The 72,089-nt window shown below is 34.0% G+C and overlaps 2 long non-coding RNA genes and 2 pseudogenes across 3 annotated transcripts; 2 read left to right on the plus strand and 2 right to left on the minus strand.

The window, feature by feature from the left end:
* The first annotated feature begins 926 nt into the window (after window positions 1-926).
* LOC149549389 (uncharacterized) lies at window positions 927-3,205 on the plus strand. The gene is made up of 5 exons (XR_016354282.1): window positions 927-953; window positions 2,383-2,463; window positions 2,563-2,649; window positions 2,763-2,840; window positions 2,983-3,205. It is a non-coding gene; the product is annotated as an uncharacterized LOC149549389 (long non-coding RNA).
* Window positions 3,206-38,020: 34,815 nt separating this feature from the next.
* On the minus strand, window positions 38,021-42,402 carry LOC149549390 (uncharacterized). Its single transcript, XR_016354083.1, has 3 exons — window positions 42,254-42,402; window positions 39,148-39,279; window positions 38,021-38,569 (listed from the first exon to the last, which is right to left on the minus strand). It is a non-coding gene; the product is annotated as an uncharacterized LOC149549390 (long non-coding RNA).
* Window positions 39,628-42,236, minus strand: LOC149549391 (L-type lectin-domain containing receptor kinase SIT2 pseudogene; annotated as a pseudogene). The gene has a single exon (XR_016354082.1). The product of XR_016354082.1 is annotated as an L-type lectin-domain containing receptor kinase SIT2 pseudogene (transcript).
* Window positions 42,403-46,379: 3,977 nt separating the features above from the next.
* LOC149549392 (auxin response factor 2B-like) lies at window positions 46,380-54,155 on the plus strand (annotated as a pseudogene).
* The last annotated feature ends 17,934 nt before the right edge of the window (window positions 54,156-72,089 follow it).

Here is a 72,089-nt window from a genome sequence, read left to right on the forward strand (position 1 = left end):
ATTCTTCAAAAACCTCGTTCTGCCTGAGTTAGATCCTATTTAGCTCTGGCTTGGTTTTACCTCTTCTGTTCTTGGGTCAAGAACACACCTCCATATTAGTTTTAGAAATAAAACATAATTCATTACGAATCCACCATAGGGAGCTGAACCTATTAATTCAAAAAAAAGCCAATCTATCCATAAGTGGCTTTTCAACTATTTTTAATCAGATATTGTTCATAATTTGGGCATTCAAGAGTCATAATCAACGAAGAACAAATTTTTTTACCAACAAGATGCAAGGCTCGACTCCCTTGCACACAAAGAAGAGAAGGAATTGTTATAGCAAACAAAATCAAAAGTTTGTAATTGAAATATGTGCTCCTATTGTTGCAAATATTTGTAAAGGCTTTACTCTCTTCAGAAGGTAATGGGTATGTGCAGTATCATGGTGTACCAAAAAGTGGCATTGTGAAAAAAATAGAGTTTGAAAATGTCTAAAAGCATTTCAAAATCCGTTCTGACTTTTTTCCACACATCCTAATACCAAAGCTAAAAAGTAGGTCCAAGCCTTATCAAGTATGCGATTTCATATTGGATATCCGATTTCATTTTGGATATCCGATATATATTATTGGATATCAGATATGAAATCGGCTACTCGATACCTGTACTGTGCTTTAAAAAAAAAAGAAAACTCAAGGGTTGTTTGTTCACATTGCATTTTTGGTTTTGAGCTCAAATATCCGATCCGCAAACGGATACATGATATAGGTTAGTGATTTTTTGTTTTTTTAATGTTTTCAATCAATTTGATTATAAATTTGTTAAATTTTATTATAAATTTGTTAGTTTTAATTAAATTTGTTAAAATTTAGGTTTTTTTTGATAAAAATTGTTGAAATTTATGTTTTTTAATAGAAATTATGTTTTGTGAATTAAGAGGTATGGCTGACCGAAATGATGATACTGAGGCAAGAAATACTATTCCTCGTAACCCCCCACCAAACACTCTAGTGCCCCCTCAATATCATCCACCAAATGATCCCCTGCCCCCTCAAAACTGTCCTTGAATCGAGGATTTGATATTTGAAAATCTCACCAAATTGAGGGCTTTGTGAAAAACATATAATATTGTACTTGCATTGGCTCCTACGTTATCCATGTTAAACACCATAGTGGATAACATTAAAACATTTACTGAGGAACAAAATGCCACTCTTCATTGGCATGACGAAATGCATGAGATATTTGATGATGGGTTGGACTATGATGAGGTTGCAGCCCTCAATATAAGTAAAGATGATTTGGTTGCCCTTTTTGCGAACACAAATATCAGTTTACTAGTCGATCGCAAAAAGCCCAAACTATCTATTAAATGGTGCACAAATGATGCCATACGTGTGAACTTTTGGGATCGTTGGTGGATGATTTTTGACATCCCTCCACATAGCAATTTAGAGGTGCCATTTTATTTCCTTAGAAAATTGTATGCAAAATTTGTGTTGAGCCTCAAGGTGAACTATTTGAGCATGAAGCCCAACATGGGTGTAGGAGGAGGAGCTCCTCAAGATAGACCCTCTTCCTAGTAGAAGAAAGCTTATACTTTTGTCCCCCCTACTGATGTCTCCCCCCTCCTTGAGTGTAGCATCTTGATATCATTGCAGAGGTTAGCTCTCAGACTATTAGAGCCATTCATAGATTGAGTAGCCTATTGATATCCCAGGCTAGGTTAGTGCTGCCTCCCTGTGTTGGTGATGTTGGTGCGAGTTCATCATTGATGAACTTATCACATGTTTGTGTGACCCATACTTGCATAACGTGCAAGAATATTTGTGTAGGTCCCATAGGTGATCATTCTGAGTATCAGTTTATATTTGACAAGGACACATTAGATGCACATGCAAAGGCTATAGACCCTAGTGCGAGAGAGGAGGGGCATGTGGAGGCATGGAATCCTTCTGTGACAGTACATGTATACATTTTTTTGTTATGACATATGTGATTTAAAGTTAATCTTTATAATAGAGTAATTTTAATTTTTAAGCCATACTGATTTATACATGTATGTGATCTTCATTCATGTTTAGTTGATGACTGAGGAGTAGTTGAGATAGGTTGATGATGCCATGCTCTTAGCTAATTGATTTGGCCTCGAGACATCTACGATACATTATGTTGTGCTCTCATTATTTTTTCTATTTGATATTGTAGTATATATGATTTCTAATCTTTCTTTTATCTTACAAGTACCACTTGTCCCTGGGGGACAAAGTGTGGGGGATGAACCAGGACCCATTGACAAAGGAAAGGTAATTAGGTGCCTTCTATTTGATTAAATGTCAATACATTCTTGTAAAATGTTTGTGGTAATGAAATTTAATTACATTTTTAATTTTATAGGGTGTGGCTACTGGTGATGAGCCCATGCAAATTTTGCGTCGTAGATGCTCAGGCATTTCCATTCACATTGAAAGCCCCATTGTATGTATAAGTATCATTTTTTTTTTTCCCCTTATTTTCATAAATAAATTCAAAACCAATTTCTGTGATATTTAACAACTAGTATTTTGTATGTCATAGGAAACTCCTAGTGCACACAAGGTTGGACAAGAGAGTTTTGTATCTTTGATGATGCAACCACTATATCCTGAGGAGGGGCCTATACTAGTAAGTTGTAGTTTGAATTCTTGATTATATGTTATAAATTTAGCATGCTATGAATTATAATGTTATAGTTTAAGTTATATATTCATTTGATAAACATATTTGAACATACACAGGCCGCAATAAGCGAGGTACAAGCATTGCTGAGGGCATACAAGAGGACTCTTGACTAGTGCAGGAGGTTGACGAGAGAGGTATTTATGATGAAAGTTTAATAGTATAAATCTTCATTAGAAAAAAAGATCATTCTGCATTTGAGTAATTCAATGTTAGATACAAAGAATCATATAAATTTAGTAGTCTAACTTTGGGTTTTCCTTTTTTTTCTTTATGTAGGAGGCATCCGATCCACCTAGTGCAGCGAAGAGGCTACATTTTGATCATCCACCAGTAGCCTAGGATAGTATAGTTTTCATAGGATGCATCATGAGACATTTTGAGATGGCATATGCCACATTGTTTACAAAAAAATTGATATTATACACATTCCGATGGCATGATCAACCACATTTTGTATATGGATCTATGTATTTTAATATATATTTGTGTAATTTGTCTATGGATACATGAACTTTGATATATATTTGTGTAATTTGTCTATGGATACATGTATTTTGATATATATTTTTGTCATTTATGTGCACAATGATATACATATTAATTTAGTATCTAGTATTGTTCAATTTATCGTGGATCATGTGTATTGTTCATGTTTATGGAATATCATTAATTTTAATCATGTTTGTTATATTCGATTCAAACACAATAATTTGTGAATAACATATTAACAACCTTTATTATCAAATTTGGATGCAATGTTTAATTTGAAATGCTATCATGAGTTATATCTTTTTTCTATAAAAAATTCTATAGTTAATATATGAGAGTTCAATTTCTATCATGTGATTTAGAGTAAGCAAAATAGGGAAACCTTATTTATAGAGAGAAACCATAGAAACAAGTGACATACAAAAAACCATTGTTTTCCTTGTGGTTTTAGTTTTAGATTGGATTTATTCCTTATCTTGACTGAATGATGCAGAGCCCTTTGGTACACCTTTAATAAATAGTAATTTAAGTAAGGGGATTCACAAAAGGATGGTAGTCTATTAAGGAATTGGGATGAACTCAAAGGCTTCAACAAAGATCCATAAGATTTTAGACAATAACATCAACACACTTTTTAACGTCCTACACAAGGTTCACATAACCCCAAATCTGATTTTAAACTCCACCTTCAACCTTGAAACTAACTCTTGGCTTCAAATCTAAGCTCAACACACTTAACAAAACTTAGGAACCAAATCATCTAAAACATACCTTCTTGCTGTCCTTTGTATAGACCCAAACACAATCATTCATAACTTTTGAACCATACTTCATTTACTCAATCCAACCATCGAGTAATTAGATCACTTGACCCTTCATAACATATTAAAAAATTAGGCCAATCCAACGGTGGAAAATTGAGATATGGCTCCCACAAAAAGCACTTAAAATTCTATGACAAAACAATATTCCTTTGACAATCTCATTAAAAACATGTTACCAACAAAGTGTAACAATGGAAAATGATACAAATTGTAGAAAGAAACTTTGTTTTATTACTTCTTATTAATCATACACCATACATCTTGTTTGTATTTGAACAATATAACTTAAAAATAATCTCTAAGAGTTATAAACTAACCAACTTTCTTCACTGACTTCTACTCCCTTTGAATCGATTGATGACAACTTATTGTCAAGTTTTAATTGTAGTTTAAATTGTCATTACATTGCTTTCCCATTATTGATGTAATCAACATTTAAAGGCCCTAATAAGACATTTTCCACCCTATATAGTACTACAAACCTTATAATCCCTTACATTCCCATTAATAGTCTTCTAGGCCATATTTTGCATATAATGCAACTTTTATGCAAATTGGCTTCATTAATGCATTCTATCATTTAACACCTTATATAGGTTTTTGCAACTTTGTATGGTCATGCTCAAACCCCTAACTGACTCTTTGCACACATTTTCGCTTTGCAAGAAAAAGATGCAAAAGTTGCAAAATTGTAATTTTGTAACTTTTGCAATTTTCAACAATTTTTGCTATAACTTTAAATTTTTAATTAGATGAGTTCACCAGACTTGGTAAGGGGTTATCAATAGCCCTCACAAGCTTTGAGTTATGACCTTAGAAAGATTGACCCTGATATGCACTTTGAGCACCTTGGAGACTCTTTGGTACGGGGTGGTCACCGACAATGGAAGCTCTCCACGGCTAGAACAAGGGTGTCACTAGGGTTCACCCACCCATCCAGAGCTAATAACATTGATTATTCAATGCCAAGATCAATGGTTTCAAAGTTATGTTGTGGTGCACCTATGAGCTGAGGCACACTGCAAGTTTTGGCATCGAGTGAGATCGCTGTGCCAAATCCAAACAGAATGTGATCTCTCAAAAATGAGATAGGTTATTTTAGGCCTTAGCATGATCATCTTGTAGCATTCAAAATTTCATCGATAGCCCCCATGAGCTCCGAGTTATGACCCTCAGAAGATGAACCTTAACACGCACGTAGAGCACCTTGGAGACTCCTCGATATGGGGTGGCCGTAGATGATGGAGGCTCTTCGCAACAGGAACAAGGGTATCACTAGGGTTAGTATTAAAAGAAAAAATATTATTTTTTACCTCTCTCAAGTTTTTGGGATTGGGAATAGTCAAGTTTGGTGTTAGTATGTATTAAAATTATCATTTTTTAGGTCCCTCCACATAAATTGCATTAAGTAAAATCATCTTTGTTTCTTACATTAAATCAACAATTCTACATTTACAATATATCAAGTGTTTCATCATTATTACATCAATACACAACTACCAAAAATCGTAGTGTCAATAGAAGTATTGTCAAAAATAGAATAGATTTTTCTTCATTCTGCTTCTTATTTAGGTTTTTATCTTCATGCATGGCTACTCTTCATGATGTAACTACATTTTAATATCATAAAAAATCAGTAACTTATTGTATTAAATAAGATAATCATTGTTTCACTGAATCATTATGAACCAAAATAACATAAGAAGTAAATATACCTAGTCGAGTGTTCTAGTAGGGTCCTCTCTCTATTTTAGGGTCTCCAACAAGGCTTCATGATCAACATTAGTAATAGTAAAAAGTTATTTTACTTTTGGTCTTCCTTGATGCTTCAACAACTTTACATTTATTGCTATAATAAGATGCAAATATATGAGAATTGTTTTGTGCTTCTGATAGTCTTCAAATGTAGGAATTTCATTCCTTCTAAGCATGTATGTCTGCAACTATTCCAGTGACAACCACTGAACCAGTAGGATATGTGAATCCACCATCATCTGTGATTGGTTGTGCAAGCTTTTGTTTATCTCTTAGACAACATGTTAACCAATAATCTAATTTCTCATCATTCCCTTATGGTGCAACAAATGCAAAGCCATGTCTTGGCTAAAGAAGATCTGATAGATGGTTATGCTCAAGTGAACTTTCCATGTCATCATTTCTGATAGAGGGTATGATAGACAATGGAGTAAGATAATGTGAAGCCCATGTGTCCACCCACTCACTTGACTCACAGTGATCCTAATCATACTAAAAATAGCTAGGACAAAAGCAAGCTAGCTATCATGTCTAAATGGTCCATGTACTAGAATTAGAGCTCTGGAACGAATGCATTTTTGATGAGTCTCTCACTGTAGCACAATATGATCTATCACCTATGGACCCTTCCTCAACCAACCAAAAGAACTTGCATAATACTAAATTAGGAGTCCCCCACCATGATAATGTTGAACTACACCAATCAACAATGCTACGAGCATCAAGAAGCTCTGCTCTTGAAATCTTCAATTGCTCCTTAACTAGAGCTCTCTTCACACATGCTCTTGCTCCATCATGTTCCCCTTTCCCATGGTCAGACTAAAAAAAACTCCAAATATGACGCACCCCCTCTCTACGTGCATCCTACACAACCAATAAAACATATGCACATTCTTGAATTGACCTATACAGTTATCTGACCAAATGATATGTCTATCCGTAGCAATTGCATACTCCTATAAAAAATCAAAATAATTCTTGAAACAATGTTGCACAAACTTGTGAGAGTGAGATCTATCATCACTCATATAAAAATGATACTCTCTAATAATCTTACGATTATCTTATGTACTATCAAGGGCATGTCTATATGTTATGTGGACAAAAATAGCAATCTAAATGGAGTTGTAAAAATGAGATTGTGTCTTATTTTGAGGCTGTAATGTGTAGTTCTCTGCAAAGTCAACAACTAATATAATAGTGCTAATGGGAAAAGTCTCCTTACACATTCTAAATTGTTGATCCAACCACTAAGACCTGTGACTATGTCTTGCATACTTGTAGAAAAGATTTGTCTTGAAATCTTAAATAAAACTAGCCACACTGATTTCTTTTGCAACCAATTCACATCTAGAGCCCTCACCCCCACTCTTCAATGTGTATTTAACCATTTCATATACCCTTTTTAAAACTATTATCTTCCCAAGATCTTGTTCGCACCCCTCATGGAAACATGTGTCAAACTTGGATAAGCCACCACATTTTGAACACTTCTTATTTAAGAAAACATTTCTATAAAAGAAACAACCATCAACTCTATAACATAAAAATTGATCTAGGAAGTCTCTTAATGATTTTTAGGGACCACTAGCACCACAATTCTCCAACATTTCTTTACTATGCAAAGTGGAACAGATGGATCGTAATAGTTCATGGTGCATAGAAAACTCAACACGATATTTGCAACAACATGTACTTTGAATTTTAAGTGGCACACAATAAAATGTCTTCAAAGATTCAAAAGACCTTTGTGATATATGAAGACTTGGATGACTCTCTCTAAATTGTTTGAACAACATAGTTTGACTTATCTCCAAATAATGTTTAGGATGTGGTATGCGGTCTCTAATGCTAATTCTCAACTTCAACACGTCTTTAGCATTGGGTTATATTCTTGAGCTAGAGTGTCAAAATTGTGTAATTTCTTCCTTCACATCATTGGATAGCTTCTTATCAAAACATAGAAGTCTCCCACCAGAAACCCATGTTTCATTTTGAAGAGGATCATCAATTCTCTCTCATCTACTAAGTGCTCTTCTAAAAGTAGTACCATTTAGGTTCAAGTCAATACAAGTTTGTCTCATATACCTACCCTTTCTCAAAAGATGAATTACCAAATAGGTTTTAATAACCCTTTGAGTAGCTCTCTTATCCTTCTCCGTGCTATTTTTCCCAATGCTATTGAGAGCACTAAAAAGATTCTTCACAATAATAGCATTTCTTTTCAATTTTTTATTGACAGAAATCTTCAATTTGGAAAGCATAGGTCTCATCTTTTACATCTTTAATAAGTGCATAAAAAGCTGACATTGCTCCACCACTATTTTGTTGCCAAAAAATATCTTATATAGTCTTGAAGCCCATAACCGAATGGTTATTTCTAATTTTTTCCCTTCCAAATTGGTAATAATTGTTTCAACAATTTTAATTATCCATTTTGGTATTCTAAAACCTTCATGTCAATTATAATTAGGAGATATATAAGGTTCTTGTGCATTGTCATATTCGGCATGGTCAATCATGCAATTTACATTATGATCTGGTAGCATTTCATTCTCCAAATTTTCATTCTCTAAATTTTCAATCTTGACATTATCGTTCTCAATTCGTACATTTTTATTCCCCAAGTGCACATATTCATTATTTAACTCTATGATTTCACCTTCGATCAATACATCATCAACTTTACTCACATTTAACATACCTTGTCTTTTCCTTTGGTGATTTACCTTGTCCTTTTTTGTATATGCTGCAATGTCTTTATTTGATACCTTCCTTTTCCGTTTAGCCTTTTGATGACTACTGCTCCCCATTCAGATGACAATATCAGACACCTAATGATATATTATCAAACCTTTTTTCAATCGTTTGGGCCCAAAATGTCAGTCTTTCCAAATCCCATTAAAATGGCCCACAAAAAGCGATATTGTCATGTTTGTAGCAATAGGAAATATGTTGAGAAAATCATGCCAGTTTAATTGGGTATCTGATCTCATATCAGACACCCGATACTAAATTGGATATTAGATATCCGATATTTATTCCCAAATTTTGCAGGGAGTCATGGGCAATGTAAAATTTTTTATTAACTTATATATATATATATATATAATATTATTATGTTCCTAGGGGCCCTAGGACCCCAAGGGATGCAATTGGTTGGTTTTAATGCGTTGAGAGTGGTCATAGGTTAACCTATGACCCCTCTCAACACATTTCATGACAACATATGTCCCTCAAGGCCCTAAGACCTCCAAGGACACATTTGATTGGTTCTAATATGTTGAGAATGGTCATAGGTTAACCTATGACCCCTCTCGATGCATTTTATGACAATGTATGTCCCTAGGGGCCCTAAGGCCCCTAGGGATGCATTTGGTTGGTTCCAATGCATCAAGAGGGGTCACAAGTTAACCTGTGACCCCTATCAATGCATTTCATGACAATATATGTCCCTAGGGGCCCTAGGACCCCTAGGGACGCATTTGGTTGGTTCTAATGTATCAAGAGGGGTCATAGGTTAACCTATGACCCCTATTAACACATTTTATGATAACATATGTCCCTAGGGGCCCTAGGACACCCAAGGATGCATTTGGTTGGTTCTGATGTTTCGAGAGGGGTCATAGGTCCTCTTGATACATTTTATGACAGCGTATATACCTAGGGCCCCTAGGGATGCATTTTGTTGGTTTCAATGTGTCAAGAGGGGTCATAGATTAACCTATGACCCCTATCGACGCATTTCATGACAATGTATATCCCTAGGCGCTCTAGGGCCCTTAGGGATGCATTTGGTTGGTTTCAATGTGTCAAGAGGGATCATAGGTTAACCTATGACCCCTATCAATGCATTTCATGACAACATGTCCCTAGGGGCTGTAGAACCCCTAGGGACATATTTGGTTGGTTCTAATGCATCAAGAGGGTTCATAGGTTAACCTATGACACCTCTTGATGCATTTCATGACAATGTATGTCCCTAGGGGCCCTAGGACCCCTAAGGACACATTTGGTTGGTTCCAATACATTGAGAGGGGTCATAGGTTAATCTATGACCCTTCTTGATGCATTTAATGACAACGTATGTCCCTAGGGGTCCTAGGGTCCCTAGGGATGCATTTGGTTGGTTCTAATGCATTGAGAGGGGTCATAGATTAACCTATGACCCCTATTGATGTATTTCATGACAACATATGTCCCTAGGGGCCCTAGGACCCCATGGAATGCATTTGGTTGGTTCTAATGCATCTAGTTTGATGCATTTCATGACAATGTATGTCCCTAGGGGCCCTAGGACCCCCAGGAATGCATTTAGTTGGTTCTAATGCATCGAGAGGTTTCATAGGTTAACCTATGACCCCTCTTGATGCATTTCATGACACCCTATGTCCCTAGGGGCCCTAAGACACATTTGGTTGGTTCCAATGTGTTAACCTATGATCCCTCTCAATGCATTTTATGACAACATATGTCCCTAGGGGCCGTAGGACCCCTTGGAATTCAATTTTTTGGTTCTAATGTGTTTAGAGGGGTCATAGGTTAACCTATGACCCCTCTTGACACATTTTATGACAACATATGTCCCTAGGACCCCCAGGGATGCATTTGGTTGATTCTAATGCATTGAGAGGGGTCATATGTTAACCTATGACCCCTATTGACGCATTTCATGATAACATATGTCCTTAGGGGCCCTAGGACCTCGAGGGATGCATTTGATTGGTTTGAATTTGTCAAGAGGGGTCATAGGTTAACCTATGACCCCTTCCAATCCATTTCATGACAATGTATGTCTCGAGGGGCCCTAGGGCCCCTAGGGACCCATTTGGTTGGTTTGAATGCATTGAGAGGGGTCATAGGTTAACTTATGACCCCTATCGATGCATTTCATTAAAAAATATGTCCCTAAGGGTCCTAGGACCCCTAGGGATGCATTTGGTTGGTTCTAATGCATTAAGATGCATTTCATGACAACATATGTCCCTAGGGTCCCGATGCATTTGGTTGGTTCCAATGTGTGGATGCATTTCATGCCAACACATGTCTCTAGGGGCCCTAGGACCCCTAGGGACACATTTGGTTGATTCTAATGCATCGAGAGGGGTCATAGGTTAAATTATGACCCCTTTCGATGCATTTCATGACAACATATGTCCTAATGTGTCAAGAGGGGTGATAGGTTAACCTATGACCCCTCTTGACGCATTTCATGACAAAAAATGTCCCTAGGGGCCCTAGGGATGCATTTGGTTGGTTTGAATGTGTCAAGAGGGGTCATAGGTTAACCTTTGACCCCTCTCGATACATTTTATGAAAATGTATGTCCCTAGGGGCCTAGGAACCCATTTGGTTGGTTCAAATTTAACTTATGACCTCTCTCGACACATTGATAACAATGCATGTCCCTAGGGGCCCTAGGGTCCCTAGGGATGCATTTGGTTGATTTCAATGTGTCAAGAGGGGTCATAGGTTAACCTATGACCCCTATCAATGCATTTCATGCCAACATATGTCTCTAGGGGGCCTAAGACCCCTAATGACACATTTGGTTGGTTCTAACGCATCGAGAGGGGTCATAGGTCCTCTCAATGCATTTCATCACAACATATGTCCCTAGGAGCCCTAAGACCCCTAGGGATGCATTTGGTTGGTTCTAATGCATCGAGAGGGGTCATAGGTTGAGCTATGACCCCTCTCGATGCATTTCATGACAACATATGTCCCTAGGGGCCCTAAGACCCCTAGGGACCCTTTTGGTTGGTTCCAATGCATCGAGAAGGGTAATAGGTTAATCTATGACCCCTATCAATGCATTTCATGAAAACATATGTCCTTAGGGGCCCTAGGTCCCCTAGAGATGCATTGGCTAGTTCTAATGCGTTTAGAGGGTCAATGGTTAACCTATGACCCCTCTTGATGCATTTTATGACAACATATGTCCCTAGAGGCCCTAGGGACCCATTTGGTTGGTTCAAATGTGTCAAGAGGGGTCATAGGTTAACCTATGACTCCTCTCAATGCATTTCATGACAACGTTTGTCCCTAGGGCCCCTAGGGAGCCATTGGGAATGCGTCGAAAGGGGTCACTAGGGGCCCTAGTGACATATGTTGTCATGAAATGCGTCAGGAGGGTGCATAGGTTAACCTATGACCCCTCTTGATGCATTTTATGACAATATTATATTTAATAATAATATAATAGTATATATTTTAATATAATAATAATATATTATTAGATTATATAAAAATAATAATCATATATATTACTAGATTATATATTTAATAATAATAGCCATATATTATTATATATAATAATAATCATATAATATTACTATATATATTTAATAATAATAATATTTATCATATATATTACTATATTATATTTATTAATAATAATAATAATAATCATAATAATCCTCTAAAATTTCCCTCCAAAATTTCCAATGTGGGTGGTTTCCCTCCCAATTGAAAAATTCAGAATAAACAGATACCCAATTTCATATCGGGTATCCAATCTGTAATCGAACACCTGACTTGAAATTGGGTATCTGATTAGGCTTGGTATTTACCAAACCTATTTGGTCAACCCAAAAAATGTGTTTGAGAAGGGTTTCATTGACATTTAGACTTCGAGTAGCCATTTGACAATGTTATTTTCATCGAAATTGAATGAAATAAAAAGGATTTTTTTATAACACTCTCAAGATTCCATCGATATAATATCTATCAAATTCTAAGTTCGATAAGTATTTATTAGTTAATTTTCAATGAAGATGATTGTAAAGTGTTGATTGACATATTGATTGAAAAATAGCTATAACTTTCAAATAGTATAACATTTTTTAAATCCAAAAGTTGCATCACATTCTATACTTCACCTAGTATAAGGGAAAAAATTAATTTGGTAAAATCTTCAATTACTTAAGGTGGTCAGACACAAGAGTTTTTTTATTCTGAAAAAGTTTTAGTAGAAAATTCATATTTAATTATTTATTTGAAATAAAAATATCCAAAAATATGTGTCACATCCGGGCATGAGTCTACTTTTTATATCTATAATTATATTAAAAAATATTATCATTTGATTTTGATTAATGTGGTCAGAAATACACCTACTCTTTATTTTCGCCCCAAAAATTTTGTAGTATTGCATTAAAATTCAAACTTTTGACCAATCAAATATATTTTTTTCTAGATAAGGCCTATTAGTTTAGAAACTACATTCAATTTCTCATAGTTTGGTTGACCATGATACTACACATACCCTAATAAATTTATGGAACTATATACCCATAGTTCCTCATGTATCAACAACCTTGGAAGTATGTTTATATTCAAAAATCTTAAGATCATAATCTCATCTAAAATTTCTTCTAGAAATAGTTTACTTAAAAAAAAGATTGTAAAAATGATAAGCAGAGTAGGCAGTATTATAGCGAAAAATTTGAAGAACTCAATAGAAGGTAAACATTCATACAGAAACCTTTAGATTGCTAAGAAGCCCAGAAACCCTAAGGAGGATATTACTATCAGGATAGGCACAGTGTCAAAGTCGTTGCCAAACTTTTTCAACTATGATAGGAAGAGGAATAAGCCATGGAGAATCCAAAACTCTATCCCTCCTCTCAAGTCCAACTCTCTCACTAAGTATTTGTTAGAAATGTCAAATTTGTTCGAGATCCTGAGTAGGCATAAAGAGTAGGAGTAGGCAAGTCAATATTGTTTAGGTGTCACTCCAGTGAGTTCCTTAGCCTCCCCAATGTATATCTTAGAAAGAAGAGGAGGCAAACATGTATCTATTACAGATGGGGCTAGCAGTAAGCGAGTCACGAAGGTTCCCAACTAGACAACTCAGCTCCATGCCTATCAAAAGGTAAATTACATTCCTTAGGGTAATTATCAATCTGATTATGTTGAATCCCCTTGGCCCTCTTTTTTTTTGGGATCCCTCAATTCACGACCTATCATTTTTTCCACAGAGAGCCTGGATAATCAGATTAGGTTTTTTAATCTCACCAAATACTCAGGAAACAACAAGAATGAGTTATTTTTTCAGGAAATAGGGTTTCTCTTTGATAGTATTGTGGATCATCGACACCTTTATAAGGTCCAACCTCGAAAGAATGAGCCCTCAATTTTTTCATCCCCTTGTGCTTCACCTAGTTCATATATTCTGCCCCATCATAGAAACATTGTTGCCAATCCAACCAGTTTCACTAACCTGCAATCCAGATCTTATCCTGATTCATGTCCTCCCAACCTAGATGACAAAAACCTCATCATTAGTAAGCATGGAAGTGAAGCTTGTTGGCAAAAGTGCCAAAAAGTTGGCATATTTGCATACTGGAATGGTCCAAAGTGTGAATTGCTCAACCTCACCAATTGGTTATAGGAATTTTGCAAGAACCAGGTAAGTATCTCTCACCACTTAGATAGATTAGTTTATATTCATTGTAGTGATGAATCTATCAAAAATGATTTTCTTTACATTTCTGATTTTTTTTTAAAGGCTACGCTGTGAAATTTTTTGAATGGTTCCTAGATTGTAAGGAAGGGATGTTAGACTTTTTGATTCCAACTTGGTTTAACCTTCAATCGCTCCCTCTAGAACTCCTACATCTGGAAATTATTAAGAAAATAGGGTCTTCTCTGGGTGATTTGGTAGGCTTGGAATCTTCCTTCCATTTTTTTAATAATATCAAACTACTAATCAAATGCAAAGCAAATAATTTGGAATTTGATCATATTGGAGTGATAACTAATAGAGTGATATATAGACTAAAATTTCACAGATATGAAGGAAAAATTTTAGAAACTATAAGATAAGACAATGATAGAAAAATTATATTCAAAACACTCCAACTTACTGTAGATCTTAAAAGCACTTTCCCTATGATAAACATAAGGAATCTAAAAGAGCAACAAAGGGATTCCTCACATAAGGAGGATTTATTACAAACTCACTAGGACATTTCAAAGAAATTGACTCATGAACAGGGGACAGTCATTATAGATAAGCTTACAAGGGAAAATCTGATATCAGCAGTTAGACATAGCCATTCTCTAGATCCCAAGGAATTACAAAAGAAAGCTCCAAAAGTAATGCAAGAAGATAAAATAAAAAATAGTCAATGCACAATAAAGGAAACACACATAGTATCAGGTATCAACAAAGAAAATATAGATAATCCAAACAATGGGGATTGTAGGTCTCTGTCCTCTTTCAAAATTGAAGACTTCCTGTGAAAATCAAAGCTCCAAGATTTTAGCATGGATAATAGAAATAGTAAACAAGATATGGTTATCACGAGGCTACAAGGATCTACTATTGATAACAAGAAATTCAAGAAAAAATCAAATAAAGCCAAGAAGAACAAGAAAAGAAGTACTTCAATTGAAGAGGAATAGCTATCAGAGAAATTAGAGATACAACAATTCAAGAAGCCACTGGATAATGGGGTCAACAACATAGAAGAAACATAAAATAACCTTCTATTTGCAGGGAAGGAGTTAGAAAATGGGTTAGTCAAGAATGCAGAAGAGGTTTTGGGATCTCCTTAGTATCAGACAATAAAGAATGGGGAAGAAACTAGAACCATCAACAAGGAATCAATCATCAGGTTTTCTAAAATTTGGCAAATGCCACCATCTAAATCTGAATCCTCAACTCCCTTTGGTAGTAATCATAAGGATAAGAGTAGTGAATAGAGTAAAATAGAAAGATTGCTAACACAAGACTTTAAGGTTTTTTAGCATAGAGACTTGGCTTGGGATGAAGACTTGAAAAACAAAACCTTAATAAGACCGAAGTAGACAATCTGGATTCTTTAACTGAGGAACTAATTGAAGCTTTTAGCTTTGAAAATATTGATAGGAGCAATGAAGCACAGAAAGAGAATTTGATATAGAGAGTTCTAAAATTAGGAGGAGATAACTATACCTGTGAAGAGTTAAAAAGAGATTTTCTAAAGATGGAAGGCGATGATAAAGGCAAGGAAGTTATATAGTTAATCAAAGATGTTCCAGAGATAGTGCAAGGTGAGGACTTTGAGGGGAATGCTCATAGGAAGCTACCATCTATAGAGGATAGATCTATAAAAAACCACTTAAGTATTGTAGAGAAAATATTACAAGAACTGGAAAGCAAAGACATAGAAGAAATAGAAGGTAATCAATTCAAAATTGCCTGAAATGCGTAGAAGAATATTGAACAGTTGGGCATCTAGATGAATCAAGAAGGAATAAACTCTCCTAAGTATGGCAAGGAGATATCTAAAAAAGGAAGAAAATCTCTCAAGGAACTTAGAGAAGCAGATGGGTAAACTAAAGAGCAACAAAAGATCAGCCAGTTATTTAACACAGGGAAGGGGAAGATCCTTTCCAAGGAAACATGAAGATCACTACTTGGAATGCTAGGGGCTTAAATGCCCCTAGCAAGAAAAGACTATTAAAACAAAATTTAAAACTATCTGAATTTGACATTATTTTATTACAAGAAACCAAGTTAAATAAGGAAGAAGGAACCAAGTTACAAAAGATGATAGGTAGCTAGAACATTAATTTGCATGAATCTAGAGGGGCTTCCAGAGGTCTAGGTTTCATTTGGAACCCTAGCAAAGTATCTTCAAACATTTTATACTCAAATAACAATTGGTTAAGTAGTAGAGTCAAAAGCATCAAAACCAACCTTCAGTTTATTTTAGTAAACATATATGGTCCAATCTATAATATAGACAAAAAAATCTTATGTGGCAAAATTAGTTTATTTATCAATAATCATAAAAATGATCTCATTCTTTAGGAGGAGACTTTAACACTACTTAAACATTAATGAAAAGTTTGGAGGAATTCAACAATCCTCCCAAGCTTCTAAAGACTTTAAAAACTAGTGTGATTTCAACAATCTGATTGACATCCCCTTTAATAATGGGAATTACACATGGAACAATAAAAGGAAGGACTTCTCGTATATTGCTGAGAAATTGGATAGGTTTTTCGTTAAAGGAAAATTGAGTGAAATTAATGTTAATATTCAATCATTTATCCTTCCAATTGTTGGTTTTGACCATTTCCCTATTAGAATCAAATTTTTTGAACCTTTTAAACCAATAAGAAACCCTTTTAAGTGCAAAAAATTGTGGTTTTTGGACTCAAATTTTCTAGAATGCATTAAAGCTTGGTGGAATCAAGGTAATTTCAAAGGATCTAGAATGTATATCTTTGCCTTAAAAATGAAAATGCTTAAAGAAAAAATACTTAAATGGAAAAAAGATCATTTCAATAATATTTTCAGAGACAAACTAGAGATCGAGGAAAGACTAAAGGAGCTAAATTTAGAGGTAATAAAAAATGGTATGAATAATGACAATTATCTTCTGGAAAAAGAATTACTCGCCAAACAAGAAAACATATTGGCTAAAGAAGTCTTTTGGAGACAAAAGTCAAGAGAAAAATGGCTAGATGAAGGTGATCGAAATACAAAATTCTTTCATAATTCCACTCTCCACAATAGAGCTAAAAGTATAATAGTTAAAATTAAAGATCGTCAGGGTACTACCACTAAGGATCTAGATAAAATAGCTGAGATTTTAGTTAATCAATTTTAGATTACATTAAACAACTATGACTATTCCAACAAGATAGCTCAGTCAAAAATGCTCGGAGTCATACCTAAAGTAGTATCATTAGGATAATGAAAATTTAAATAAACCTATCACCCTAGAAGAAGTCAGATTGGTGGTATTCAATATGAATCTTGACAAATCTCCAGGTCTAGATGGTTTCTAAACATTTTTCTATTAGAAATGTTGGGATATTATTGGTGAAGACCTTTGGAAAGCTATTGAAGCATCAAGAAATGGTGGTTCATATCTATCTAAACTCAACCATACCTTTCTTTCTTTGATCCCTAAAAAGGAGGACCCTGAAAATCGAGGGGATTTTAGACTGATAGCTTTTTGTAACACTATATATAAAAGTTATCTAAAATTCTTGCAAATAGACTTAAATTAATCCTCTCTAAAATCATATCCGAAGAACAAACCAATTTTGTTCCAGGCAGGTCAATCCTAGATGGTATACTTACTATCCAAGAAAAAATCCATTCAACATATAAGAACAAAAAGGCAAGCATGTTTATGAAATTAGATATCCAAAAAGCATATGACATGGTGGATTGGAGGTTCTTATGCAAATACTTAGAAGCTTTTGGCTTTTCAGGCCAATGGATTAACCTCATAAATTAGTGTATCTCAACCACAAAAACTTAGTTCTTGTTAATGGTACCCCCAAAGGCTTCTTCGAAACTTCAAGAGGTATTAGATAGGGAGACCCCTTATCCCCATTTCTATATATCATTATGGCTGAAGCCTTTGGGAGAGAACTTTTCAAGGCCTATAGCAAAGGGGAAATTAAGGGTATAATTGTAACAGAAAATATTCCCAACATTACTCATCAACAATTTGCAAATGACACTATTCTTCCTAGTGACAATACAACAAAAGAGGCGCTAAATATCAAGTCTATCATCCAACTATACATGGCAGCATCAGGTCAAAATATAAATGCAACAAAATCTGAAATCTTTTTTATTAATACAAAATTGGAAATAGAAAAGTAGATCTACCATATAATGGGGTACAATAATAGTGAATTTCCTTGCAAATACCTTGATATTGAATTAGAAAGAGATAGCCAATCTGGTAGAATATTTTGGATAGATTAGAGGCCATAATAGGTGGTTAGAGAGATAAATGGCTCTCAAAAGCTAGTAAAATTACCAAGTTTAAACCAATCTTGTCTCCTATCCCTATTGATCCATTTTCCTGCCTTCCTCTATCTAAGCATATCAATAAGAAGCTTAAGGAAATACTTAGAAGCTTCCTTCAGAATGATAGTGAGGATTCTCAAAAATTTGCACTTATAAGATGAGAAAACATTTGTAAACAAAAGGACTCTAGAGTATTAGGCATCAAAAACTTATTTTGGCAAAACTAAGCATTGGGGGCAAAATTGTTATGGCGCCTCTTTGCTGAAAGAAATAACAAATGGGCTAAAGTCATGTATAATAAGTATCTTAATTTTGTTGATCCTGTTTCTATTTTTAGGATGAAGACTCTTCCAAAAGGTTTAGAGAGTTGGAATTTTATTATTAGATGTCGAGCCCTCATTAGTAAATATCTTACTTGGGACATTAGTAAGGGTGATGAAGCCCTTTTCTAGGAAGACTCATGGGATGGGCATCCCCCAATAGATAGCTTAGAGATTCCTATAGATCTCAAAGAGAAATTAGTCAAATTATGGGGAAGCAACGTCAATGATTATAAAACCAAGGAAACTCAGAACATAAGTACTAGTTGGGTGTGGAAATATTTGGATGATATAGATCTGAAACCCACTGCAAGAAAGGTATATGAAAAGATTATCAGTAATAGGAAAATCAAGCAATTAGAAAGGAACAATAATCTTATTTGGGCAGCATCAAAGGATGGCAAGTATAGTGTTAAAAATGGATATAAAGCTCTCATTCACTCCCAAAGATGGGATGAAGTGGAACTCCCTCTCAAAGTCTGCTGGGATCCTTCATGTCTACAAAAGGTTGGGTTCTTTTTATGGCTGGCATTTCAAAATAGGATCCTCACAGCCGACATATTCTGCAAACTAGGTTTTGAAGGCCCCTCTAGATGTGTGTTATGCAGACTAAATAGTGAAGATGCAAATCACATCTTATACAACTGTCATTTATCCCAATATTGTTGGAATTGGCTCATACACATGTTGGGTTGGCAAGCCCTTATGCCAAATTCTCTAGTTGATTTTTTAAAAGCTGGCCCACTAATATTTGTAAAGGTATCTATAGTAGAATTTGGAATATTTTCCCTTCTATCCTCATGTGGGAGGTGTGGAAAGAAAGAAATAAAAGACTATTTAGGGACTAGGAAATGCATCCATAAGAGATCATTAAAAAAATAGAAGCAAGTATAGTCGAGACATTAAATTCCCACCTCAGGAAGTCCCAGAAAGAAGAAGGATCATTTTCAAGCTAGGATGGTTTCATTAGAAAGAAGTGGACCAATGTTATTAATCCTCCACTCATCTACAAAAAGAAGAACAAAGAGGCAAAGGAAAATTGTATATGGAAACCCCCTCCAAAGTGATGGGCTAAGTTAAACTTTGATGGAGTGTCCAGAGGAAATCTGGGTCTAGCAGGCAATGGTTGTATCATTACCAATGACTTTAGTGATTGGATTGCTAAAAGGGCTAAATCTATTGACCCAACCACTAATAACTTAGCTAAGCTTGAAGCCTTGCAAGAAGGGCTTCAACTCTGCCTAAAATTAGGACTATCTAAAATCATCATCGAAGGAGATTCTCAGATTGCATTAAATGCAATAAGGAAAAGAGAAATGCCCAACTGGGTCTTAAACTCAAAGTTAGAAGAAGTTCTCAATATTCTAGATAGGTTTGTAGATATTCAGATTTGTCACATTTTTCAGAAAGGTAATAAGAAGGTAGATCAATTGGGAAATGAGGAGGCTGATGGTAACACTTCTCTAGTCATCAAAGATCAATAGTCTTACAAAGAGCCATCAGTCATTTCACCACCTAATATTAAGTTAATAAGTTAATAAAGTTCCATTTTAAACCTTTCTAGTAGTCAGTTATCCTTAGACTTTTTTTTAGTCTAGCCTTTAGTTAGTCATGGTTCCCTAGATTCTTTCTTAAGTATCCTTTTGCTATTATCTTTGCTTATGTGTTATTTTCCCCTATCCCTTGCCACTGTCTTGTTTTATTTTATCTTAGCCCCTACTTATTAACAAGTTTTAAATTATCTTAGCCCCTACTTTATAAGAAGTTTTAAGACTAGTCGATAGGCATGCTTTCCTCCGTTTAGGATAGCCATAGATTAGTATATTTTAGACCTATCTATTTTGTTCTCCTTATTTTCAAGTATGTATAGGATTAATCATTATTTTTAGGCCTTTCTTCTTTCTTTCGTTTTATCATCAGCGGCCCTCAACTCATAATTCCTCATTAGCTCACCCTTTTTTTCCAATTACGGTGTCATGAATGCTTATTAATGGTGTTAAGTAGATGGCCTTAGCTGACGTAGGCTTCTTCTTTGCTTTTCTAGATCCTTCACTTGTTCTTCATTTTCTATTTATTCATTTCCCGTGTCATATCTTTCATCTGTCGTTAGTCTCTTTGCAATGGACACCTTCATCTATGTTTTCCATGTTTCAGAAGTGTAGACTATGGCTTTCTACGACAATGTGAAACTAGAATGATGGAATCATGTGCTCAAACTAGTTGATGACATGATGAGAATTGTGGTGAGTCATGCCCTAGGAGAAGGATTTTTCAAATATGAGTTCACATGGAGAACAAACAACGATATCATAGGGACTTTTATTGGGTGTTTGGCTAGAGTTAGAACCGACAAATGGGATATGGTTAGACTTTGTCGGAATATATTTGACCTTGTCTAGTGTGTGGGCTTGGAAGAGGCCATTATGAGCATAGATGAAGAACTCAGAGTCCTCCTCCCTGAAATGTGCATGGATCATCCCTTGGGGAGTTTCAATTTGGCCATAATTCCTAGGTGACCTTTATTGGTCATTTGTGATCTTACAACTTTTAATCAGGCATGGTTAAAGATGAAGTCAAGCATTCTGTTTCTCCTTAGATGGAGAGGGATTGTGGAGGACAATGGCAAGGTATGGCTCCAAAATTATTTGGGCTTGTACAAAGCCTACATCCACCCAAGAGTGGAATTGGAGAACCTCGACACTCTGGACTTTTGCACCCCCAACATTGAAAAGTCTAGCAGGGAAAAGAACTCGTTTGAATTTTTGCCGCACTTCTAGTGTGAAAACCCCAAAGACATCTCTAAACTAATTATGATCTTTTGGAAATAAATGCTTGCTAAGGGTTTCTTGTTTTTGGTTCTCCTACTGTTTGGTGGAGATTTCCCTTGTTTTGCCCGCGGCCTTATGACCTGGTTCACATTTTTGGCTAGTTCTCTATGATTATTCTCTTGGTCAGTAAGCTCTGCTCTAAAGTTTGATTAACAGCGTATACCAGAGATAACTAGGATATTATGTAATGTACCTTCCTGTGATAGTATAGTATAAATAGTATGTTATATTTTTATTAGTTTAATGTATTAAGTATAAGACGGGTGGCAGTATGCTTCTACTAGTAGCTATCTCAGTGGTTGGCCAATAGGTTAGTATTTTAGGTTAGTCATTGTATTTACTCGATACCAAGTAATATAAAGTATATTTTAGTGTTGAGTTCAATTTGTCCTTTGCTTTCTTTGTGTGGCATGTTTTGGTTTCTGTATCAATAGCTCTTAACTGTATCTGCATTTGACAATCTAATTTGGGCTCTCTCTTAGCTTAGGTGATAGTTTTGTTTGGTGCTTCCTAAGAAATTTCCTATTTGGGATAGGTATTTGAATTAGTAAATCAAATTTCAGCTATTTGAAAGATTAATCCAATTGGGTTAAAGACTTAATCATAGGGTCAAGTTCATTATTAATAAACCACTAATCTATATTAGGCATTTCTTAATTTGGGTACTATAGTTAGAAGAAGTTTTGTTAATTCTGCTATGTTCCTTGATCATTTTTTAATCCCATTACTTTATGACATCTATCTCTCAATTCTAAATCTTTAGTAACTTTATTTGTTGGGACCTCTATTTCGGATCTCAATCTCTCTAGAGATATTTCTTGTTCATGGAATATGCTTTAAAGTTCCAAAGCTTCAGAGGAAGGAATCAGGATTTCTTATTAGAGCATTTCAATGAGGAAACCATAATTAAAAGCAATCCTTCTATTTGATGAGTATTTTGACTTTATTCTCTAAGTGATGTTAGTATTCACTTTGTGTATTTAATGGTGTTCTGATAGTTAGTTCCAGTGTTTTAGTTATAATTATGCTGATAGGTCACAACATTATGGTAATACCTTCAGTTATGTTCATTATTGATGGTGCTAGATAATTTAATTAAGGTGTGCCTTTATTGGTTTTTCCCACCAATTTGGTCTATCTAGAATACCTTTGCATTCATTCTCCTCCTTCCTGGATCTCATTTTTTTTGATTTAACTAACAATTCGAACATCTGCTTCAACCTATACTTCGGAGCAACAAGATTTTAAGGGGATATCTATTCAATCAAAATATATAAGAAGAGGCACTCATGGAAGCATTAAAGCTTTGGATTTTATATTTATTTCTTGTAATGTTTTAACTGATATTAGTGAAAGAATAAGTATAGTTTTATTAGTAGAGGATTCACATCCTTCCCCTGTATTGATTTTAAAATTCCTACATTTGACTACTGGGGTATGCCCCTTTTGATCCTGTAATAAAAAAGGACTAAGGTCCTGGGCAAGACTGGAGGTTTTCTTCTTCATTCTTTCCTACCAGTGCCCGCTTGAATGGAGTCACTCTGTTGTATTTACTTTTATCAATTTAATATAATCAAGGCTTTGACCATTTATTGATTTAAAAAAAAAAAATTTCTTCCAGAAACATTTCTATTTTATATTTTCGACCACAAATGGATTTGAAAACCATGATGAAAATTGTTTACCTTGAATTATTTTCTCCTTGCATTAAATCAACTCTTAGTAGACTACTCTTGACACTCATAGGAGGCTCAAAAATCATTTTGCATATAATGCATATTATGATTCAAATTAGTTATCTATAAAATTCAACTTTGACTCCAATTTACCTAAATTGTAGGGATTTCAAGTGAACAACTACAAAGTAGCATGGAATAGATGCCAAATGCATGCAGAAGCATAGACATTGCATGTGAACTATTTTGCACACATGAATAAAAAAGAACAATCAATGTGCCATCCAACCACAATTAAATGTCATCTTCACTATTTAAACTTGTTCAAATTTTATTTGCACAAATAATATGCAATAGTAATTTTATTTGTTCAAACAATAGGCAATAGTAATTTCATTTATTGTAATAATAGGCACAAAGTTTCCTATATTATTATTATTATTCCATTGAAGGGACCACTTGCATAAACATATAATCTAGCTTTCATTTGATTATGGTAATAAATAAGTGAGTTGGTTATCATTTCCACCTATAAGTTAGTTTCTATTAACAAAATTATTTATATTAGTTTAAATTTTCCTCTATTACTATGGTCAATGTGAGTTTGATTTCTTATCTAAAAGATTAGGTTATTTAAAATTTCTATATTAATAAATCATGAAAACTTTTTTTTTTTCGTAATTTCTTTCTAGCAATTTGACATTTCTTTATTGTAAAAATTGAACCAATTTAACTTACTTTTTATAAATAGATAGCTCAATGACTTAAGTTTTAAAGATTAGATAATAATATAATGTAAGATTTTATTTTAAGATTTTAAATTGAATTGTTACTATATATAAAATTAATAAAATATTTAATCTTATTAAAAATTACAATCTAGTTATGTTACAAAGGTCATGTTCTACAAGACACAAATCCAACCTTATTATCACAATATTTATAGGGGCCACTGAAAAAGGGACATCATATTTCATGAATACACAACTACTAACTGTAAGTGTAAAATTAAAAATAAAATCTCCTAAGATTAAGAATTAAAAAGGTAATAGTGGGCTTTGATTATGATAAGAGCTCAAATGTTATAAAATGTGAAAGAGAAAATAGATTTGTAGACACATGTCCCCTTTTCTTTGTCTTCCTCTCCCCTTCTAATGGACCTCACCCCACACCCTCCCCCTTAACCAATCCCACTCTTCTCTACCTCTTCTCTCCATTTATTCCTCTCTTCCATTATAAACATAAAATAATCTTCTTGGTCACAATTCAAAGGTTTTATTTAAAACATTCTTGAAAGTTGATGCATATTTTCTTTGGAGCTATCACTTCTCCATTAGAACCTTTGCTAGATAAAAAACATCATTTTTTGAACGATCTATCTGTTAGCCTCATAGTCATCTACTACATAAATGCATGGGGAAAAGATGTTTTTTTCACTTCTTTTGATGCACTCATTGTACACCAAGATTACTTTCCAACATCCCGATTCCATAAAGAATCTACACACACACACACACACACACACACACACACACACACACACACACATGCAAATGGGCTAACGAAAAAAATAAAAATTCATGACATCTCTGTTGGGATTATAGATGGAGTAATTGAGAGGGGGGGGTGAATCAGTTACTACAAAAAAAAATCCACAGAGTCCTTAGATGTCTTAAATAACTAGTTACTGCTGATACTCGGTAAACACTATAAAAATGTTGTAACTCGGTAGATTAACTTGTTACTGATCTTCAAGCATTCATGCATGCAAAGGTAAATAAAATGAACACGAGAGACACCAGATTTAACGTGGAAGCCCAATATGGGAAAAACCACCAAGTAACTAGCTACCAATTTTCACTCTTCTGAAGTGAGCCCTATTAGGAGTCAACCCTATTAAAGGTTACAATACACACTATTAGGTGTGACCTTGTTAGAGGATTTAATCACTCTATTAGGAGTGGCCTTGCTAGAGGTCTTTAGAACAATTCAATTGAACTGTCACCTTGTTAGAGGATTTACAAAAATGGCTGTTAAACCAACTCTGTTAAGAAATTTTGAAATCATTGCTACAATGGTTAGAAAGTAACAATGAATTGATCTGAATAAGATGCAATTGAATTTTCTGATTACAGATCTCTATTCTGCACTATTAGATCCTTTTCGATCAAATATAGCTTTGTTGCTCCTCAATGATCTCTGATCATCCTTCAAAATTTTCTTTCACAATTATCAGTCTTCCTTCTCATTCACATTACATCAAATCCATCACTTACACTTAGAATTCGCAATTTGACTTCTTATATATACCTTTCAGACTATCAAGTCGGCTCATTCATAAGTTACATTTACCAATAAACCATACATCAATCAGCTACAAATATTACTTTAAACAAATAAACTTTATTTCAAAAAATAATGAAATCTTTCACTGGCCGACCCTGCTCGGTAAATACTACTTCTAGAAATAATTTTCTGAGTTAACCGTCTTAACTCGGTTAGCATTGCAAAACCTACAAAATCCTTTGGCTGCCGAGTTAACTTGGTAAAAACTAAATTTCTTTCACTGTCCATGAAAGCTTAGTTAGAACTGTTTCCTACACTATTTTCTCTTGATGACCGAGTTTGCGCGATAGAAATTAAATTTCCTTTACTAACCTTGAAATCTCGTTAGTGACTGAATACATAGGGTAAAGCCTTAGAATGCTCAATAAACACTATAAACCTTCTTTGCTAACCTTCTGGGATCGGTAGGCTCTGTCTTTTTCCTTGCTGACCAATTGAGCTCAATAGACTCTGTCTGATGACTAATATGAAATTTGTGTAACATCAAAGACAACACACAATTGAACAATTGTATCCAACAATCTCCCTCTTTGTCATTGATGGCAACACAACATGTCATAGCAGAATGAAATTTGAAAATAGGTTTTTACTGATAGAATACTTCACCCTCTTCCTCAAATACAATAATCTCCCTCTTTCATAATAATCTCTCCCTCTTACACAAACTCTCATTTTCTTGCAAATTTTAGAAATATATGACAGTATACTCTCCCTCTTTGATAACACATGCCAAAGACAACACAAATCAAATGAATAGAATTGTACTTGATGTACTGATTCATATGCAATGTCTTCATTACTTTGCTGCATCAATTGATAGATCTTCAATTCTGTTCTTGTTGATGCATCACTAAAACTGTATTTTAGTGAGCTTCAGATAGGGGAATGACCCCTAAATTACCTCTTAGATACAAGAACGCATCCTTAGGTAAAGGCTTTGTGAATATGTCAGCAATTTGTTCCTTTGTATGGACATATTCCAATTTGATTTCCTTTTCTTGTACCAATTCTCTAACAAAGTGATACTTTATAGAAATATGCTTGGTTTTTGAATGCATCACTGGATTCTTGGATATGTTAATTGCACTTGTGTTGTCACAAAACATAACAATAGGTTCTTTGATTTTTTGCATCATACTTTCCAATAATTGTTTGAACCACACAATGTTTGAGCAGTTTACTGCTACTGCAACATATTTAGCCTCTGCTGTGGACTGGGGTGTACAATTTTTCTTTTTACTTGTCCAAGAAACCAACCTCTTTCCAAGGAAGAAAGCTCCTCCACTTGTACTCTTTCTATCATCAACATTCTCTGCCCAATCTGCATGAGTGAACACTTTTAAATTTAGATTTCCTCCAAGTTTATACCATAATTCATAATCTTTAGTTCCTTTTAAATATCTCATGATCCTTTTAATTTCCATCATGTGATTTTCTTTTAGTTTTGCTGAGAATCTTGCTACAATTCCTACTGCAAGGGCAATGTCTGGTCTTTTGTGCACTACATACTGCAACTTTCCAATCATAGATCTATAGAATGTCTAATCCACTTCCTTTGATGCATCATCGTTGGTAAGTTTCAATCTAGTACACATAGGAGTTCCAACTGGTTTGCAGTCTTCCATACCAAACTTTTTCAGTATCTCCTTGATGTATTTAGATTGAGTGATGTAGATGCCATTTTTACTTTAATGAATTTGAAGACCAACAAAGAATTTTATTTCTCCAAACATTGACATTTCAAATTCTTTGTTTATTTGTTATGAAAATTCTTTGCAAAGATCATCATTTTCCATGAACAAAGTATTATCTACAAATATATCTACCAAAACAATCTTATTATTTGGTCCTTCCTTTATGTACAAACTACTGTTATCATTAGTTTTTTGAAAATCAATTTGAATAAGATAGTTATGTAGTCTTTCATACCATGCTCTAGGTGCTTGTTTCAAAGCATACAATGCTTTATAAAATTTGCAAACCATGTCCTTCTTGTCTGGATCAACAAAACCTTCAAGTTATTCAATGTAAACCTCTTCATCCAATATGCCATTGAGAAATACTAACTTAACATCCATCTAATAAACTTTGAATCCTTTGTATGCAACATATACAAGTAAGGTTCTGACACCTTCCAATCTTGCAACATGAGCAAAAGTATCTCCATAGTCCACACCTTCTTCTTGAGAGTATCCTTTGCATACTAGTCTAGCTTTGTTCCTTGACACCTTACCATCTTCATTTAACTTGTTTCTGAATACCCACTTAGTTCCAATCACATTTTTGTCTTTAGGTCTAGGAACAAGAGTCCATGTTTTATTTTTCTCTATCTTTTCTATCTCTTCATTCATAGCTTCAATTCACCTTTGATTTTCTAATGCATTTTTGACATTTCTAGGTTCAAAATCAACAAGTAAACAAGTACCTTTCAACTTCTTGTCATTGTTCCTTCTGATTTATCTCCAATGATTTGAACTAGTGCACGATGCTTCCTGACATACTTGGCTAACACAAGCTCTTTGCCTTTTAAATGACTTGCATTGTTATCCTTCTGTGCTTTAACTTCTAGTTCTGGTTCTGGTTGCTTGGGCTTAGTAGGTGTTGATTCGGTAGCTTTTGTTTGCAACTTGAGTTCTTGCAACTTGGTAGGTATTAGCTCTATTTAAACTTCTTGCCACTCAATTACTAAAGACTCGAGATTTGAAGATTCTTGATTGGCAGGTGTATTTGGCATTGTATCAAGTTCATTGTAAATAAATCTCCTACAATCTTCAGGTTCCCTTTTACTTTCTTCTTCAGTTCTTTTTGCAAACTCATCAACTTTCACATGTGCACTTTCTATGACTTTGTGAGTAGACAAATTCAAACATCTATATGCTTTACTTTTGCAAGAATATCTCAAAAATATTCCTTCATCATCCTCTACATCAAATTTACCTTTTCTAGATTCTTTCAAAATGTAACATTTGCTTCCAAATAATTTTAGGTAACTTACATTGGGTTTGTAGCCATAACATAACTCATAGGGCGTTTTGAATGAGTCCTTTTTCAATTGTACTTAGTTCAAGGTATGAACTGCAGTGCTAATAGCTTCCTTCCAGTATTTGATAGCAATGCTCTTCTCAATCATTAAGGTTCTTGCACAGTCCATGATAGATCTGTTCTTTCTTTCTGCTATTCCATTTTGTTCAGGAGTTCCAAGTGCTGAAACTTGTCTTTTGATTCCCCTTTCAATATAAAAGTTATTGAACTCATGTGAAATAAATTCACCACTTATGTCAGACCTTAAGCATTTTAGTCTTTTTCTTGTTTCCTTTTCTACTTTGGCCAAATACCATGTTAACTTTTCAAATGCTTTTGATTTCTCTCTTAGGTAAATGATAGTCATCATTCTTGAATAATCATCAATAAAAAGAATGAATTTTTTTTCACCAGTATAACTTTCAATGCCAATAGGTCCACACAAATCAGTATGCACAATTTCTAGAATTTCTTCAGATTGATAGTTCTTGCTTTTAAAGTTAGTCTTTCCCATTTTTCCAATTTGACAATTCTTGCATAGACCAACCTTAGGTTTCTTTATGTTAGGAATGCCTCTTACTTTCTTGAATTTGCTTATATTTACCAAGTTGTCAAAGTTTACATGACATAACCTCCTATGCCATAACCAACTTTCTTCAACTTGAGCAATAAAACATGAGCTTTTACCAAGTTCAAGATAAAATAAGTTACCTTTTGTTTGAGTGCTTGATCCAATCAGCTTACCTTTGCCATCCAACAGTCTTTCTTTTCCATGCATGAATTTTACTTTAAATCCATTATTGAGTAGCTATGCCACACTCAACAGATTGTGCTTTAGTCCTTCTACCCAATATGCATTATCACATACAAGTTCCCTGCTCAGTGAGATTCTTTCTTTTCCTTTTATACAACAAGGTTCATTGTTACCAAATCTTACACTGCCACCATCATGGTCTTCAAAATGTTCAAACTTAGTTTTATCACCAGTCATGTCATGAGAACCACCACTATCTATAATCCATGTATCATTTTTGTTCATATGAGAAATGAGTGCCGTTTCTTCATCATTATCAGACTCATCTTTTACAACAATGTAAACAATTTCATCTTCTTCTTCATCATCAGAATCATTAGAATCTTTAGCCATAAAACATGTTTTCTTACCTTTATCCTTGAATGATTTGAAGTCTTTCTTGCCATTGCACTTGTGATCTTTCTTCTCATCCTTGTTCTATTGTTTTTGGCACCTAGCAACAATATGTCCAATTTCTTCACAAGAAAAACAGATTAAAGGAACCTTACTTTTTTATTTCCCTTTGCCTCTTGAATATTTCCTTACTAGCAGAGCTTCAACCACCTCAAGATCACTGTCTGAACTCTATTCTGATTCTTCATCACTATCTGATTGAGGATCTTTTATCTTCTTGCCTTTTTCTTTGAGTGAATGCTTGGCTTCAAATGCTGATTCAATGTTCTTGGCAGCTGGAACATAATTATCATAGTTGTCTAGCTCAAATGCAGTCAATCTTCCAACTATGGCCTCTAAATTTATCTTATGATTTTTTTCACATCTTCTTTCTTGAATTGCAGAGACTTTGATTGCATAAATAGGAAGTAGAGTTCTAAGAACTTTACTTATAACTGTCTCCTCCTTGATATCTCCTGTAGATGATTTGATTGCACTAACACATGCTTAAACTCTTTCAACATATTTTGCAATGTTTTCATCCTCTCTCATCCTCATTTGATCAAATTGTCCTATCAAACTTTCTGCTTTGGCTCTTCTCACATTATCATCTTATCCATAGATCTCTTTCAGCTTGTTCAACATTTCAAAGATAGTTTTGCAATCCTTGATGTCATCAAATTCTTCATAACTTATAGGAGATGCTATATCTATCATCATGTTGTTGTGAGTCTTCTTTTCAGCAATATCATTGACAGATAATGTACCAGTAGGTTCTGCATATTTTTCATCAAGGTACTTCAGTCCTGAATCACCAATATAAGCCAGATGAAGTCTCATCAATCCCTGCCATGTTGAGAAGTTTTCCTTGTTAAGTCTTGGAATTTTCCTCTTGTAAAACATCCTAATCTTTAGCTTAGATCCTTGAAATCTTTTCCTAAAAGCACCAAAAGCTCTGATACCAATTTTTGGGATTATAGATAGAGTAATTGAGAGGGGGGGTGAATCAGTTACTACAAAAATAATTCCACAGATCCCTTAGATTTCTTAAATAACTAGTTACTATTGATACTTGGTAAACACTGTAAAAATGCTATAATTTGGTAGATTAACTTGTTACTAATCTTCAATTATTCATGCATGCAAAAGTAAATAAAATGAATACGAAGACACCAGATTTAACATGGAAACTCAATATGGAAAAAATCACTAAGTAACTAGCTACCAATTTTCACTCTTCTGAAGTGAGCCGGAGCCAACCCTGTTAAAGGTTACAATACACACTATTAGGTGTGACCCTATTAGAGGATTTAATCACCCTATTAGGAGTGGCCTTGCTAGAGGTCTTTAGAACAATTCAACTAAACTGTCACCTTGTTAGAGGATTTACAAAAATGGCTTTAAACTAACTCTGTTAAGAGATTTTGAAATCACTGCTACAATGGTTAGAAAGTAACAATGAATTGATCTGAATAAGATGCAACTGAATTTTCTAATTACATATCTCTATTCTGCACTATTAGATCCTTTTCAATCAAATATAGCTTTGTTGCTCATCAATGATCTCTGATCATCCTTCAAAATTTTCTTTCACAATAATCAGTCTTCCTTCTCATTCACATTACATCAAATTCACCACTTACACTTAGAATTCGCAACTTGACTTCTTATATATACCTTTCAGACTATCAAGTTGGCTCATTCATAAGTTACATTTACCAATAAACCATACATCAATCAGCTACAAATATTACTTTAAACAAATAAACTTTATTTCAAAAAAAAATGAAATCCTTCACTCGCCGACCTTGCTTGGTAAATACTGCTTCCAGAAATAATTTCTTGAGTTAACCATCTTAACTCGGTTAACATTGCAAAATCTGCAAAATCCTTTGGCTACCGAGTTAACTCGATAAAAACTAAATTTCCTTCACTGTCCATGAAAGCTCGGTTAGAACTGTTTCCTACACTATTTTTCTCTTGATGACTGAGTTTTCTTGGTAGCAGTTAAATTTCCTTTACTAATCTTGAAAGCTCGGTAGCAACTGAATACATAGAGTAAAGCCTGAGAATACTCAGTAGACACTGTAAACCTTCTTTGCTAACCTTCTGGGCTCGGTAGACTCTGTCTTTTTTCTTGTTGACCAACTGAGCTCGGTAGACTCTGTCTGATGACTAATATGACATTTGTGTAACATCAAAGATAACACATAATTGAAAAATTGTATCCAACAATATCTTGTCAACATGCATTGTGAAAAGTGGCTTTACATCATCCACATTGTTTTAATGAACATGTACCAATGTCTTGGCATTTTAAAACTATGTTGACTAATATACTCGTCTCTATATTTATCTTCTTTATTTTAAATATTCATATCTTATATGAAGAAGATTCTTGATCTCCTCCTCTCATCATCCCATCTGTTATTTTTCTTCCCACTTTCTCCACAACTATTTATTTTACTCCTTCTCTCCCCTCTCTATCTTCATACCTATCCATTTAATTCTACTTTAAGATATGTTCACTTCAGCCAAATAGTGTTTAAAACAATTATGTTTTTATTTAGTTGAATAATATTTTTTTATTAGATATAAAACTAATTATTACCTACCTTATTACATATAAAACTAATTATTACCTACCTTATTATGAAAACTATAAATACATATGAACTACAATACCACCAAAATGTACCCTATTATATTTAGTTGAATTAATTTTTTTTATTAGATATAAAACTAATTATTACCTACCTTATTACGAAACTATAAATACATATGAACTACAGTACCACCAAAATGTACCCTATTAAAATGTAAAAGCAAGGGCTCTAGGAGCAGGAGTCCCTACCTTTTGCATGGCTAGAAATAATGTGAAAATTTGGAGAAAGTGCTAAATCATAAACATAATTTGATTAATTAATTAATTTAGTTAGAGTTACTAAGATTATGCTTTGAAAATAATAGTTACTGTAAAGATGAACTATGCCTATAACATATTTAAATTTCCCAACAGTGAAGATAATGTAGCTTTGCAAAAATTTGAAAATTGTAGTAGTGATGATGAATGAACGTGAAATCTAACATTGCACTCTTTAGCAGTACGCTAAGAATATATATATTTTCATAATAGAATAGTTCAGGTCTTCTGCCTTAATCTGCTCAGAAAACTATTTTTTACACCAGGTAAGTTTATTTCATGAATATTTTTAACACGACTTTTCTTGACCTCTGAGCAGAAATCAAAAGTTTACCTTACCAAGTTTTGTTCTGTCCAAGTTCATGAAGTATGGCTTCAATCAAGAGAAAATAAATTGTAGATCATATTCAATGAATTTATGAGATGCAAATAAATAGTTATAGCAATGAATAGCATAGTATAGAGAAATATTACTATAACTCTGAAAGGTTGTCCATGTTACTGTTTCATTTGACCAATTCATGGTTCTACTTGGGGACGTAGACTATAATGGGAACAACTCAGCCTAGTCCCATGTATTCTATAATCGACCTTCATCAAGCTTTTGCAAGGAGGAGGTCAATTTATATGTGTATATTTATTTATTTACATAGTGAATAGCCATCTGAATGGAATTAGTAGGCACGTCTATTAGTTCGCCTTTAATCTGTACTTCTTGACGACTATGGCATTTCTTGAAGAACTCGTCAATTTTTCAATTACAAATGAAGAATTGTGAAGGAAATTGAAAAACACAGCTTGTATCTTGTCCACAGAGTTTTTTGATTGCTCTGTCATTTCTCGAGCAGCATTTGGCTGAAATTGTTAGGTCATTTTTCATGTGACTATTGGCTTTGATTACAGGGATTGATTGATAGCGACCCCTGCAAATATGTGATACCCTAATTAGAGTGAAGGAGTGCTCAAATCTCATACTTGTACCGCCTTTATGCTTGGTAGTAGCTAAATCCATAGAACCAACACTTTGTGTGGATAAAATTATGATGAAACTCTTTTCGAACAGTATTTTAGGGCTCTTCATCATTATTTTGGAAAAGGAATGATGTTAATGAGTGAAATAATTAGAGTTTTGTAAATCTAAGATGAAGATGAATGAGGATTTCTGAAAGGCATTTGACTATTGAAATAAGGAAAATGGTGACAGAGGGTTCTTCAACAGATGAAAAAGCAATAGGGCCCCTCAACCAAAGAAGAAAGGGAAAGATGAAACAGGATAGTTTCCAACTTTCTTTGATAAAAAACCATTGCACATAAACCTCTACAGTATAAATTACAGAGGCGTGACGCCATTCTTTGTTCTCCCTCAAAGCTTCCGCTCTGGTTTAATGCCTGACACATTATATCCAACCTGTGTTCAAGCACTTAGAATAAGTTCACCTAGCCACCGCCAACTCATTCAGATAGATTTGTAAATGCCCTCAACTTCTGTCTATCTCGGTCTTGTTGATAACAATTAGCTTGTCCTTATCCTTTTGTTGTCCATCTGTCAAGTGCATTAAATACATACACATTTACAGCTGTGCATTTTTTCTTTTTTAATTTCATTTAAAAAAACACTAAACCCCAGGAAAATATCCATGCTCCAATCAAAAAATCAAAAAATCAACAACAAAATAACTATTAAATAATTGCAATAGAAACCTTATGATTTCAGAATCAATTCGATAGCCAAAATTAATGGAAGTGGAAACCGGGAACATTAGTTCCCTGCCTTATAGATAAGGCAGGGACTAATAATACAGTTCAACAAAACAACGTTGAAATTGAGTGCATTTAAGTTGTCCCGTGACTAGCAGCCATTAAACATACTAACCTATACCATTGAAAAGCCAAGCTGAATCCTTAAAGAGTATATTGATGATAAAAATAAGAGATCTAATATTTACTGAGATCTAAAATAAACACAAATACTAGGCAATGAAAAAATCATAAATAAACACTGAACTGAGAACATATTTTATTCATAGAACTAATTGCTACAAACGTATGCAATGGCCTCTATATATAGAGAGCCTATGAGATAAGGGCATTAATAGAAGATGTTTCTAGAGGATAAGTGGATAATGCTGTATGACCTAGTATCAAGGAGGTCGTTTCTATCTGTTACCAATTTAATAGGAAATGTGTGATATACCTGCAGTTTAGTTATAACAACATGGATTTGATTAGCGTGCATTGACTGTTTTTAACATCCTCCCTTAATTTCTACCACTAATGATAATGTGTGGGAGAAATTACAATAAAAAATTTAGATAGGATAGGTTTCGACATTGAGCCTTGTTAGGTACTCATTTACAACAAAAAAGAGAGAGAGAGGGGAACATTATATGACTATCCCCCCTTAATGTTCACCTCAATCATGCCTAGCATGCCCCGTAGTTTTAGAAATTTGGCCTCAAGCATACTCTTAATAAATATGTCTGCTACTTGGTCTTCACTTGGACAAAATTGGGATTTAACAAAATTTGCTTGAACAAGATCCCTAATATAGTGAACATCAATCTCAATGTGTTTTTTTTTAGCATGAAAAACATGATTATTTGCAACTTGGATAACACTTTGATTGTCACAATACAAAGGAGTAGCTGAACTCTATGCAAAACCAAGCTCAAATAAAAGGTTGAGAATCAAAATTGCTTCCTTTCCAGCTTCTTTTACTGCTCTATATTCTGTTTCACATGAGGACAATGATGTAGTAGTTTGTTTTTTGCTGCTCCATGTAATTGGACCTTATCCAAGCTGAAAAATATAACCACTAGTAGATTTTCTATCATCTATATCACCTCCCCAGTTTGAATGTGTGAAGCCAATCAAAGAAACTGAGGACTTGTAACTATAATGTATGCCATAGTAAATGGTTCCACAAATGTATCATAAAATCCTTTTGGTAGCCAACCAATGAGTTTCTTTTGGTTCCTGCATAAATCTAGATACCAGATTGATTGCAAAACAAATGTCTGGTCTAGAATGTGTTAGATAAATCAGGCTACCAACAAGCTGTCTATATAAAGTAGCATCCACCTTCTTGGAAATACATTTTTTAATAAGCTTAATTCCATATTGAAAAGGAGTAGGGGCTGGCTTACATTCAAGCATATTAAATTTTTCTAAAAGATCCAAAGCATATTTTTCTTGAGAGATAAATAACCCATCATGAAGTCTACTAATTTGCAAGCCAAGAAAATAATTTAGTTTACCCAAATCACTCATATGAAATGCCCCTTTAAGATCTGATTTCAAATCATTAATTAACCCAATATTTGTTCCAGCTATGAGTAAATCATCCACATAAACTGCAACAAGAATAATTTCATTTTGCACTCTCTTCACATAAAGATTTGGATCTGATTTGCATTTTTGAAACCCATAAAGATGAAAATACCTGTCAATCTTCTTATTCCATGCTCTTGGTGCTTGTTTAAGCCCATAAAGTGACTTCTTTAATTTGCAAACAAGATTAGGATATTGTTGATCTACAAAACTTGGTGGCTGGTCCATATATATTTCTTCATATAAATTTTCATTTAAGAAAATTTTTTTTACATCCATTTGATGAATATGCCACCCAAGACTTGCAGCCAAAGAAAGAATAATTCTAACTGTATTCATTTTAATGATAGGAGCAAAAGTTTTTTCATAATCAACACCCTTTTTTTGATTAAATTCGTTAGCAACCAATCTAGCTTTAAATTTTTCTATAGCACCATCTGATTAAAATTTTGTTTTATAAACCCATTTGCAACCAATGACATTCTTACCTTTGGGAAGTGGCACAAGTTCCCAAGTTTTATTTTTCACCAAAGCATCATATTCTTCTTCCATAGCTTGCTCCCATTCTTTTTTTCCTCTAGCTTCTTCATATGATCTTGGGTCATTTACTTGTAATACTTTGGCCATGACAGCACTACCATTCATCCCTTGGATCTTTGAGCCTTGCCTATATATTTCTTCAGCACTCCTTGTCTTTTGTCTAGCTGAAAAGTCATCTTCTTCATCATCACTACTTGCAAAAAATGTCTAATTACAAGCATTAGTTATTTCATTTTCACTAGTATTTTCATCATTTGTAGAAGTGCACAACTCATCCTCATCAATTTAGTCTCCATTTCTTTCTAAAATATTTGAAAAATGAGAAGCATTTGTTGTGGTAGAGCGAGAAGGAGTGGCTGTAAGTTGTGAATGCTCATCAAACTTCACATCTCTACTAACAAAGACCTTGTTTGTTGTTAAATCATATAACCTATAAGCCGTTGATTCTTCACTATAACCCATAAACAAACACTTATGACTCTTTGGTTCTAACTTTTCCCTTTGTGCATCAGGAATGTGTGCCCAAGCAATACACCCAAATACTTTAAAATATCCAATGTGAGGTTTCTTACCACTCCATGCTTCTTCAGGGGTGATATTTGTGAGAGCTTTGGTGGGGATTCTATTTATAATATGTGGAGCACAAGAAACAGCCAAACCCCAAAATTTATTGTTCAAACTTTTAAAATGCAACATACAATGAGCAATTTCTAAAAGAGTTCTATTCATTCGTTCAGCCACCCCGTTTTGTTAAGGAGTATAAGGAACTATTCTTTGCACCTTAATACCATAATTTTCACAAAATGACTCAAATGCATAATTGCAATATTCACCCCCATTATCCGTCCTTAAATATTTAATTGTTTTGCCACTTTGATTTTCAACGAATGCCTTCAATTTTTGAAACACTTCAAACATTTCTTTTTTCCTTTCAAGAAAATAAACCCATACTCTTCTGCTATAATCATTAATAAAAGTGAGAAGGCACCTGACACCTGAAAGTGAAGGATATCCTAGTTCACATAAATCACTATGAATGAGTTGCAGTGGATGATTAGCTATCCATGCTTTACCTGAATCAAAAAGGATCTCGATGATGTTTCCCTAACACACAATCTTCACACACACCTTCACAAGCTGAAATTTTTGTTAATCCTCTAACCATATCTTGTAATTTTCTATAATTTAACTGTCCAAGTCTAGCATGCCAAAGTTGTGACATATAATTAGTCTGAGCAATAAAAGCATGAGAGAGTGTATATTTACTATCAAGAAACCCCACAAATTTAAATAGATTCTCTTCATGATCAACTCTACCAATAGCAATTATATTGATTGGGTCTTTTCTATTTCTAACAATAACTTGATTAGCATTGACAACAAACTCATAGATCCAGCTTGAACTATTTTGTATACTAGAATAAGATTCATCCCCAATCCTTCAACCAATAAAACATTTTTCAAAGACCCATTTGTTGCATTAATAGTTCCTGTTCCTAAAACTGGAAGTTTCATTTTATTGCCAATAGAAATTTCTTGATCTAAATTCTTCCCTTCATAAAAATCAATAAACAAAGATCTATCCCCAGTCATGTGAGATGATGCCTCTGAATCTAAAATCCATTCTTTATTAGAATCTGAAGCAAAGTATCCCCCTTTAACACTAGATTTACTCTTGGGTGTAGCAATTACCTCTTCATTTGATTTCTCGTCTTTTTAAAGAGATAGCTATGAAACTATATTTATCCTTATTTCCATCCTTAAACCTTTATTGCTTGGGCTTATATTGCTGCCTCTCATTGTCCCTCTTCTTCAAACAAAATTTCTCCATGTGATTCTCACCTCCACAATACCTACAAATAAAGGGCTTTCTTTCAGCTTGCTTTTCTGCACCATCATTTCTATAAAAATGGTTAGAACCTTAATTATTTTGAAATTTATTATTTCTTTTCCAATTCTTTTTTCCATCATTTCTAAAAAAATTACTTTTGACTGTATATGCATGATTCTTCTTAATATGCCCTTCTTTAATAAGCTGAACTTCTTCATCTAAAACAGATTTGCAAACTTGATGAAAAGTTTGTTGGGGGTATTGGGATTTAGTTGAACAACCCTTTTCCTTGATTCCTTAAAGACTTTATATAGTTGGAGACGCTTATTTTCAACCATTGCAATCAACTAAAAATCTTTTTTTGCATAATCAACACTATTTTTCTTAGCTGAGCATTTAAAAAGGTAACTTCATTGAAGTAATCAGACATTTTTTCAAAATCAGATGGATCTAAATTCATCAATTTTTCTTCTATACTAAACATGCTAGCAATGTCTACATCTTTATAATCTTTTTCTAAAGTTCTCACAGCTCTATTGGGTTATCAATATCAACATATCTTCTATTTAGATTAGGATCTCAAAGCTTTACCAATAATACCTCTAGCTTGCTCCAACTTGCATTTTCACAACTCCTTTTCTCTATTAGTTTGTTAAGGTTTCCCAATTTCTTTATATACTATCCTCCATAAAGCCTTCTCTCTTAGAGCATTCTTGACTCTAGTCTTCCAATCTGCAAAACCACTTCCATCAAAGATAGGCAAAACTTCATTTGAAGAACCCATGTTAGCAAAAAATCTCAACTTTCAAACAAATTTAGCAATACTCCAGAAACATAAAAAGCCCTACAAGAAAGTATCACTCCAAAAATATATCAGCCATGCAAACAAATCATTTTCAGCAATATATTTGCTTGCAGCAAAACCTTCTAGCAATATTTTTAACTGAACTTCTAAATGAATCTCCATCTGAACCTGGCTAAACTAGGCTCTGATACCATGATAAAAATAAAAGATTTAATATTTACTGAGATCTGAAATAAACACAAATACTAGGCAATGAAAAAATTAGAAATAAACACTGAACTGAGAACATATTTTACTTACAGAAATAATTGCTACAAACATATGCAATGGCCTCTACATATAGAGAGACTATGAGATAAGGACATTAATAGAAGAATTTTTCTAGAGTATAAGTGGATAATGCTGTATGACTTAGTATCAAGGCGGTCGTTTCTATCTGTTACGGAAATGTAGGAAATGTGTGATATACCTGCAGTTCAGTTTTAAGAGCATGGATTTGATTAGCGTGCGGTGACTGTTTCTAACAACTGACACCAACGTGCAGTTGACAACTATCTTTGTGGTTCAGATCACGGATTTAATTTTACATTCAAGTATACTGTACATTCACATGGAAAACTGTCTTATTGCTGAACACTTTCGATTTCTCTCGATCAAACAAAACTACATAAGCAAGTTAGTGACATCTCCTACTAGATCATGTCACACAGCTCCTGGATCCATCTTACACACTGGCTCAGTAAAAGCCAGTATAAGACGTTTTTGAAGCTCTATCGTGCATCGAGAGATTTGGAAGTTGAAGCTTCTGTGCTGCTATTGTAATACAAAGAAGACTTCCACATACTGCTGGGTGTACTCGTCTCCATATTAAACGGAGCACTGAAATCTGGTAGGTCAGCTTCTTCTTCCAGTATTTGGAGGACTTGTCTCATCCCAAGCCTGCCTTCTGGCTGAGGATTCGAACAGATCAGACCCAGTTTCAGCACTCTCTCCATCTCATCTTGAACATACCGCCCACCAAGGTTTAGGTCGGCCGCATCCATCAGACTGCCCGTGCCATGCAATTCTCTCGCCCAGTCCACCATAACTATTTTATCAGGTTGGAGGGAGAGATCAACAGGCCTCCTTCCGCATGCAACTTCCAACATAAAAATACCAAAACTGAACACATCTGTGGTGGGACTCGCCCTTCCTGTGTGCACAAGCTCTGGTGCGATGTACCCCAGCGTTCCAACCACACGGGTAGTGTGCGAGTTCTCGTTATGCTCGTACAAACGGGCAAGCCCAAAATCCCCCAGCTTCCCATTCAGTTCTGCGTCCAACAAAACGTTGCTTGACTTGATGTCTCTGTGCACTACGCATTGCTCCCACTCTTCGTGAAGATACAACAAACCTGAAGCGACATCTCTGATCACTCTGTACCTCTGATCCCAGTCGAGAACCTTTGTTGGGTTTCCATATATCATCTTGTCCAGGCTCCCGTTTGGCATGTAGTCATAAACTATGAACAGCTGCTTCTCTCGCCTGCAGAACCCTCTTAGCTGCACAAGATTTCGGTGTTGAAGCCGCCCGAGACTGGAGATCTCTGCTATGAATTCCTTCACCCCATCATCTGTTTCTCTAAGAATACATTTCACGGCTACTTGGAGTCCGGTAGTGGGAAGGACTCCTCTATATACGCGACCGAAGCCTCCGGATCCCAAAAGTTCGTCCTCTCCGAAACCCTTGGTTGCAATATGTAGGTCTTTGTACTTGAACCTGTGAGGCCAATACTCCATCTCCCATTCCTCCATTACTTCTCCGGACTGGTTTCTCTTCAACCGCGCCACAAGTAATGCTGCCACCACCACGAGGAGAACAACACAAGCCGTGCTAATGCCAGCAATCAGTCTGGAATTTGAGGTCTTGGACTTGTTGTGCATGAAGGATGGAAGATTGGTTGTATTCAGGGATGTGGCGTGTCCATTTGTAGTAAAGCTCCAGGCGAGTATGTAATGCTCTTCAACAAGGGTTCCTGTAGCTGCTGAGAAACCAACGTAGATTTCTTGTTCAAAAATGTTGGAGAGGTTGAGGTTTTTCGCATTTATCAAGGGATTTTCTGGGCGATGTGAGCCAGGTTCTGCAATGGTGACGTTGACCTCGTCTTGAAGATGATCATAATCGATCCAAGCTTGAATATTCTGGCCGTTGTTGAGATCCAAACCTTGGAACTGGTTGTTTTCAGTCCAGTAGCCTGCAGGCTTGGCCACTAAAGAAACAAGACCATTGAGATCCACACCAACGTGATTGTCGTTGATGTCCCCGAATTCCACATTCTTTGTCGTGTCAAACTCGACAGCAAAGAGATGATCGGAGGCATCTCCCATGCTTGAGATATTGCTAATCAAGCCAAGGTACTGGGCTGATATGAAACCCTCTGGAGATTTGTGGGGCGTCATTATAAACGCCAGTCCATGCCCGCTGTCTGTATCTGAAGAGGGAACAATACTAAACACAAAAGTTGTGCTGAAAGAAAAGGTAGAATTCAGAGACCCACGGTAAAAAGCACGGCCGATACTGAAGTGGGATGGGCTGTTAAGAGAGATGGCTGTGGAGTGCACTGAAGCATTCCCGAACAATTCGAGGTTGGAGGGATCGAATTGGTTGAAGGTAAAATTTGTATAGGTTGGTGCAACCAGCGAGGGATAGAAGAGAAAAAGTACAAAGACCGCACATATGGCTGCCATGCTTTATTTCTATTTTATGTTATTACTTAAAACATGATCAGAAGAAAAGGCAGTGACCGATCTATAAGTAGGAGAAAGGAAAACTCAACATTAGAAACCCAATTAATTGAAGTATAAATAAAATTTAAACAAAGCAAGCATGCAAAATGGTGCAAATTTTTGTGAAGTTCCATACACTGTGTGGTGCGAATAATCCTCAAGTTCCATACTTTGTCTCTGCTATGTTCCCACGTCTCCAGTGAAAATAGTATAAACCTCTCTGGTTGTTCGAATATTAAAAGCTCTTAGACAGAAGTCGGACGAAAGGACACCTCTGAAAGAGATACCTACAATAAAGGCAAACCAAAGTTGTGTACCCGTGTTGGGGTAAGTATGCTCTTCCGTGAAGATCAGTAAGTGTGACGTTGATTGATGGGAAAGAAGCACAATATTCTTTAACTAAGATTATTAATTGTATATATTGTATTAGGTAAGAAGTCCATATCATAACAAGGGGTAACAAGGTGGGCAAGGGTCAAAGTTTCTGGTGTAGGTTTTGAGGTAAGAGTTGAGTATGTCGTACATTTAATTGTGAACTTACAATAAAATATCATATGTGAGGGAGGGCTTTCAATTCATGAAGACCAACAGCATCGAATTTACTTTTATAGGTTGTAAAAATCTATAAATGTCAGTATAGATTTTATTGTATGATTTGACATTCAATATTTTCCTATTCTTCGTGAACTATTTTACATTTATATAATTTTTTTATTTTATCTATTGACACACACGTACTTGAACCAAAAGGTAGAACTAACAACCGTAAACCCCACTCTTAATACTTGTGGACACCACACTACTTGATTTAGGCAACAGACTATCTAGGCAGTTCGTTTGATTGCGTGGATGCCCCCTCCCATCATGCCCATGCCCCCAACTTGTGCCCTCTATGCTTCCATGTGTATCCGTTTTCTATTAGTCTTTTAAGCATCGTGTAGTTTCAAATTGCATTGTGGTAGGAGTATGTAGAATTTTAAAAGAATTAAGAAATAATGTTTTTTTTTGGAAGAGTTTTAAAAGAGTTAAATGCTTTTTTAAAAGTTTAAATGAAGCGTGGGTAAGATATATATATATATATATATATATATATATATATATATATATATATTTGTTTGAGTTATATTATTAAATCTATAATATATCACTTATTTTAAGATGTATAAATATAGTTTTGTTTAAAATATATCTCTAGATAAATAATAGTTTAAAACATAAATATTTTTTATTTTTATTCAATCATATAAAAAATGGTTTAATATTATAATCAATTTTAATTTTACACATCATTTTCAAAATGTTAGATTATTTCTAATATTTATATCTTATTTTTATTTTTAGAATCATTATTAGCTATTCTATTTGTATTTTAATCCAAAAAAAATTATAAATTGTAAATTGAATTAAAAAAGATTTCAACTAAGCTAACTTAAATTATTCTTAGTATTTTGTTTATAAAATAACTTTACTTTAGTAATTAAAAACTAATATATAGTTTTACAATTTTAGTTATATTTAAGTTACAATATAAGTTTAATCTATAAAAAAATTCTAAATTACATTGTAAGTTCAATCTATACATTCTTGACTTGGATTTCATAACATCATTTTTGAATTTTATAATTTTTATTTTGCACGATTTTCCTTCTTGGCCAATATTCTTATTTTAAAATTTTCATTTATTCAATTTAATTATATGTTATTAATTTAATTACAGATGGTATCGATCAAAAAAATTAATTACAAATGTTAATTTGTGATGAATATAATAGTGATAAAAAATTTGTCCCACTTAAATACTTATCAATGTATAAAACTTTAATCAGGTTTCTTAAATAAATAAATAATGAAAATAATGTAATCTATAAACATAAAATTTTAATATTTATAAAATGTAAATGATCAAGAATAGTTTGATATAATTTTTATTAATTTATTTGAGATTTTTTTCATTTTAGTATAATATTCTTAAATTTTTGTTACAATCATTATAGTTAATTTGCAATCTAAAATTCAAAATATAATATAAATATTTAAAATATTATTACATTTTAAAAAATATTTATAAAATCATATTTCTTTTTTAAAAAATACGATTGAATTAAAAAAAAAAATTATATTTCTAAATAGTACTAAAAAAACATTCAACTCTTTTAAACTCTTCCAAAAAAATACATTCTTTCTTAATTCATTAAAAACTCTGGATACTCTACATGGCAATTCAACAATACATAACATAGTTTGAAATTGCACGACAAAAGTGATAGAAAACTGACAGGGCATGGGAGCATAGAGGGCATGAGTCGGTGGTATGGACATGACAGGGAGGGAGCGTTTGGGCAGTCGCACAAACTGCCTAGATAGCCGTTGCCCTTGATTTAGGTGAACACTTGCCAAAACAACCAAGGAGTCAACCAATGTTTAGCTGACATATTAGGTTGTCACCATTTCAAATTTCTTGTTTATTTAGAGATCATCTTGATGAGACTAAATTCTCTTAGAATTATATATTTTCTAAATAATTTATTAGTAGTGAACAAAGTTTGTGTTCTTGCATTTTGTTGCAACTATAAATTGTTTCATACATAAATTTAATTTTTTTATTAAATATTTTCACTTAAAATGAATGAATTTAGTAGATTGACATATTAGAAATCGGTATAATTTTATATTAATGTTTAACTCATAATTGTAGAATGAAATGTAAAAATATTTTTATATTAATTGATCTTTTAATTGTGATTATATAAATATAATTAAAATACTTTTATAATGAATAAATAACTAAATATTAGAAATTAAAATTGAATTGTAGTGAAATATGAAAAATTAAAATAGGCTATATGAAAAAACTATTTTTTATAGAAAAATTAAGAAAATAAAAAAGAAATGAAATATAATTAAAAATAAGACAACAATACTATTTTAAAGAAAATTAAATATTTATATTTGTTAAATTTAATTTTATATGAGCTACAAAATATACCCGACATTATATATGAGGTTCACTAGGTACGTGGTTGTCTTGCCAAGTTGTTTTTGAAAGCCTATATGTGGGTTGACATGTCAAATGAGTGTCAAAACATAATGCATCTTCCAAAATGGTAAGGGGGAAAGTCCTACAACTTGTAAAATCTAGATATTGCACAAATTAAATTAAGATTAGAAATTGAATTTAACTATTTTTAAGTGAAGAAATTTAATAACATTATATGTATATAAAAATATACTTTCAGAATAGGCAAGAGCCTACAACACAATTGTAAATTGTGAGCCTCTTATCGTAGAGGTCTTGGGTTTGAATCTACTTGCGCTTAATAAATAAAAATAATAATTAATCACATACATAATAATTAATCTTGGCTTTGGCCTCTTACCAATAAAAAAAAAAAATCTTTCAGAATTAAAAATAATTGAATATTAAAAAGAAAAAAAGAAAATTTAATTAACATTAATATATTTAAAATTATTTTTTGATAAATTCAGAAAATCAACAATCATTTTTTTAATAAAAATAATATTTACATAAAAATAAAAAAATAAAAAATGCAATATAAAACATTGAATATAAAGCATTAGTTTGTTTGATCCTTTTTAAACTTTCTTGGATAATGTCTTATACCAGACTTTTCTATGGAAAAAATAAGTAGTTGTATGAAGGGGAATAAAAATGCAAACATACCCGTATGTGGCAGGAAGAAATTCACATATGGTAATATTGTTTTTGGCCAAGCGTTGCATGCATTGCAAGTTACATGTGGTTTCATCTTGGAAATGATAAAATGAGTCTTTGCCTGCAACACCCATTTAAAAATTTTGCTTGTGATTTTTTTGAACCAAAATGCATCTTGTCTTTGCCATGAGAAGCACTCGATAAATTTATTTATAAGTTTGGAGCTCTAAAGTTTCTTTGTAATTCAAATAAATTAAAACTTTTGAGATCTCCATTCTTTATAGTTCATATATTTTTGAGGCATCACTTCATTTCAAGAGAAAGAGCGGTAATTCATACCTAATCCACAACCAAAAGAAGAGAAAAAATTAAGGGAGGGAAACCAATCTTGTTTTAGTAGAATTATGGAATGAGATGATAGCATTTGTACACTAGTACATTTGACCCCATTTTTAGACCAAAATTTTCGACCATCTATTAAAATGGGATCAAATTGGTCGGAATAGACAAAGGTAAATGTGTTTTTAAAAAAATCCATCCCCGTGATGGTCAAAATTTTGACCAACACGGGCTTCATATTGTCCTCGCAATGGAAAAGGTTGTGCCCTTTTTCATTGTTATGCACACTCTGCATTGTTATCCCAAACACGGGCTTCAGGCTTCATATTTGGTCTGTTGAATTCTTAATCTCAAGGCAATGGTTGGAAAGTTGGGCACGCCGGAGATCAGAGGATTGATCACACAAATTAACTGAGGATGGAATGTTTAGGGTTTAGCATTTAGGGTGGTACAGGTAAATTAGTACCAATTCTTTTGTACCCATGTCTATTGATTGACCCCATTTTGCACGATTTTGGACTATGGTGCTTAGCTTTCTATTCTTTGAATGTAGAAGAAGCTTATGGTTCATTTCTTAGTTGCGTATATCCTAATTATTTTTCTTCTGACATTTCTTTACAGGCTGAACCAGAAAAAGATGAAGTGTTTGCTCACATTACTTTGGTTCTCGAGGCAGAGGTATGCTAATCAATCTTCGTTATGTCGTGGCCTGTTTGGTATGTATAGGTCCATATGACCTTATATCTTAGACCTAAGTTCTTAGTTACTCATGGTATATAGAAAACCTGTGGTCTACTTATATGAATTGTCACATTCACAGCATGATGAATGCTCTATTGATATGGATCCTCCTGCTCTCCAGGACTTCTCACGCACTCAGTCTTCAATTTTGGTTAGAGACATTACCTTGACGTCTCCCAACTCCTGCCACTTTCTAGGCATTTCTTGGGCATCTCCTGCTAAAAAGGGCAAATAAAAGACATAAAAAATAACATTGAACATTATTTCCTTTTCCATTCGCCGTTAGAAGCTCTAATGGTGTCGTGGTCCATTTTTGCATTGCCATTAAAATTTGCTTTCAAACTTTTTTGTTGTTTAAACATCCTAGGGCCCTACAAAATGGTATCTAATGAGACTGAAAGCCCAAGGCTCATTTTTTATTTATTAATTTTAAGCATATTCACATGCTGTGTGAATGCTTCCACAGTTTGCATATACATCTGCCAGCACAGTTGCATGCAATTGCAATAGCAGAAATGTATGCAAAATGTGGAGGCACTGACACAACATTGTCATAGAAAATAGAATTTATAGGATGCTTAGAGAAATGTACCCTTATAAATTCTTTGTTTATGTTCAAAATTCTATATTGAACTTTTCTCTTGTTATTGCTTTCAAAGTTCTATGTTATGATATTGTTTTGGAAATTATTAAATTATATTTAAAAAAATTGGTCCATCTAAGTACACTCGTCTCCTATTTGGGAATATCAACCATACTAGTATCGGTACCAGTCTCCAGGTCTCTCCATCTCTAGGTGACTATGGCAAAAGCAACATACGAAACTCAGGAAAAATAATTGGAGGCAATTTGTGTTGGCAAGACCTTCAAAATGTGCTGTGTATACAATCTGAGAATGGGTTTCAATGCAATCTAACAAGCTAGCACCTGACCAATTTAAAAGTGAAGTGGGTAACCAAATCCCTAAAGCCAAGTGAAAGTGTTCATTCACAGTGATATAATATAAACCTTCTTTATATTATTTTGTAGTTTCCATTCAGCATTATTATGTCCTAGTGTCGGCATACAATAATATGTGAACAAAATAAACTAACTACAACATACAGAGGAAAAACTAAAAACTAGAAAATACAAGAATGAACAAACAACACATTTCAAGAGCATAGATACCCTCATCTTTAGTGTCCTAAGTTTTAGTATTAAAAAAAATACATCCTTAGTATATATGCACTATACAGTTATGAATTTTAGTTCAAAAAACACTAAATCCATAATTTCTCTACCTTTAAGCCATATCTGCCACTTTCTTCAAGTAGAAGCCTATGAAGGCAGATTGAGCTAAGCCAGGTGTACTTGTAGCTTGTGTAATATGTACATTGAATGAGCATATAGAAGCTAATATTAGAGTGACTTACAAAACACCATTTTATGTAGTATGGAAAATATATGCCACATTAAGTTATACACAACTCAAAGAGAACCATATTTATGAAATGAAAACAAATTGAGACTAGAAATAGGCAATAGAAAGCCAAGGAGATTTAAGACAACAAATATAGGAAGTGTAAAAATAGATCTTCAAAAGCAATTTACCTAGGATTAGATTTTTTCTGTTAGCTGTGGAAAGAGTTGGCAATAAACAACGACAAGGTTTGTATAACCGATTAGTAAGAGATAGCAGGGAAGTGTAGATCTATCACCCAATCAACTTTCAAAGAGAGGAAAAGCATCTAACCATTTAGGATTCAAGGTTTGTGCTATTAGATTTATAACAGGCATTCAAGGTTTGTGCTATTAGATTTATAGCAGGTAGGTAACTGGACTAGCCCAACAACATAATAGTCATCCCTTGACCTAAAAAATGGATAGATGGCTTAAACATCACACACTAAGCTTCATTCCAACACTAAAAGTGTTAGATAGTCAAAGTTGACTTATTTTTTTCAAGCTTAATTTTCTCCTAAATGTGTGATATTTAAGGGTGGCCAAAATGTATAATGACAAATGTTTGGCATTTGTGAAATAAAAATAATTGTAAGACTCTCACTGCTTCTGACACAAGTACACATAGAGGTTTTTCTATTCACAGTAGACATGCTGATGAATGCCTTCCACCTCTGGTAACTTTTATATACACAATTGTTCAAGCATTAGTATTTAATTTTTATTTTACCTTTGGCATTCATTTTGATTAATCATATTATATTTCATTCATATTATGGAAATCTTCTCTATTATATAGGACACGATTCAACAACCTCCAACTCAAGAATTAGTTTCCAAAGATCTACATGGAAATGAATAGTGTTTCCAGCACATATTTCATGGTAGGTTGCTTGCCATGTTCTATGTTAGTTTGTATTAAAATAGGTTTCAAATTTAGGAATAAATGTTGAATTTTTCCTTCCAAAAGTCTTATTCAATTGAGCCCATATTTTGAAATGGTGGATGCACCTGTTTTTAGCCAGATATATTCTAGCAGCTAGCTTTTAGGCTATGTTGTTGATTTGCTCAGAAAAATCCCAGGATCTAGACGTAGATGTGATTTGTTCTTTGTCGAGTTTTATGGTCCAGTCCATAGGTGAAGAGGGCACAATTTTGAGCATAGATTCAAACCCAAAATTTCTTGGATTTTTGTTTTCGTCATCACATTTCATGAAAGAGTATATAAATGTCTGTGTACCTTGCTGTACAAATTAATTGTGGGGCACTTGCACTAATGGCATTATTTCAACTAGGAAGTCAAGAAGGGTATTCCAACTCTTTGCAATCTCAGCTACTAGATAAACTTGCTACGCTTTTGCCACAGCTAGATATACTGCATAGAACTGTATTAGCTTTGAAGTTTGCACAAATCATAGGAGCCACACTGTATGGACACTATCTGTCCTCCATATTCTCATGCATTACAATTGAAAGAGAAGGAAATGGCTTATGTGGTGTGGGGATTAGTAGTGCTGTTGGGAGATGGGTGTTTTAGTGGATTTTATGCTTTAAAAGAAAACTTAGGATTTAACTTGTAAAAAAAATTCTAATTGTACAGCTTCCATTGGGTTTTGACTTTTAAAGTAGGAATATTTGTTAAAATTATAACTTTATGAACTTGATTAAATTATATTTAGGTCAGATCCAACTGCATTTAATTTTAAATGTTTTGAAGTTTATTGAATTTTAATATTTTGAAGTTTATTCAACTTCTAATATTGAAAACTTATATAAATTTCAATATTCTTAAGTTCATTATTTTTTTGCAATTGTTTTATTTCTCATGCATATGTTGTGTTATCTAGTCTTAAAATTTTATTTTTTAAACTTTATATATATTGCACTATTTTTAAATTTTATATGGATGAAATCATAATGAATGCAATCCTAATTTCATTTTTCTGGCATTACTGGCATACCTGAACCTTTAACTTAATCATTAGGCAATGAATAGCATTTAATCATTGTGGTAGCAAACATGGAAGCATATTTGTATGAACGATTGTGATTGAGGTGCTTGTTATAGGGAAAATTGTTGCTAGGCTAATTGCTATAAGTTTTTTTTTTTTCCCAATTCATGATAATCATGAGCATTCTACTTCTTTTTAGTTCTTGTAATTAGATTATATTTATGTGTGATGACTTTAACATAAATATTTTTTTTCTATGGAAACCAGTTGGTTAAGACCGGCTCTACTTTATATGGTGAAATATTGTAGTCCTTCTGATGACTGTAAAAGATTTTTCATTAATATCTTCGCATTTTGGAGTGTCTTTATTTAGTGAATTTAGAATGTGAAAGAGGCTTTAATGATTTAGCTAAGAAGTTTTATTGAAGGAAACAAATTTTCGATAACCAACACAATTTAATTTTGTTTGCTTGCAAAAAATAGGTGAACCAAGAAGGCATTTGCTGACAACTGGTTGGAGTGTCTTTGTTAGCTCCAAAAGACTTGAGGTTTATAGGCCTAGCCATTGTCATCTATATGGAGCTTTCTTAAAATGTTAGTTTTGCTTGTATTCTCATTAGCGTGGTGTGTTTTTGGCTTTAGGAGTGAAAATGGTGAACTACGTATAGGGGTGAGGTGTGCCATGCATTAGCAAAGCAACATTCCATCCTCAATTATATCCAGTCACAACATGCATCTTGGTGTCCTTGCCACTACGTTACATGCAATTTTAACAAGGACAATGTTTAGTGTCTTCTACAAGCCAAGGTGAGAACTGTCAGGTAGGATGTGTTAAAACTGATGATATTTCCATCTAGGTTCTTACCACTCATATTATTTTACATAAGCCTTTTTATTAAAAAATTAAAAATCAAAGGAATGTGAAAGAAACAAGGTAAGCTGTCAAATTGCTCAAAACTTAAAGGACCTAATAGGTTTATGATGCACATGGGATGCATTTTAGTACTTCACAAAGATGTTCAGAAAAGGGTAGCATATGGAACGTTGAGGGTTGCGGCAAGCATTAGGCACCTGAAGGCCTACCCAATTAGGTTATGAGATAGTTGAATGGTTGTTTCAACAATTTTTTGTCACTTCGTTTGTCTCCCAAAGTAGTGGTATGTCATACTGTCGCATTTTATGAGCATTTTTCCTTGAGCCATATTAAAATGCTAGGGACTACCACACTTGTTTTCCCAGGAGCTTCCTATATTTTATAGATTACATTAATAAAGGGATAGTATGTTAATTGAATTTTCCTATATTGTCACTTGCATGCCTTGTCTAATTTTTGTTTCATCCTTTTTGATGTTTGAATCTATACATATTATGTAGAACCAACCCATCACAGTTCATAATTCCTTATGATCAATACATGGAGTCCATGAATAGTAATTTCTCAATTGGCATGAGATTCAAGATGTGATTTGAGGAAGAAGAAGCCCCAGCGCAAAGGTCTTCCTATTGAGCACTTTTTACTTCATAATATGTATTAGTTTGGGCAAGAAAAGTATTAATAGATGGGTTATGATGTAATAGATCGATATAAAAGCTTTTGAATAACCATTCTTTGTTGGATTAGGATGTGGTGAAATTTGAAATATACCCAGAGCTATAAGTTTATAAAATAGATATGTGATATTCACTGTACCATATAGGAGATTAGTAACTTTTAGTTGTTTGATGGCTATTGATAGAAGAAAATGCAATTGCATAGTACCACAATTTCTTTTTAAAGATGATGTATTTATTATGGTGTGGTTTACCTGATTTGTATTTCTGTTGAATAGATTTACTAGTACCATCATTGGAATAGGTGATTCTGATCTTGTGAGATGGCTAGGTTGAAAGTGGAGATGCCTAAAGGTATTTAATCATTTATGAATAGAATAAGGTTTTTCATTATCTTTTAATTATCATCACTATCTAAGCAACACAAAAGTTTTCAACTTCTTGCTTATGTTCCCTCTTCTATTTTTGTGAACTTTAGGTGCAATGGGATGAAATATCAGCTATTCCATGACTAGAGAGCATCTCACCATGGAAAATAGAGCATGCCTTGACCCCATCAGCAATTAATCCTTTGCCAATAGCCAAAAACAAGAGGCCTCGTCCAAATACATTGTCTTCAAATCCAAATTTTCTAGTTCTCGGTAAGTATTATGTTTATTTATCATACATAAGCAAATACCAAGTCATCATTAAAGTGACATTTTTGTTTTTTCTTTTTCCCTCAAAAGATGTTATTTTCTCTGATATTTGTCTCACTTAAGGCATCAATTGATTCTACACAGTTGCAAAGATTTAATGCAAGGGTCTAGCAAGGTCAAGAAGTTATGACCTTGGGTGACAGTGATGTGGAGAATATTCAAAAAACAGTTGTGTGAGGGCCAAAACTAGATAATGTCAAACCATAAGGTGTAGGCTTGCAAAAAAGATTGGTATCAAATTAGTGAAATGAGTTAATGTGATTGTATCTTAATTTCATGGTTTCAATTATTTTTGTAATTCTTCTGTTGCTGTGGCTATTTTTTAAGTCTAGGTTGTGTTAAGCCATTAGCTATTCTTTGGGAAGTCTATTGGATTTGAGCAGGTGGAAGAAAAAGGATTTTGTATAGCATACTTTTCTATTGATATCGTGTATGATCAACGTATATTTGAACGACCCTTTACAGAGTTAGAAGTATCTGAGAGATATTTGTGTTTATTATTTTATTCTATGTTGTATAAACAAAGTAAAAAATTTGTGGATAAGGTGGATAAGGCTTATTGATTGGATGTTAGTATTTTCAATCATAAGCAAGATATCTTTGATTGAGAACTCAATAAAGGATCTATCTTTTGGTGTGGCTGGGTTTTTTTTCATCTAGCTCAATCATTTTCCTGGGATAAGTATTTGTGTCTTCTATTCTTATACTTTCCTTAGCTTCTGTACACTACATGTTATTCTATTTTAGTCTTAATGGCAGTGCATTGAGGAAGCTTGCACATAGACAATACCAATATAGCAGTGTGCACTCCATTGTTCTTTGGTTATTCTCACTCTTCTTTTCAATGGATAAAATGTCAATTTAAATATGTGTGATATTGCTATTAGGATTTGACTGTGTAGTTTTTTGAGTTAAACTAATTGACTGGTGTCTTCGAGGATAAAATCTCCTTTTCAATTTTGTGTGTTTTACATAGGACACACATTGGTTGTAATGGAGTTTCTTTTGGATTTGGGATTTCATGAATATAAAGACTATTAAAGTAAATTGATTTTGGAGGTTTTAAGTGGATATTGATGATTTTTTTTGGCTATTTTGGGTGTTGTTGAGCACATTGCAAATAACTTAGTGTTGGTTGTACATCCCTCCAAGGTTGGTCATCCCCTCCATTTTACGCACTAGGATTGGTGGCTGGTTTCATGGTTTTGGGTATTGCACTAAAGACTTCTGAAGTTAGGCAATCTCTTGCATGGTTTTTTGTTAAGATGTTTCGCTCATAATGATTTTCTAGAGCAAGTCAACCTTATAAACAGGTTGTGCAAGTGTAAGTTTGCATTGGAATCAATTGCAGGGGTGTATGGATGTTTTTGTGGCTACTTTTTCTTCCAAGTTTGGTCGGTAATCCTGTGGGAAGTGATTGCTGAATGTTGTTTGATATTGGTGTCTAAGGTGAAGTTTTGAGTATTTTGGCTTATCAGCTAGCATGACCAGTACCCTTAACTTTCTATTGTAGACATTCTGAGATAGATTTGCTATCATTAGATTGGATTAATCTCATTGTAGTAAGCTGTTTGATAATCTGGACAGGGTATAAGAGTGGTTATGATTTGGTGGAATCTCAATGTTCCTATTGCTTTGTAATGTCCCTTCTTTAAGATATTAGTTGGTAAGAGTTGATCTGAATACTTGAATAAGTCTTTTACAATTTATGCCAAGCTAAGGCTATGCAAGATCTAGATCTAGGTCTACCTTAAGGGCATCCAAATAAGGGCAGGTTTAGAAGGTAACTTAAGCGTCCCTAAAAAATCATGTTTTTGAGAATACACCCTTATTCAATTTTGTCTTGAACTGAGAAAAGATTATTTTGCCTTTTTGGAACAACAAGTGGTCTTGGTGGCCAAATTTTCTCTTCCTCTCAACAGAGGGTTGTTTGCGAAATTCTACTCCTGGAATAGCACTTTTGAACTCCAATGTTGATTCTAAGATTGAAATTCTTGAGGATACAAATTCAGTGGATTTTGTCAAGACACATGACTACCTATAGATTCTGTAAAGAAACAGATTCAAACAACTTGGAACCCAATACGATGCCCTCCTTTCTTCCCAATGACTTCTTTTGTAGCTCAATTCCATACCGAGGAAGATCAATAGAAAGTCTTTTGCATAGCCTCACCAAAGAATCCTTTCCCTCTTTCTTTTTGGAGGTTTGGGTGAGACATTACAAGATACCATTCGAATACTAAGTTCATTACAGTTTTGAGGTGTCATCATTTGGGTGAGTTGATAAAAGTTCATTACAAGCTATCCTATTTGCTAAGTGTGGATACATTCCTGCTATTAGCATGGATTTCTAGATAATGGTGTTGCACTCTCCTTATCTAGCCATGAGACTCCTTTTATTCTAACATAGTATGTTGGAGAGATCTGTTTCTGTGTAATACAATATGGAACACTTTCTGTGCTAGCTGTATGCAACTATTATTCATTTATGAGTGTTGCATTGAATGCATCTCTTGAGTTAATTGACAAATAAGGAATAGTAATGCTACCAACAAAAGTCAGGAAGTATGTACTTCATTAATCATTATATTGTTCCAATAATTTGTTGATTGCTATTAACTAAGGAAATGTACTTTATTCCTTACTATTGTTTAAGAGTTCCATGCTTTTTATCTGTGTTTATTTTTTCGGTTGCACACAAATCAAGAAATTATTCTTTAAGGATAGTTCAAATCATCAAGCTGATGGGAACAACATTGTGTAGAATGTTTGAATATACATTTATATATCTTAAATCAAGAAACATTTCTTCTATCTTTGTAACCGTAAATAGTTCTCTTTTGACCCTTTTTCACTAGTCAAAGTTCATAGAATCTCAAAATCATTTTTGCCCTAACTCTCCCTAAGATATCAACATCCTCCCAAAGGATAGAACTATAAGTATTAACTCTATTCATGACAACTGCGACTGTTTATAGTCTTCGAGGAGCTCAACTTTAGTCTGGCTTTGGGTTTGTTGCATCAAGATGTGAAACATTTCTTAGAATATTTAGACATTGGGCTCTCTCAAGTAATGTAGCATTTCCTAAGAATGAAAAAAAAAGGGTAGGAAATGTGGAATGCCTATTTAATTTAACTTAGGAGGATGTTTCGAGAAGGATCAGAGTTTTAGAAGAATCTCAAAAAGCTTTTAATGGCTATCTGTAGCAGGCCCAAAGCAATGTAGGCAATGAAGATGATGCTCATTAAAAATGTGAAAGGCATTTTGGTAATGGTAATAACCTTGGTGCCCCTAACAAAAGGTGGTTAGTTTAAAACCAAGAATTTGGAAACATGATTTTATAATACTCCTTTTCCTTAAAGTTGTAGCAAGGAATTACTATGGACATGAGAGGTACCTCCATTTTTAGTTCCTGCCTCCATTTTTAGTTCCTGCCATAGTAGAGAACTATTGCTTAGGCTTCGACTTAAATGGTTATTACTTGGTCTTTTTTACAACCAATCAAAACATCTCATTGTCTTCTACCATTGTCTACTTTTAATAATTTCTTATTTAAAATTGAATGAAGATGATAGTAAGTTAGCAGGAAAGTGTGTAGAACACTGCTTTCGCAAAACTCAATGACAGAGAAGAGGTGAAAATCGAAACAAAGGTATTGATATTAGCATTGTTGCAGACTACATTGATCACTGCTGATTTTGACATGATTATCGAAGTCTTGGACCTCCCGTTCACATTGCAGCTGGCATGAGGGCTTCTTCCTCTTCATGCAAAGGAGCCGTCTGGCTATTTTTTAAACATTCCGTATGGACATTGATAAATAGATCATACAAATTTCAGTATCTTCCTCATACACTAGTAAGCTATTTGTGGCTTCTTGTTTGGATCTTTTTGTTTGCCATCAGTTGAACGGCGTTTCCTTTTCTTTGTATTGTTTTCTATCAACTTTCTTGTAGGAATTCTTATGGGCATAATCACCTGTCTATTACTCAAATTTGAACTATGGGTGTCATTGAATTTCAACTAGGAACAGAAGATGTTATCTACAAAAACTACATTTTGAATTCTGCTGTGTGCTACAATTCTCTTCCCCTTTACATTCTCTTCCTCACATCTTCCATCTCTCTCTCTGAAATACGTTCACTTTTCTCTTCCTCATTCCTCTCCCGTTGCTCATCAACTTCATCTGGTTTACCTTCTTTTCCCTACTTTGCCTTCTATTTCTTTCTTTTCTTCTTCAATGTTTTTGATTTGGAAATGTTTTGTTGATTGCACCAAAAACAAAATGGGTTCCTTAATCTACACCTTCCCACAAACATGCCCAGGAAAAATAGTGAAAATCCCAAAGAAATGTAAAAAAATCATTTTTTCTGTAAAATATAGAAAGGAATGATTGTATTGATGAGAGTCATCTTGAGTAGATTCCTTCCTTCAGCCAATGTTGAGATGGAACATCTTCCCTACAAAATAAAGCATTGATCACCGCCATTATTAAATGATGTTAACACCACTATTCTCAGTTCATAATCATTTTTGTATATGGAATAATCAGCGAGCTTGCAGTGCCTTTCTCTATTTTATTTTGGTGTATAATGATTTATAAGACTTAGTTCAACATTGCATGTTCTTGCAACAAAATTAAGAGATGGTATCGTCCCTTGCTTTTCTTCTCTCTCTAGTTTCAACAAAAGGAATCCTGTCAGTTCAACCTATAATTTAATAAGTGCAACCTGCAATTAATCACTTTGGACCTTTTTTTTTTTACCTCCAGAGCTTAAATTGTTTTTAAGAATATTGTAAAAATGTTCCCCAAGGGTAACTAAATGATCTCGGCACTTATTTTTAAATTAGGAATTAATTGTCCATTAAAAAATGCTTCTACTTGCACAGGATTCATATTTGTTATTGTTCGGTGGTCTATATTAACCAAACTGGATAGTGATTAATAATTCTGTTCAGAACCATTAACATTGCTATATTTTCCTTCTATGGAATTCATCTTCAATGTTTTCTTAGGAAACATAACCGATCTTTAACTGTTACCTGTGTAAAATGCTTGCTGTCACATTTTCGTTGCCCACAACAGAGGCGTCACATATTGCTATGCAAGAGAAGAAGGAACTATCGAAGTGTTGTGACTATCGATGTTAGGGAATGTGTTTGAGCTGTCATCTTTACAGATTACCTTAAAACTTGGCATGCTTGACAAAATGAAAGAATGCCCCTTTGCACATCTCACTATGCATTGCTCTGTCTTGACCAGGATACCATGGTCAGAAAGGAAGGCCAGTTGGTTGAATTCTAGAAGATAATCAATGTTCCTGCTCCAACTGGAAAACATGCAAATTGTTTGTGTGTCTAAGAATTTCAACTAAATATATATTTCTTGAGACTATTTTGTAGTAGACATTTTCAAGGCACCTCGTTCAGCGTTGTAGCAGGAAAGGTATCCACGAGCAATTGGGGAGAGGTATCCACCGGCAATATGCTATGTATGGAAGAAATGTTGTGTCCCTTCATCTGGGTTATCTGGTAATGCAAGTCACATTTGACGTTTAGGATTTGATAGTTATTTGTATGTTTTCTCCACATGCAATTCAATAGCTATAAGGTAGTCTAGAAAACAATTAAAGCAACTAATAATCAAAAGCTCCAATATGCTGTATGCATTTCATCTATACATTATATTGATCATTCTCCCACATACCTAGATATTCCTCTTTTACGTTTTTGAGTCCAAATTTAGCTGACTCAGTTCACTCTATCAAGTAGGGATTTTCCATTTTGTTTGCACTGTATTTTTCAGATAGATTTTGAAGAATCATGGAGGGCGTTGTTGTGGATCCACTAAAAGGTATGATATTATTCATAGAGCTTTCTATGATGGTTCAGCTATCTGGTCATCAAACACAAGCTCTCAGATTTCATGAGTATGTACACTAATGACAACATTTTTATTCTCCTCTTTGACATGGTTTTGTTAGAGTAAATAATTAATTTATTAATTATTTATTCTATTTACTTAAGCTTACTTAAGTAAATGCATTTTATTTATTAGTTGTAGTCTAGGAGTTAGTTATAAGTTGTTGACAATACGGGAGTTTGTTCTCTCCTAAGTCATACTTATCCTCTCACATTGTTCGAGGACTTTCCACCTAATGTGGATATATGCTTAGTTGTCACACTTATCTCCAAACATTTTCTAGCTTGTTCTAGAAGATTCCTAGAGCTCTTTATATTCAGGCTCCCTCATTGTATATCAAAATCACATTATCACATTCTCATTGTAAATACATTTTCTCTTGTATTTGCATACTTGTGGTCTCTCATGTTCGTTTATGGTTTTTCCCTTGCTCCATGCTCTTCCTTTCTTGGCTTCTCTTTGACAAGTTTTCGCATGCAGGTGATCTTGAGCATCTTCGGAGTTGGCTTTCATCAACTCTAACATGGTATCAGAGCCTTCCTGTTGCTACTTGGTTGAAGGATTTTTGAAGCCGTGATTTGAAGTCACAAACCCTAATTTGTTTGTGCATTTTTTCTTCAAATTAGGGGATGAGCAAATTTTTGGAGCATATTGGGCCCAAACAGACATCACCATTGGATCTGGAAGGCTATTTGCAGTTAGGATTCATATAAATTTTTTTGATTTTGGATACAGAGCTCTAGGAGGCAAATTTTTTTTACATTAGGGGCTGCCGTACGGATGTACAGACGATTTCGTGCTTGAAATTTTTTTAAAAAAAATTAAAAGGGCACGCCGTCGGGCGACCGCCTCCGTGCCACCCAACGACCATCGTTGCGTCACTGTGGCCCTCCCAGTGCGCAGCCTGTAGCGGCCGTGCCACCACAGTAGAGCCGCCGCTGGTGGGCCACCCACTGGCCACCGCAGCTGGGCGGTGCCCCCAACCTTCGTCACCTCTGCCTTTGCACTCCTTTTCCTGTAGCCACCACCGTTGGCGTCTCCGCCTACGGTTTCGCCGCAGTTGCGCTCGTTTGCATCAGCATCCATGTGGACTTCTTGCCCAGTCTGCAGCATATTAGTGATTGACATGTGGCACAGGTGCCATGTGACCACTGCCATGTCTTTCGTACCGCCATGTGGCATCCACGTGGTACTGCCATGTGGCCTCTTTATTTTGCAGTGACAGCCACGTGGCCGTCAAATTTTTTGCAGTGATTTGCTGACGTTAGCATGATGTCATTACCCCTTCCTTGCACCTCTCCTGATTTTGTTTTGGAGGTACTTGTAGTTTTTTGGCCATAACTTGAGCATACAGAGGTATTTTTCTGATCTGAAAGAAGCGCCGAAAAGTTAGTTCCGAGATGGAGACATTGGTGCAGGTATTTTTAGGTTTTGATATTTTTTTGCCCCTTTTTTTAGTTGAAATATGAAGTCCTTTTTTTTGACTCTAGCATGCATATCTTTTGCGTCCCATGGCCATTTTTTGAAAATTTTATATTTTTGAAACGCTGGTTCTGTCACCTTTTCAGAAATGTAGTCCTTTTTCTTTGTTTTTGGCCCATGCTCTTTCTATCATAATTTTGGTATTTTTGCTATATGGTGGATATTTTGAGTATTTTAGGCCCAAGGATCATTTTCCTGGCATGGTTTCACTTGTTTTAGGTTGTACTTTATTTTGTATTAGCTTGTTTTCAGTTTTGATCATTGTAGCTATCATTTTGAAGCACTTTTTTGTATCACACTGAGATAAAGTGTCACTTTTGCATTCCGAAGATCATGAACGTTGTTTTGAGTCAGTTGTACATGCACTATTTTTATTTAAAGAACTATGGGAGGATAGTTGTTTGCTGTTTTAGGCCTTCTCCCTTTGTCAAGTGAGTGTCCCTTCCATGACATTAGCCCCATGTAGAGTCCGTTTGACCTTGTCTTTATAGTTTTTTGTACCTCTTTTCTTCTCTCGTCGTTCTTGGTTCGTCTGCAAGAGACTTTGGCCCACCTTCTCAATTGCTTGTCATCACACCTCGTCTGCATTAAGGGGGTCTTATGATGTTGTTCTAATGCATCTGTGGTTCGATGGTTCAATAGTGTGAACTATGTATTCAATGGTTGATCCTATGTACAAGGTGATTGCAGTGGCTGGCTACCTATGCATTTCGGTGAGATGGATCATCTACCATTTAGACATGCTCAGTTCATGCCTTCTTCTTCCATGGAGATTCTTCAGATCATTAGTTTGGCACATTATGCAGCTTCTTCATGCTTCAGTGATGCTTCTTCATGATCACTCCTTTTTCCTATTTTAGGGGACATTCCCCTAGTTGGAGACCTCTTCAGTTCTTCACTAGGTTACCTCTTTTTGGGGGAGGGTTTTTCTCACGTGGTTTTCTCTCTTTCTCTGTTTTACAGAGGTTGCATTTAGTTGCATTGTACTTGGGTACCTAACACGGCCTCATTGCCAGGACCCATTCTACATATCTTAGTTTTTTGAGCTTAAGGCATTTCCCTAAGTTGTACTTAAGGGGGGTTGTTAGAGTAAATAATTAATTTATTAATTATTTATTCTATTTACTTAAGATTACTTAGGTAAATGCATTTTATTTATTAGTTGTAGTCTAGGAGTTAGTTATAAGTTGTTGACAATACAGGAGTTTGTTCTCTCCTAAGTCATACTTATCCTCTCACATTGTTCGAGGAATTTCCACCTAATGTGGATGTATGCTTAGTTGTCACACTTATCTCTTAGCATCTTCTAGCTTGTTCTAGAAGATTCCTAGAGCTCTTTATATTCGGGCTCCCTCATTGTATATCAAAATCACATTATCGCATTCTCATTGTAAATACATTTTCTCTTGTGTTTGCATACTTGTGGTCTCTCATGTTCGTTTATGGTTTTTCCCTTGCTCCACGCTCTTCCTTTCTTGGCTTCTCTTTGATAGGTTTTCGCATGAAGGTGATCTTGGGCATCTTCGGAGTTGGCCTTCATCAACTCCAACAGGTTCGTGTGTTCTGCTGAGAATTTTAAGACTTTCTAAGGAACAAAAATTAGTGCCAAAATATTAATAAAAACTATTAGCTGAATCAAACATTGTAGATGAATAGAATTATTGTGAGATTACGTTAGGTGAAACCAATGGAGTCACTCAAATAGCTATTATTATTACATGTAATTGAAGATGTTTATTATTTCATAAATAGTTGTTTGTACATTTTACAATGTTGAAGTAACACTTTCAAATAGTATGAAAATCCTATGGTTTTCAATTTATAAAGAAGTTTTACGTGAGGAAATCCAACAAGACATAAATATGAAGCACATTATCAAGACAGATGAATATGTGACCAGGATGAAGGATGCATGACCAATAAAGGTGACCAAACTAAGGTACATGATCAACATAATCGTTGATGTGCATGATTCATTGTCAAAATAAGCTTCACATGGTCTTTTCAATTTTGTTTTATAAACTGCATACATGTTATTGGTAGAGACACTTAGGTTTATTTTATGCTTTAGCTTTTTGGGTTTTTTTTTTTTCAACTTCAATTGCAGTTATCATATCATAAATTATGAATGTATTCGCTGCTAGTTTAAGATTCAATTTCAACAAGTCTTGTACGACATTTTTTTGGTTTTTCTTCAACTTCAATAGCACGTATCCTATGCATGAATGTTTTAGCTTGTGGTTCAATATATAATTTCAAAGTGTTGACAATCATATTTCAGAGTTCTAGTTAAATATGAAGTTAGTAACAGTTATCAATACTCTTCTTATTGTACAAGCTACAATATAAGAGCCTTTGTAATAGAGATTCTACACATAAGATTTTTTATTTGTGCAATTCAATAATTCCATTGTATGCAAAACTAAGTGATCAATATATAAACATTTTTTCTAAATCTCCTTTCCTTCTGATTCATCTTTTGAGTATAGCATAAGAGCAATTTGCAATCCTTCACAGGAAACATGTGCAAGTAGCAATGTTGATCATGGAACAAGGTGGAGGAAATACGATGTATATAGAGAATAGAACTCAATGCAAATAGTAGGTGGTACAGTTTCACAGAGAATAGTTTTGGCAAGGCAAGTTAAGTGTATGTGAACATAAAAGACTATTCAATAGCAAATTTGTGGCATATTAGATTTAAAAGGGCGAGCTTAGTTTTGAGGTTATTTTTATTTTTATCTCTTTAATGATTATTTATAATTCACACATAGGAGTATGTCATTTAATTTGTATTTATCCCTTGTAATATAAAGAGAGTCATTGTATTTAACTAAGGGTTTGCGTGGGAAATATAGCTTTGGCACCCAACTCGCCTCGATTCTAGGTTATATTTAATCTGCCTTTAAAAATTATATTGTGTCTGATCTAAATTGTGATGGAGACATCATAGAACTGCTCCAACAACATAAATTCTAAAATTTCATCCAATGCTATATCTAGCACTTGCATCGACCCTGCATCTTTTGTAATTACTAATTTTTTTCAATTTGCCAAAGAGAAACAATTTGTCTTTCTAAATTAATTGTTGAAATATTGGATTATAATTATTGTATTCCAAGATCATAAGGTATTTATACAAGCTTAATTCTTTTCCTGCAATAAAGAAAAAAACATGAACTCTAAATCGATCTTTACTTTACTTATTACTTTAAAATTACAAGCTTCCTTATTGACTTTGGCAGGAACTATGTTGGACTGCAGCTCTTGTTATATATTCTTTGGAACCTGCCTAACATTTCATGGGGTAACATAGTGAGGTAATGTTCTGCTAGGGTCCAAAGATATTGTCTCATTTCCTAAAAAGCATCTTGCAATGTTTGCTATTCCCATTTTTTAGTTAATTCTTGGTACTGGAACTCACTTGGTCTATGTCTGTTGACAAGTTTCAAGTGGCAAAAAATTCTGCATGCTTTTATAAAAGTAGATGTCATTATTAGTGAAAAATAGATCAATGCTTATGTATATCGTTTTGATTTTTATGTTACAGTTTTGACTTTGCTTTCATGTTAGAAATTGCATTCATTCTCATTTTAAATATGATTTAGTTAACAATTTTTCATGTGGATAGAATGATTTGTATCCTGTAAGTTTGATGTGTAGGGAACACTCTTCATTTATTGGTAAGCAATTGTCCTGCATGCCATAACATACTTCTTGTGCTTTGCAAGCTATATTCACACTTCTGTAAATGATGGACCCGGATGTCTTTCTTTACGGTGTCTTGTCCCATCATGTGGAGCTGCTGTTGATGAGAATATGTTGCTTTCTTTGGTCTTTGATGAAGACAGAAAAAAATATACACAATACCTTCTCACATCATAAGTTGAGGACAATAGAAAGGTTTGATTATTTTCTTGGTCTTCTTAAAGAAGTTAAATTTGTCTAATAACGGTTCTTACCTAGTTTGACTGTTCCTTTTGAGTGTGTTTGCAGAGTAGTTTTCTTTGTTTTTTGTAGCAGCTTTTGAATAATTCTCTACAAATATACATGTTCCCGTCTTAGTAATCTTTAGGAAGAGCACACCATGTTCCCTATATTGGGATAATAATGATAATTTAATTGTTGATGCTTCTTTTACATAATCTTATTTGATAGGATGTTATAGAGGAACACATATGAGCATATATAGAGTTTCTGTTCTTGGTTGTTTACATAATTTAGAGTATCTGTTCCTTTTGTGCTAAAACCGCGTTGTGGTCTTGTGTTTTTTATTAATAGATTTATCTTTATTCCATTTTTGATATATTTTTTGGGGTTAGTAGAGAGTATGAAATAAGTAATTTTCTTAAAACTATGGTTTGGATGTACTTGTAGACCAAATGGTGTCCAGCTCTTGGCTATGAGTATGGTATTGACTTTGTAATTGGAAGTGGGTGCTATGATATCACTTGCAAATGTTCTCACAAATTTTTCTATAATGTAAGTTCTATTATATTGTGCTTAATAATAGTCCTTCTGGCAGGTGCTTTACTTTTCCAACAGATTGTTCTTGATTTTAATATATTGTATTGAAACTTAAATAGTTTAAAATTTTGACTGAAACCTCTTCAGTGCTTTGAGGAAGCTCATCGTCCAGTTGATTGTGAGACAGTACATTAACTAAGATCACATGTCAATTAAGCCTCTACAGTTTTTTTTCATCTAGAGAAAATTCTAACACTTTGTGAACATTATGTTATGGTAGAAGAAAACATCAAGGACACTCTTGGCATCATCTGCAAGGAGCCATGAGGACAATTCAAAGCAATATGCTTCTCTAGGTAAAAATAAAGAAGCCAGTAAAAGAGATGAAGCTTCCTTCCAAGGGGCCAAAACACCTTCCACTCCACGTGAATCACACAACTTCTCAACATCAAGGTCTTCCACATACCAGTCAAATGAAATTGATCTCTCTGACCTTGTTGATATGGACTATGGTAAAGTATATGATATGTAAGTGTATGATGGAATAGAGAAAATCTAGAGCACCACTATAACTTATAATATAGAGGAATGGTGATAGTAGTTAGTTGGAGGTCAGTTCCGACATTCAATCCATCCCTTTTTGGGTGATTTGTATGAAACTAGAAAGACATTGTGTACAGATGAAGGCATGAAATGGATGGTTTTGGAGCACTCAGCACAGACAGTCAACATTCAGTACATATCATCATTCGAGATCAAATGGGTGTATGGGATTATATGCATAGTGAATAATAAAGGACGGAATTGAACCCTCCTTGAGGCTCACAATTGTTGAGGTCCACTTCAGCAATGGCCCTTCCTGTGGAATTTTCGTCTAAAACCTTTCTAATGAGATAATGTGTTATGAGCTCTTCATTAGTGGGATGGAACATGAATCCAGGAGTAAATTGTGCATCACCCATATAGTGAATAATAAAGGAGGGAATTGAACCCTCCCTAAGGCTCATAGTTGTTGAGGTCCACTTCAGCAATGGCCCTTCTTGTGAAATTGCCGTCTAAAACCTTTCTAATGAGATAATGTGTTATGAGCTCTTCATCAATGGGATGGAACGTGAATTCAGGAGGCAGTTGTGCATCACCCATATGGGACCTCAACAACTATGAGCCTCAAAAAAAATTTGACCAAGCATTGGTCAAAATTTTGACCAATGCCAGCAGTTTTCTACCATGCATTGGTCAAAATTTTGACCAATGCCTAATAGTTTTCTACCAAGCATTGGTCAAAATTTTGACCAATGCCTAACAGTTTTCTACCAAGCATTGGTCAAAATTTTGACCAATGCCAATAGTTTTCTACCAAGCATTGGTCTAAATTTCGACCAATGCCTAAAAGTTTTCTACCAAGCATTGGTCAAAATTTTGACCAATGCCCAATAGTTTTCTCCCAAGCACTTGGCAGAAAATGTGCTGGCAATTTCAAAAGTTTTCGATCAACGCATTGGTCAAAATTTTGACCAACTAGTAGGTTGGTCAAATTTTTGATCAATGTGTTGGTCAAATTTGGTCGAAGTTTGGTCAAAAATTGGGTCAAAATTTCAACCAATAAAGGTCAAAAAATGAGCCCAAATGTACTAGTGGTAATAATGACTCATTCAGTGGTGGAAATTCTAGTTTTTGCAACTAGATCAAAGGAATTTTGGGGTACAGTTATACTTCTGTGCAACCAAAACTCCTAACTTGTCAGTCAAAATGATTTAATTCTACTTATTTGGAAAATTGTTGTACAAGATGCTTAGAGAATGGATTACAAACAATAGCTGGAATTGAAGGGAGATGATTCAATTCTACTTATTTGGCAAATTATTGTATAAGATGCTTAGAGAATGGATTGCAAACAATAGCTAGAATTGAAGGGAGTGAAGAGAATATGTAGAGGGATATAGGCTAGGGCTTGTACACACACACACACACACACACACACACACACACATTTTGCATGTACATTTTTATATGCAAAATTAGTGTCATTAAAAGGAACCAACATGAGAAGAAAGATTGCAAAAGATGTGAGGGCAAGTGGGATAACATTTGGAGCTCCTCAAATCTATGCCTTAACATGTTTTTCAAAATGGAGAAATCCTTCTACAAACTTGTCAATATTAATAATAGAACCATGGATGGAAGCTGCTTATTTGGAAGAGTCGATATATTGAATCATGGATAGAAGTTTTTTGTTTGTGAGTTTATACTATTGTTAGGATGGTTGAGTGGTTAGTTTTTTTGTCATTGATTGTGTCACTATTCTACCATGGTTTATTTTTTGAAAATTGGTTCAAGGCCCTTTATTGCTTAATATGTCATAAGCCATTGCATGCTTGTAAAAAAGTGAGGAAACATGGAGGTGCTAAAGGAGGAAAATATTACCACATTCTTTTATAATGGACCATGGCAATATCAATACTGTCACATTTTTCTATGATAGACCATGGAAATATCATACTTGAACTGTCCTAACATTACCCACTTCACGCCGACTTCATTAGATGGAACAAAGGTGAAGCTTTTTCTACTCAAGCACATAATTTTTTTAAATGCTTTTCAAGAATATCTCTATAAATGAAAGGCTAAGGAAAATCATTGAGAAGTTGATAGTAGATTTAACACAAACAAAAACAAGAAGCATTTCCAATGACTTTTATTTCATGTGATTCCTTTGAACTAAAAAATATTTATATTTCCTCAAAAGTTTAAAGCTAATGATATTTGAATCAAATATAGTGAGTGTCATATATTATTCATAGTATACTTAGCATGTAGGTTACAAATTGAAAAAAAACTATAGTCTGGGGATTTTTTTTGAAAAAAGATCTAGTTTAGGAAAAAAAACTGCGTGTTCTGCTTTGTCTCCCTCTCCCCACTCTACCCTTATTGGAGCCTCTCTGGTAGAGTACACATCAAAATGGAAATATTACAGACCCTACAAGAATTAGAACCTTATTACTCAATACATTTAAGTTATGATAAAAAAATTGAAATTTAAAAACTAAAAATGGTACAATTGAAATTCTTGAACTAAGTAAGAATTACATTTTAGATTCCCCTCTGTCCAAGCTCAAAAATTCATTCCCCATGTTGTCTGTCATAAATTTTTTTTCCATAAGTTTTGGCTTTATAAAATTGGGGAATGATCTAGTAGAAAGAAGATCCCTTCAAATCAATGGGTTTGTGGAAAGAATTTCCCTTCAAATAGTAGGGCTTGCCACCAGTGTACATAACAATTATGTGTTGTCTTCAACATTACATCCTTGAATAGTTCCATCAAGATTTTCCTTGCTAATAGACATGTCGAAGAAAACCCTAGGGTTTGGAATCCTATAAAATTTGATCTCCCTACCAAATCACAAAATAAAGTACTTTAGTAATTAATTAGGAAAAAAAAATTACACATCTAATTCCTTAGAAGCAAAGCATGGATAGTTAATAAATGCATTGAACAACATATCTAATTCCTTCACTATAGAAGCAAAGCATGTATAATTAATAATTACATTGAACAACTACAATAGCAAACAATTTTCTCATCCTTTCAAGCACTTCTAAGAGGATTTTTGGTCTTCCAAGCACAATATGTTCTTTGATATCTAGAATTACTAAGCAAGATCTAGAACTTTCAGGTGATGCTTCCAAAGCCTTTAATTAGTATTGAATGTAAATAATTATTAGCTTATAAATTTTGTATTTTATGTGAAAGGAAAATGTTCTTTTTTCATTACTTAAATCAATGAGAATTGAGAAAAATCATGTTTTCCAATTATTATAAATAAATAAAAATAGTTAGCTTTAATATTTTGATGTAATAAAGTTTAATACTTTATTTTAATTGGTTTCTTGACTTGTTCAAATAAAAAAACTTGTCTTAAATGATGGCATAAGTTACTTGCCATAGGCAGGAACTAATAAATGAAGATTATCTCTCTTGAAGATGAGGGTTGTATCAAGACTATTTATTTAAGATGAAATCAGTATTAGAAATGATATGAAATTGCCTAACATGAAGAATAGAAACTTATTAGTCCTTGCCCTTAGGCAGGAGACTATAGTTTTTAGTTGCTTTTGTAACATTAGTTTATTTTCAAAAATTGTGCAAAATATGCAAAACATTAGGTCTTGAACAAAATTTCTATTAAACTAAAATTTTCTATAATTAATTCAAATATCCTCATTGGTTGTTCCAATTTATCCCTGTAGTCTTTTCTCTTTTTAATGAAAAGATTGCACATTTAACTAACTCTTTAAGGCCTAACATTAAATTATTCAGACACAATAAATTCTTATTGCAAATAAAATACTTACGAGATTTTTAAAGAACCTAGAGAAGCTGCTATGAGATTTTTAAAGAACCTTGAGAAGTCGCTGCATGCATTCCACATCATCTGTGTTTCCACCTATCTTATCTGCATTTCCATATTATGCATGCATTCCGCAGAGCAACACATCATCTAGCAAAAGAATATGTAGATACACCATGCCATGTAGATAGTGGTGAAGACCACCATTGTACATGTCAAGATCTCAATTTTATTTCCAGATTCAGGGATGTATAATTTTTAAAGTCCAATTCTTGAAAGCTTAGCATCAAATGGTGTGAAACAAACAATAAAGATGACAAGAAGTAGTGGTGCTCTTTTAAATGCAGAGCTCTCAAGGAAGCCAAGCTTATCCTAGATGTTGTTAGTACCATGAAAAAATCCTACAACGACCCTATGAAGCTCTATATTTTAACACTATACATATTCTACTCATGATTAAAAATGTATCTACATTCCAGTAATTTGTAAATTTAGAGTTTCTTCTTGAGGATGAGTAAGTGATCTTTCACCAAATAATTTTATTTGAATGTTGGGATTAATTTCCTACACAATGTAATGCCCCCCTAAAATATTACCTTTTAACTCAAATTCACTAGTTAACAAACTTTGTGTAAAGTAATCCACAACTTAATTCATATTGATGAATTTAACCAATTTCTTTCTATGAATGATTTTTTTTGCATAGCCCCGTGAGTAAGAAATGATTGCACAACATTATATATTTACAAATGTTTTGCAGTGTATAGTTTTGTATATATTTACATTGAACTAAGCATTTATTTATGTAATTTAAAACAAACTATCATTTAAATTTATAGGAGACAAGGAGTAGTTGAAACTTAAGATACATATTCAAAGCATCATATTTCTCAAATTTTAAAATAATTCAAAAATAATTTGTAATAAATGATCCTCATCTATCAGCTATGATCACATGTTTTAAGAATTTTGCATTGAATGGAGCGGTAGCCAGATAATAGGGGTAAATATACGATAAATATTATCAATAGAAAGTTACTGCAACAGCTATCGAGGTAGTTCTTTTGACTGCTTAGATGCCCCAATTCTCATGGCGCCCTACATTGAAAATACCATCAACATGTCAACTCCATCGGGCTGTTGTGTCGTACTCCAAACTCTAATTTGACATATCTAGATTTGATCTCAAGGAGATATTGACTTCGCAATTGACTTGTCATAACATGATCTTTTGTCTAGATTTATCAATACTCCATTTACTGTTGCATTAACTCATGAACAACTTCCCATCCACTGCTAGTTTCTCAAAACATCTCCAAATACCCTATTAATTCCACTCCCAATAATGTTCACTTTATTATGATAGACATTACATGATATGCCCAATCCAGTGCTTTATGGAATTTTAGTAGGCCAGTGATACACATTGCATGAATACAGATTCTAGTCTTCTTTCTCCTCTTTAATCTGCAGATTGTTGCCCATGCAAATGGAGTCAGGTGGAAAGTATATTGTTGAAAATGTGGCATTGTAGTACAAGATCATGTGTAGCTTTTGGTGGCGGCTTGTTGTTTTTAATAAAGGAGTTGCAAGGTATAACATGAAATAGAACATTTGGGTTGAAGAAGGAAGTCTACCATAAGGAATAACAGTAAAGAAGATATGAATATAATATGTCTCTCTCTCATCCTCTACAGATAGTATAAGAGCGTTAGTATTTGTGTCATAGTAAGAGACAACAATTTCATAGATCCCTTTTCATTGAGATTTTCATGGGCAAAAACAATTTTTACAGACAAAGATTCCTGAAGTCATTCGAAAGGCTAAGGTTGGCACCATCTAGATAGCAACAAAATACCCAGGTTCTTTTCTTTTTCTTTGAGTCTAAGGGTTCTATTACTTTTTTTTTTTTAATTTAAGCATGTTAAATAGAAGAATATTAATTTTTTACTATCCATTTATTCCAAAATATTGCAGAATATATTTCGTTCATTTATTCTAAAATAATCATCTTTTAGAATTCTTGATGCCATTATAATTATTTATACAATTATAATACTCAAATAATGTTTAGTTGCGCTATTAAAAATAACTCATCTTTTTTCTTTCTACAACCGATCTCCTTACATTCATATTAGTTTAAGCCCAGTAAAAATTTCAAAAGCAACCATTTATGGTATCATAATATGATTTATTAGGTATGTGTGGGATCATGGTGTGCCAAAAAGTGGCAATGTGAAAAAGTGGAGTTTTAAAACATCTAAAAGCATTTCAAAATACCCTCTAAATTTTTTCCACCCATCCTAATACCAAGGAAAAAAGGTTGGGCCAAACTTGATTGGGTATCTGATATGAGATCAGATGCCAAAAACCTACAACTCAAATTAATAAAAAACCCAAGAGCAAAAAAGGTCATTTGTGATCGTAGTGTTTTTGGCTTCTATTTCGGGTATTAGATCTAAGAATGGGTATACGATTTAGGTAACTTTTTTTTTTATTACTTTTTTATGACTTTGAATGAGTTTTATTTAAAATTAGGTTTTTTAAAATAGAAATTGTTGAAAATTAGGTTTTTTTTAATAGAAATTGTTGATTTGTTTTATTTTAATTAAAAAATTAAAAAATTATTTTGGAATTTAATAGGTATGGGTGACCCAAATTATATTGATGACATTGAGCCATGAAACAATGTTCCTTGAAACCCTCCACCAAACGATCCAATAACCCTCAAAATTGTCCACTAAACAATCCCCTTCCCCCTCAAAACCCTCCTCAAATTGAAGATTTGATACAAGAAAATATTACTAAATTGAGGGGTTTGCAAACCACATATAAAACTATACCTGCATTGGCTCCCATCTTATCATGTTAAACACCATAGTGGATAATATTCATTCACCTACCGATGAACAAAATGTTTCTCTTCATTGATGTGAGAAAATGCATGCCATGTTTGATGGTTAGACTATGATGAGGTTGCAGCCCTAAACTTAATTAAAGATGATATGGTTAACCTTTTTGCAGACCCAAAATCCAGTAAAATAGTAGACTACAAAAAGCCCAAATTAATGCAATCAGATTTCCACAATCCATGATTTATAATGCTAAGTTTCTGGAATAGATTGTGTAGAGATTTTTCATCAACATTTCGAATCACACTACGTGATCCATCATCAGGAAGAGAGAGCAAGAGGTGCCCAAATTATCAATTAAGTGGTGCACAAATGAGGCTACGCATTTGAACTTTTGGGATCATTGGTGGATGGTTTTTGATAAACCTCCACACAAAAATTTAGAGGTGCCATTCTATTTTATTAGAAAATTGTTTGTCGAATTTGTGTTGGGCCTCAAGG

This window comes from Cupressus sempervirens, chromosome 7, assembly GCF_028749045.1.
Source record: "Cupressus sempervirens isolate cs-2001-9-10 chromosome 7, ASM2874904v1, whole genome shotgun sequence".
Classification (NCBI taxonomy): domain Eukaryota; kingdom Viridiplantae; phylum Streptophyta; class Pinopsida; order Cupressales; family Cupressaceae; genus Cupressus; species Cupressus sempervirens.